At 50.3% G+C, this 68,491-nt stretch overlaps 4 protein-coding genes across 6 annotated transcripts; all 4 read left to right on the top strand.

Moving 5' to 3' along the window:
- The first annotated feature begins 2,582 nt into the window (after nt 1–2,582).
- Nucleotides 2,583–8,295, top strand: KRT3 (keratin 3). Its single transcript, XM_069491133.1, has 9 exons — nt 2,583–3,218; nt 4,288–4,508; nt 5,081–5,141; nt 5,485–5,580; nt 5,884–6,048; nt 6,458–6,583; nt 6,886–7,106; nt 7,469–7,503; nt 7,934–8,295. The coding sequence occupies exons 1-9, from the start codon at nt 2,583–2,585 to the stop codon at nt 8,293–8,295; spliced, it is 1,923 nt and encodes a 640-aa protein (XP_069347234.1).
- Nucleotides 8,296–18,802: 10,507 nt separating this feature from the next.
- On the top strand, nt 18,803–27,872 carry LOC138397225 (keratin, type II cytoskeletal 2 oral). Of its 3 annotated transcripts, none has more exons than XM_069491194.1 (10): nt 18,803–18,831; nt 19,679–20,252; nt 21,285–21,499; nt 22,920–22,980; nt 23,619–23,714; nt 24,205–24,369; nt 24,479–24,604; nt 25,268–25,488; nt 26,946–26,980; nt 27,424–27,872. In XM_069491194.1, exons 1-10 carry the CDS (start codon nt 18,818–18,820, stop codon nt 27,870–27,872), a joined length of 1,956 nt encoding a protein of 651 aa, XP_069347295.1. In that variant the 5' UTR covers nt 18,803–18,817. The 3 variants fall into 3 exon arrangements, with proteins under 3 accessions (XP_069347295.1, XP_069347294.1, XP_069347293.1); XM_069491193.1 differs by lacking the exon at nt 18,803–18,831 and having other exon boundaries at nt 19,644–20,252; nt 27,424–27,563; nt 27,690–27,872; XM_069491192.1 differs by lacking the exon at nt 18,803–18,831 and having other exon boundaries at nt 19,644–20,252.
- A 4,876-nt stretch (nt 27,873–32,748) lies between these two features.
- LOC138397285 (keratin, type II cytoskeletal 2 oral-like) lies at nt 32,749–39,684 on the top strand. Its single transcript, XM_069491230.1, has 10 exons — nt 32,749–32,765; nt 33,628–34,246; nt 34,389–34,609; nt 35,606–35,666; nt 36,162–36,257; nt 36,765–36,929; nt 37,307–37,432; nt 37,972–38,192; nt 39,071–39,105; nt 39,443–39,684. The coding sequence occupies exons 1-10, from the start codon at nt 32,749–32,751 to the stop codon at nt 39,682–39,684; spliced, it is 1,803 nt and encodes a 600-aa protein (XP_069347331.1).
- An 8,879-nt stretch (nt 39,685–48,563) lies between these two features.
- On the top strand, nt 48,564–55,517 carry LOC138397284 (keratin, type II cytoskeletal 2 oral-like). Its single transcript, XM_069491229.1, has 9 exons — nt 48,564–49,124; nt 49,266–49,486; nt 50,552–50,612; nt 51,293–51,388; nt 51,824–51,988; nt 52,797–52,922; nt 53,772–53,992; nt 54,868–54,902; nt 55,288–55,517. Exons 1-9 carry the CDS (start codon nt 48,564–48,566, stop codon nt 55,515–55,517), a joined length of 1,716 nt encoding a protein of 571 aa, XP_069347330.1.
- Nucleotides 55,518–68,491: the final 12,974 nt, after the last annotated feature.

Below are 68,491 nucleotides of genomic sequence, written 5' to 3'. Positions count from 1 at the left end.
CCCCGTCTGCTGGGGACGTCCCAGACATGCGACTAGCTGATGACAATGGCGATTGTGACTTCACTTCTCGAGTTGATTCTCTAAAGGAACAACCAGCACGGTTCAGAATCAGTGGGCTCTGGCAATGGCTGGGATCTCCCCCAGTGGGGGCACTAAGGTGCCCTGGTCCGCCGTGGGTTTGGGAATTCCTAGAGAGCCACTGCCCCGGCCTCGAGGCCCCACATCTGGTTGTGCCGCAGCCTCATTTCTGTCCGGCATGAGGCGGGCCCTCCATCCTGCTTTCTTAAATATTAAAAGAAAAAATATGGCCTAATTTTTGTGGTATGTTTCTTGAAACACTGACAGAGATTTCATTCATCTAGCTATGTTCCTGTGAGATCCAGAGGGCTGAGATCATGGATGATGCTGAAACACAGAATTTCACTACCTTGGTCATGGCTAGTCGTGGGGAGGATCTGGTCCAGCCCCAGGTTTGGTTAATTTCCTCTGAGGGACCAAAGAGGAGAGGGGTCTGTGTGGCCAGCCTCTGGGCCTGGGCTGACTTCACACTCCGTTCAGCCTTGGGCAGCAGCTGTGGAAGACCAGGGGCATGAGGCAGAAACGCTGGAGAGGGGATCCCAGGCACGGAAGGGGCAGACTGTGTGACCTCAAATGTCTATTCAACCTCAACTTGATTCTGTGATTGATTGATTCTTGATGGATTGGCTCTTGATTCTGTGATTCTACATTTTTGCCACTGGTGAGGAGGTGACATTCATTTTGCACGTATGTTTTTCTAAATATGAACACCAAATTTGAGAAGTCTGCGCTCCTCATGTTAAAATGATCTCAATTACCTTGGGCTACCACACATAACAGGAGTTGAACCAGCATTTAGCCAGTTTTAGCTGGTTGGAGTCCAGTATAAGGGCTTAATCAATTCATTAATTCATTAATAATTGATTGACATTCATTTATTCAACGAACCAACCTTTATGAGCATCTATTATCGGGAAAGCACCATGCTTTTGGTCCAAGGGATCCAGTGTACTAATGAGATTGTAAGCATCTGGAAAGTTTATGATTTTATCCTGGGGAAGGGGCTGGGATGTTGCAAAGCCTGGAGTAACATATGGGAGTGAGAAGGACAAAATGGGAGAACGAGGGCATGGAAGAAAATTTCACTTCCTTCCCACTTGGGCCGCCGCCCACCCAGCCCTACCCAATGAGTGTTGAAGTCCCTGTCCTTTCCTTCTTTCTCCCAATTCTGGGGAGCCTCCTGCCAAGGCCACACAGCCCGCACCCTTGGCAGGGTCTAATGTGCAGCAGGCAGAGCAGAAAAAGACCTGTCCTGGAGAGATAAGCGGCTGACTTGGCAGGCACCAGAGCTGCGCAGGATGGTTTCCTCTCGGGCAAACTGAGCCCAGTGCCCAAGCCTTTGGAACACACCAGGCTGACAGGCGGTCAGGCTTTCGGAGTCAGACATGCAGACGTGTTTAGCAGCGCTGCCGGCTCTGCCAGATCTGGCCTCCTGGGGCTGGGGTCTGGCTCTCGGGAGCACGCCCCTCACCAGAGAATGGTCCCACAGGGGCATGACTGGGTCTCCAGGGCTTTGCACAGGGGCTGGCACATTAGGCAATCTGTATTGGTTGAATATGCTGCTGGATTGATGTTTGAGTTTCCTGTTCCCTGGGACTGAGGCTAAAACCAGAGAAATGCCAAAATGTGCAGAGCAAGAAAGGAAACCATAGAGAAGCCAAGATGTGTAATAGTGTACAGTATCTCTGGGAAGCTTTCACAACAAACAAACAAATATTTGGTATGCTGGATTTTGCCGATGTCTGATCAACATGTGTAGGTGTTAACTTCACTTTTTCTCAGAAGATCGTCATAAACAAAAAGCCACTGCCTCCCGAACTAACGCTGGGGAAAGAGGCAGATTTGTGGTAGTTCTAGGCTTTGATTTCAGGAATGGAGAAGGAGAGGTCACCACGTCATCCCCAAGCCCAGCACAGAGCCGAGCACACGGTGGGCACTCGGCAACCATGTGCAGGCTGGGGAGCGAGTCTTATCACTCCTGTTGAGACGCTTGCCCAGAGTCGTGGGTGGGCTTCTCTGTCTCCACCACCCCGAGAACCAGAACCACCGCCACCCCACCTTCCATTGCATCCTTTCCAGAGCCGAGCACAGCTCTGGCAGGGACTGTGGGCAGCTGACAGGCCGAGAGACGGCTGCTGGGCATCTGCTGCAGGTCGGCGAGCCTCCTGGGTCCCACTGACAAAGCTAGGAGGCAGCCATGCCCAACCATGGGGCAACGCCAGGCGCCACCCCTGCCAGGCAAGGCTGCCACCCTAGCACTTTTACCGTTTCAGATTATTTTCAAGGTGTGTTTGGTAGCCTGGAACAAACTTATTGCCTTAGAGGCAAACCCAACCCATGAGTATTTGGGATTAATTATCTCTCCTTCGTTTGAGCCCAACAACCTCTTCAAATGTATATAAAGGGATTTATTTTGCACAGGTCTTCAGTTCCCCTCACTCGTCCTCTGACTCTCAGTGTCCCTGCTTAACTTTCACACGTTTCTCTTCACCGAGCTCCTCACCATGAACAGACAAGTCTGCAGGACGTCTGGTGGCGGGAGCCAGGGCTTCTCTGGCCGCTCCGCTGTGGTCTCCGGCAGCAGCAGGATGAGCTGTGTGGCCCGCTCTGGGGGAGCCAGTGGAGGGGCCTGTGGGTTCCGGAGTGGAGCAGGTGGCTTTGGCAGTCGCAGTCTCTACAACCTGGGAGGGAACAAGAGCATCTCCATCAGCGTGGCAGGTGGTAGCTCCCGGGCTGGTGGCTTTGGTGGAGGGCGAAGCAGCTGTGGCTTTGGGGGCAGCTATGGAAGTGGCTTTGGGGGAGGTTATGGAGGTGGCTTTGGTGGTGGTAGAGGAATGGGAGGTGGCTTTGGGGGAGCTGGTGGCTTTGGAGGGGCTGGTGGCTTTGGAGGAGCTGGTGGCTTTGGAGGAGCTGGTGGTTTTGGTGTTCCTGGTGGCTTTGGTGGTCCTGGTGGCTTTGGTGGTCCTGGTGGCTTTGGTGGGCCTGGTGGTTTCCCTGGAGGAATCCAGGAAGTGACTGTCAACCAGAGCCTCCTGCAGCCCCTCAATGTGGAGATAGACCCCCAGATTGGGCAAGTAAAGGCCCAGGAGCGGGAGCAGATCAAGACCCTCAACAACAAGTTTGCCTCCTTCATTGACAAGGTAACGAAGCTCTGACTTTGCCCTCATTCCTAGGCTGGGGACTTTGCATTTGACCTCTGGACACAGTGTTTAAATATATCCTGGATGGGCCAGGCTGGAGGGGAAGGATTCAGGCAGAACTCTTGGGTGCTGAGGGGTTTGTCCACATAGGTAAGTGAGGGGAGTTGTGAAAAGAAAATGGTCCCCTGTTTGGACCCAAACACCATTGAATCTGGCCTGTCTGAACAAGTGAGTTCCCCACCTGTGGCCTTATTTAGGCCTGGGCTGGCAGAGCTGGCAGCCCAAGGCAAGGGCCACGGCCACTGGTAGGGATGGGTCTACCCAGACCTGGGGACTTTCCAAACATGAGCTATCCTCTGAGGCTCTCCAGGAGGCCTTTTCCCTACATGTTGCTGTGCCATGCAAAGGAAGCTGACGCCCTGGAGCAGGGATTAAGAAGGCATAAGTAGAACCTTAGTCCCACAGGGCTATGGAGAAGTGGGCAACTTACTTTGCACCCCTACTCAAACTAGTCAGGAAGAGAAGGGTGCTTGGGTAGCTTCTCCAGACCAGATAGCTCACACAAGCCTGTCACTCCTCCAGGCTCACGAGAGGTGCTGTCCTGCTGATGACAGCATGTCAGCTAGTGTCATTTCCCAGTGATTCACAGCCTTCAAAGCGCTGGAGTGTCAGTGGAGTTTTAGGTGGAAATGATGCTGTTGAGGTCTATGTACATTTCTGCAGAGTGCACTGTAGTTTTGGAAGTTGGGATAGAGTCATGAAGTCCCCAGGAACAGCAAGGGGTCATCTTTACAATTCTCTTGCTTTCAGGCAAGGGCTGCTTCCAGTTTCCCCTGACCTTCTCTCCTTCCTTGGTAACTTTCCAAACCATGCTGCATCGTTAGTGTCCTGACTGATCAACCATCTGACCATAATCTCCCCAGCTATAGTAGGAGCCTCCCTTTGCCTCCTGCCTAGGCCTTTGTGCTGGGGGACCACAGGATACAGATACCCAGTCCTACCTGAGCTAAAGCCCTCCTCTCTTCTGCTAAAAGTGTTGCCTGATGTTGCTGTCCCCAATGCATTGCAGGTGCGCTTCCTGGAGCAACAGAACAAAGTCCTGGAGACCAAGTGGAACCTGCTCCAGCAGCAGGGCACAAATTCCATCACAGGCACCAACAACCTTGAGCCTCTTTTTGAGAACCGCATTAACTACCTGAGGAGCTACCTGGACAGCATCCTGGGGGAGAGAGGCCGCCTGGACTCGGAGCTGAGGAACATGCAGGACCTGGTGGAGGACTTCAAGCAGAAGTGAGTGATGGGGCAGGAGTGGGATGATGCCATGGGCCATCCTGTCTCAGAGTCCCAGCGCTTTCTACATTCCTCCTGACTGCTGGGCAGTGCGTCACCTGGCCTGTTCCGCTCTCTTTACCTTCATGGAGGACAGGGTGGTTCAGTTAGGTTCCCCTGGCCTTTCTTCTCCAGGCATAGTCCTTTACAAATAAAGTTGTGGAAAAAGAGGGATGAGTTTAGAGTTGGGGAAGCACTTCGTCATGAGCTAGGTTGGGGAAGATCCTTGCTCTAGGATCAGAAAAATTCTGAGCCAACTCATGGTACCATGACCAACCAGTAGGTCTGCCTGGGACTGAGGGGTTTCCCAGGTAGCAGAACTTTTAGTGCTAAAACCAGGACAGTTTTTCTGGGCCAACTGTGATGGTCAGTCCTCTTTACTAATAGGGAGGTATTAAAGAGGATGTGTTCATCTTAGAGCATCAGGATAGGGATGTAGGGGTGGAAGAGATGAACTTCCAGGGCTTCAGGGAACAGTGGTGTCTACAACTACCTCACAATCAAACTCAGCTATTTCTTTTTCATTCTGACAGATATGAGGATGAAATCAATAAACGTACAGCTGCGGAGAATGAATTTGTGACCCTGAAGAAGGTAAAGGTTGTGTGTGAGGTTTCCGGGCAAGGAGCTGCAGGTTTCTGGCTGGGTTGGGGGAATCTCCTTGCTCCACTGCCACAGTGGAGCAAGGAGATTCAGGCCTTTGGAGCAATAGACAGAAGCCAGTTTCATTTTATCCCTAAAATAGTCAGTTTATTGGTCTTCAGCTTTTCAGTGGGATTAAACGTAAACCATCCCAGTGAATCTCCCCTTCACGTGGAGACCAGTCTTGGGCAAGGACCATCACCAGCACTGGTCCTCTCTAGCTCTCTCTCACTGCATTTGCAGTTTGTTGTTTGTTCCTTGGGGGAATAGGGCCTTTATGCACCTGTCTTCTCAGGACGTGGATGCTGCGTATATGAACAAGGTGGAGCTTCAGGCCAAGGTGGATGCCCTGACGGATGAGATCAACTTCTTAAGAACCCTCTATGATGCGGTGAGGATGTTACCTACTAAGAGGCAAGGGAGGATGAGAGGTTTCCAGATTTGAGGCTGGGGAATTTTGGTGTCTAGGCCCCAGAAGGCTATCTAGGATGAGCTTAGAGATGAGGCCCCCTGGCAGGGATCCTGCAGGATTGGATGCAGACCTGGAGTTCTCTGAGTGGCTGGGGCAGGGTGGGCAGATGCACATTTAGAGCTAAGAGTCAGTGAATGAGACCATTGATTGGGTGTCTCTCCAGGCCTCTGTGTGCTCGTTGCAGAGACCCTGAAAGTGAACAGGCTCCCTCTGTGTTGGCAGGAGCTGTCCCAGATGCAGAGCCATGTCAGTGACACATCCGTGGTGCTGTCCATGGACAACAACCGCTGCCTGGACCTAGACAGCATCATAGCTGACGTCCGTGCCCAGTACGAGGAGATTGCCCAGAGGAGCAAGGCTGAGGCCGAGGCCCTGTACCAGACCAAGGTGGGTGCTAGGCACCTCTTGGAGGAGCCATGGGAGGTCTCGGAGGTTATGGCCTGCGGGACAGCTGGGTGGTGAGTTCCCAGCAGTCACTGGGTGAACCCCTCTTGGTTCTACCCTCTGGAGACATCCCTCTAATGGTTGTTCAGCTGCAGAAAGTCTTTCCCTGGGGGCGGGGGTGGTGGGATGGACTCTAGCTTGCTTAGGGACTGCAGGGTAGGAAAATCTTCTACTACAACAACCCAGATGTTCTCTTCCCTGATGCCTTGGAGGTGTCCCTGCAGAAACACAATTCAGTGTCATTTTAGCAAATGCTTACTGAACTTCTCAAGGTTTGGGGGGTGATGTTGAGGTTACAGAAACAAGTCAGGCAAAGCTGCATCAATACCACACCCTTCCTTCTGTTCTCTAGTTGGGAGAGCTGCAGACCACGGCTGGCAGGCATGGGGATGACCTGAGGAGCACCAAGAGTGAGATCGCTGAGCTCAACAGGATGATCCAGAGGCTGCGTGCGGAGATTGAGAATGTCAAGAAGCAGGTGGGATGGCCAGAGATGCTGGTGCCTGGGCTGACTGGTGAGGGCTGGGGGCTAGGATCTCAGGACTCCTAGCATGGAATGGATTTCTGAATGTCATCTCAGGCAGCATCGGCTTCCAGGGAGTTCAAAGACCAAGCCAGTCTAGATGGCTGGCTAATTCACAGGACAATATCTCCATGGGTGGAAACAAGATGGTGGTGCTAGGGGAGGAGGGATGTTCCCTGACTTTAAGATGGAATAATTCATTGTAAGACGCAGAGGGACTCTCTTACTGTGCTCATCCCTTCTACCTCCTGCCCCAGAATGCCAACTTGCAGACAGCCATTGCAGAAGCTGAACAGCGTGGGGAGATGGCCCTCAAGGATGCCAATGCCAAGCTCCAAGAGCTACAGGCTGCCCTACAGCAGGCCAAGGATGACCTGGCCCGGCTGCTGCGTGACTACCAGGAGCTGATGAATGTCAAGCTGGCCCTGGACGTGGAGATCGCCACCTACCGCAAGCTGCTGGAGGGCGAGGAGTACAGGTGAGCCTCCAGTCCCATCTCCCCACATCCCCTGACCCAAGCCACATGTCGAGGGCCAGATAAGTGACTAGGTAAATGGGAATGGAGGCTTTTTGTATAAAGAGAGGCTCCTATCTTCCATGGGCCTTGCAGAGAAGCACTTGTCTCCACCAGCCCACTCCCTCCACAGGTAGCCAAAGCACATATGCACCCAGTGCTTGCTTACAGGGTCTCCTTGTTACGGCCCGTAGAAGGGGGGAGAAAGTTTACTGACCCGCCAGGCTTCTGAGTTCAGTTCTGGTTGTTATTCGTCACCTGGATCCATGGACTTGTTGGAGATGCGCTTTGTGATGGAGCTATATTTCTCTTGCTTTCTCAAACAGAATGTCTGGAGAGTGCCCGAGTGCTGTCAGCATCTGTAAGTAGCCAAAGTAGCTGTGACGATGAGTTAATTCTGAAATATCTACACTAACACAGGGATATAGCTACTAATTTAAAAATATTCCTATGGAAGTTGGAAGGGTGTTCTGAGAATGGAAGGACAGTGGATTGGCCTTTGCAATTGTTCTGGATTCAGGGCACTTTTAATAGGTCTAGGTGGCAGATTGGGAATATCCAATAGGGAGCCCTCAATTGGAAGAGAAATTCCAAGGCTGGATAACCTCCAAGGGGTTCATCAAGAGTTGGGTATGTAGGAGGAACCATTGGATATTTCATAACGACTTAACACTATGGGCGTTAGAATGGCTCATGGTGGTGATCAGGTGCAAAGCAGTCTGATCCCAACCATCCTGGGCCCAGGGGATCATTGGCTAAGTACAACGGGACGCTGTCCTTTCTCCCTGCAGCGGTGGTCAGCAACAGCAGCACGACTTCCGCCTCGGCAGGTGGTTACGGAGGCGGTTACGGAGGAGGTTACAGCGGCGGTGGCTTGGGAGGCGGCGCAGGCAGCGGCTTTGGCCGGGGCGGCGGCAGCGGATTCGGCAGCGGCAGCGGGTTTGGCGGCGGCAGCGGATTCGGCGGTGGCAGCGGGTTCGGCGGCGGCGGGTTCGGCGCTGGGTTCGGTAGCGGCAGCGGATTCAGCGGCGGCAGCGGCTTTGGCTCTGGCTCCGGGGGTCGCTGTGGAGTCAGTGGCGGAGGCTTCAGTTCGGGGAGCAACCGGGGTGGCAGCGTCACGTTCTCCCAGTCCTCCCAGCGCGGCTCCAGATAAAGAAGGCGCGTCAGCACCACAGCCAGCCCAGCGCCTGCCTCCTCATCGCTCCCCGCCATCAGCAACACCCCAGCGCCATCCCCCTGTCCCCAAGGGAGCCGCTCTCTATCGCTGGAAGGCTGGGGGCCTCTTGCTTCTCCATCCAGATCCCGGGACAAGCCCAAACAGAGAATTTCAGGCTCTCTTCCTTGCGGCTCCAGCCTGTGCCTGTGATTGTCCGGGTGTGGCCCCAGCCACCGCCTTCTGCTGTCCTTGGCGTCCCCTGCCTGGGTGGGGTGGTCAGCACGGCTCTGATGTATATAACACGCAGTCCCCTCTGCCCACCAGCCTCCCCAATAAAGTGCACTGTTTCACACCAGGCTCTGAGCATTCTCTCCACACACTTGTCCCCACTGGACCGACTTCTCGGGTCACTGCCTGCTGCCCACTTTGCCTCTGCCACTTGGGCACTGTGGTGTACAGAGCACTTGGACTACTGTTCCTCTGAGACCAAGGCGGTTCGTCCCCACTGTCCATTGTAAGATCTGTCCATTTATTCTTTGAGCACGGTGGGAAAGGTGCGGGCCGCCCCAGGAGTTTGTTAGGGAGGAAGCCTGGGCCATGCAGACATCTATTTCCTCTCTGCCTTCTCTCATTTGGGGGACCTAAGAGGGCCTTGGGGACAGAGGGTTTCTTCCCTTATTCCCATTCCAGCTGCCGTCTTAAAATCTGTCCCACATCAAAGTGCACCTGGGTAAGCGTGAGCTGCTAGAACCCCAGGGCTGGAGGCATTTCCCGAGAGCAGCCCATTTCAAAGTCTGTTCCGTGAGCACCAGTCCATTGAGACACTGCAATAAAGGGTTCACACCCATTATGTCTTCTCTCTTTGGAGCACATATTAGAGTTTCTAAAAAGTTCCGTAGCAAAGAAAACCTGTTAGCTTTCTTTAATCCAGCATTTCCCACAGAGGGTCCCCTTCCTTGGAAACAGCTGTCAACAGTCCTCAGAGAAAAACCTGGCACCTGAGCACAGCCTGAGTGCACTCGGGCCTCCAGATGTGTGCACCAGCCACGAAAGCTCAGTCCTCCTGGCCTCTGCCCTGCACATGAAGCCCTGATAAAGTGTTAGCTGGCCATGTGAGTGCTGTCCAGAGGGTCACTGCTGAAACGATTCAGGAGCAAGGAGTCCAAGCCCTTTATTTGCAAATGAGAAGACTGAGGCTCAGAGAGGTAGAGTGACTCACTTAGGGTCCCGAAGTCACCTGAGCTGCTAGAACCCCAGGGCTGGAGGCATTTCCCGAGAGCAGCCCATTTCAAAGTCTGTTCCGTGAGCACCAGTCCATTGAGACACTGCAATAAAGGGTTCACACCCTTTATTTGCAAATGAGAAGACTGAGGCTCAGAGAGGTAGAGTGACTCACTTAGGGTCCCGAACCACTCCCTGCGCTAGGAGTGGACCCAAGTACGCTGAGTCCAGAAGCTCCGCTTCTCCACACTGTCTGGGACTGCAGGTGCTGCCTTTCAGGCACGCCACACTGCCTGGCCACTCAGAGACAACACCCGGGCTGTGGCATAGAAATGTCTAGGCAGGCCAGGCCAGGGAAACAGTATTTCCATCCTAGGCCAAAGCTGAATTTATTTCCGAGATGGGGAATGGCTGTGAAACAAAGTAAACCTGCACTAGGAGTGGAGGAGAGTCAGTATGGAGATTCAGCTGCTGGTTCCGCTGCTGACCCAGGAAGGCTTGGTGAAGCAGGTTTAGTACCTGTTGCCTCATTTTTGGGCAGGAATGTGCCTTTTCTGGTTTCTAGGAGACACAGGTGGGACCCAGCTGGAGCGTTGGCCCTAGGCAAGCGTGCCAGGCCAGTCATGGGGCAGCTGCTTCACCTTGGACAAAGCCATTCTTGATGAATTCCTTCTTCCACTCATTCAACCGATATTCATTCAGCATTCGTCTTCTGTCTGGCGTGAGGCTAAATTCTGGAGATGAACTGGTGAGCAAAACTCAGACTCTGACCCCATTCTCATTTTAGTGAGGGAGAGTGACAAAAAAAGTAAACAAATAAATGAATAACATAATTTTAAGTTGTGATAAGTATGTGAGGAAACCAGGGGCTGAGTTGGAGAAATGACAGGACTGGTTAATGGACTGGATGGTGGGGGAGGGGGTGCAAGGGGAAGGGAGGAGTCAGCCATGATGCTCAGTTTACCAGTGTGGGCAACTGGGTGGTGGGTGGTACAATTTACCGAGGTGAGAGGAGGGGTGCAAGGGTGGGCTGCTGTGCGAGGAACCCCAGGAGCTCTACTTTGAAAAGGTGGAGCTGCTCCTGAGACAGCCCTGTGAGATGTCTGAACTGCAGCTGGAGACGTGAGTGTGGATTCAGAGGGGAGTCCCACCGGGGCTGGAGACCCACACCCAGACCTCATCAGCACGGGGCGTTTAGGGGACTGATGAGTTCTCCCAGAGACAGGGAAGAGAAGAGGACTCAGGCTGAGCTCCAGGGAAGTCTGGCATGTAGAGTTGGGGAGAGAAGCACAGTCAACTACACAGTAGAGCCTGGTCCAACTTTTCTAGAATGTCTCCACCTGAGAAGTCAAGGGGTTTCTAAAGTGGTTGCAAGGAAAGCGCAGAGCAGGCCTAGCCTTCCTTGGGTCTCAAACCTCACATTCAGACAGTGGGCTCTGTCCTTTGCTGCTCCTCCCTGGACTCTAACCCAGCAGTCCCCAACCTTTTTGGCACCAGGGGCCCGTTTCATGGAAGGCAATTTTTCCCCAGACCGGGGGTGGGGGCTGGTTTTGGGATGATTCAAGCACATTACCTTTAGTGTGCACTTTATTTCTATTGTTATTACATTATAATATATAATGAAATAATTATACAACTCACCATAATGCAGAATCTAATGCCACCACTGATCTGACAGGAGGTGGAGCTCAGGCTGTGATGGGGAGTGGCTGTAACTACACACAAAGCTTTGCTCACTTCCCTCCTACTTGCCTCCTGCTGTGTGGCCCGGTTCCTAACACGCCACTGACCAGTACCAGTCCGCGGCCTAGGGGCTGGGAACCACAGTTCTAACCTATTCCCCCAGGCCCTGTTCATCCTGTGGGGGGTTATAGGAGCCCCCACTACCTAAGCAGCCCTTTAGTGGTGGGGTGGTGGGGTGGGGCTCCATGCACCTTCTTAAAAGGAAAGCCTGGCTCGGGAGGAATGGGGTGGTGGAGAGGGCTATTTCTTGGATGTGTCATTGTTCCAGACGAATGGCCAGGGCAGGTGACCTTGGTGCCAGGACCTGAGACCCAAGCAGTTAACTCCATGCTTGGCTGAATATTCTCAGCCCAGCCCTGAAAACATCTCCCAGTTGCAGGGAACTTGACCTGACTCTGAGTACTGCTTCTCTTCTTTTTGCCTTAGCATTTACGTAATTTCTTTGTGCAATTCTATGTTGATTTTCAAGTGCTCTTAAGTTGCTGGGCCTGGGTTGGTTTCTCATACTTGAATAGACTTCTCATTCTTCAAGGAGGTAGTCAGTGGGTGCTGTGTTGTCCACCCTTTTCCTGTCCTCTAAGGCATGCTTTTTGCCCATAGGGAGAACTCGCAGTGATTGTTGAATGATGCCTGCTTGTATTCCTGGGTCCTAAACTGGGATTTGTGGTCATTAGTTAATGGTCAAGAATTTATTTGCTCTCTCCTCCACATCTCTCTTCCTTAGGTGTGGAGTGGTATATTCACTTGCAATGACACAGAGGAACCAATTTCTACCCCCCACCCCACTCTATCTGCCTACTCCCTCACATATCCTCCCCATCATGGGGAGGAATGCTCAATAGAGCACCTTCCTGTTGTAAGAGCTTGTGGACTCACTGGTTCCTGCTTGATGTTAAGGAGACCAAGGTATGGTTTTAGATTTCAGGTTATTTCCTTCCATCTCCTTCTGGGACACAGTCTATACAGGTCAGAACATGTATCAATGGTGATGGTGACACAAACACCAAAGGCTCAGTTAAGGAATTCAAGGGACTGTTTCCCACAAGAATCTGGAAGTAGTTCAGCACCTGCCTGTGGATAATCCAGACTTAACTGTTGATGAGAAAGTTTTGGGTAATTTGTAGGTAAATCTCTACATGACTCTTCTCTGTTTTGCCTAGAGCTGGGAGGGGCTTTTGTCAGCCAAGCATCAGAGATCTCATCTTCTGGGATCTGGGCTGCCCCGTCTCGCTGCCTTCTCAGCATTTTGGCCCAGGTGCATTCTCCCTCTGTTGACAAGGACCAGAAATGTGGACACCTTGCAATGTGGACACCTTGTGGGATAACTGAGGAAAATTCATGTTCTGAAAACACTTCTTTACATATTTCGTCTGCATCTTACCTATATCCCTCCCCAGCCCTCCTGGCACGCAAACTGCCCAATGCACATCCCTGTTCTGTCTAAGTTCAAGCTAATCATCAACAACCTTTCCAACCCAGGCTGAAGGCTGAAGGCATATTACTTCTCCTAGGGAACCATTGATGGAGGTGTGGCGGGAGCGATTGGATACTGTTGGAATGCATGGTGACATGACTGAATGGTGACAGCTCCATCAACCCCTGGAGTAGACGGGGGTGGGAAAGGATGGTTTTAGATGGCAATAAAGCTGTGGTTCTCAGTGGGGGCAAATTTTGCCCCCAGGGAACATTTGGTGATGTCTTGTGACACTTTTAGTTGTCACGATCAGAGGAGAACTACTGGCATCTAGAAGGTAGAGGTGTGGATGCTACTAAACATCCCACACTGCACAGGCCAGCTCCCTGAATAAGGAAACAGCCAGCTCAGAGTGTCCATGGGGTCGCTGCTGAGAAACCTGCCTCGAAGCAAGAGGCCATCTTATTCCCCCCTCCCTAGGAGAGGGTCTTTAGCTAGAGGGATATTGGTTACAGCTGAGCTGAATAGGGTGGGTGCAGTACACGTTTTCATAAGTTTATTTGTTTTAAAGTGGAAATGCCCTTTTATTCTACAAAAAGACACAGGAAACAAGCCAGGCAAAGCGTGACCTTATGTGGGGACTTTCAAGACCTGTGCAATGACCTATGAGGTACTTGCAGTTCTGGTATAAAGCTGGCTGTTTATGCCTCTGTGCTTTGATGCTCTGTTCCCTTTGCCAAATGCTCGTTCCACCTTCACTCGCTCAGCTCATCTTTGAACATCACTCAGGCACTGCCTCCCGAAAGCTTGCCCAGATGCCTCACATGGCCTTGAATGTCTGTCTGGGCTCCCATGGGACTTTGTTTACTCCTGTCTATCATGTGCCACAGTATATTAAAATACTAGTTTCAGTGTCTGTTCTCCACATCAGAATGGAAGTTACCGGAAGGGACGGGTGGATGCTTGGCACATGGCAGGCACTGTGACCTGCATTGACCTAATGAGATCTTGAAAAGGGTAGACTCTTAAATGCAATTGCCATCCTGACATATTTAACAAAACAACATGATTAAACAACTAACTTTTGTTACTGGTGCAAGTCATACACCGGGCGTTTTGCGTATGTCATCTCATTTAATCCCTAGAACTGCCATAGGAGGCAGGCAGTAATTATCCTCATTTTCTAGATGAGGACACTGGGGCTTAGAGAGGCAGAGTGACATGGCTGATGGGAAGTGGCAGATATGGCGTCAAATCCAAAGCCCACACTTGTAAAACCACTGTGCTATGCTGCCAAACGGGGCTGGCTGATGTCTTCTTGGCTTCTAGGATGTCCTCTCTCATGTGTTCACTAACTGGCCTGTGGTGCTACCAACTCTCTGACGTCCCGAGGACCTAGAAACCAAACCTAAAGTTAATACGGAAGCAGGGGAGGCTTCTGCCACTGAGACCCTGTGAGGGTGGGTGGGCCCACCTTCAACTCTGGAGGGTTCTGATCTCCAGCAAGAGAAGCCAGACAGTTTGATTGGGAAACATACTTTGATAATGACAGGTGTTTCTGTTTGATGCCAAAGGGGAATTCAAAAAGTTTAAAACTACTTTCATTAACACAAGTTGATGCTTCAAGGTGGGTCTGTCCATTACATTCTATAGGTGGGTTCTTTAAATGTCAAAGTGGACTTTTCACTCTGGGGTGGTGTAATTTGACTTGCTTAAGCCCATAGAGAAAAAAGAGAAAGGATTCATAAATTTATAACAGGCTTTGGAGTGGGATAGTCTCATTAAAATCTTGGCTCAGTAAGCTAATTGACGTGGGGCGAGTTAATTAACCTCATATCCTTATCTGTAAAATGTGAATGAAAATTCTAACCTTGCAAAGTTTTTATGACAATTAGATATGATACTTGTAAACAGCCTAAGTCAGTGCTTTGTATATGGTAAACACCCAATGAATGTCAGCTATTTTTATATTCTTTTCACAGATAGGCAATAGCAATAAAGACAGGAAAGTAGAAATTATTTTCACTAAAACATAGTCCCCACACTTCTGGAAAGTGTGCAGTAGCTCCATAAATTTTTGTTGATTGATAGGTTGCATTACTGATGAGCCCCTGTGGTGGGAAACACTTGGCCATGCACGGAAAACCGTGTTTATGTAGCTTCTAATACAGATGCCATGATTCCATGTAACTTGTTGCAAAAACCATCATAGACTTCAATGTTGCATTGACCCTAAACTGGGCTACCTTTTAGGACTCCTCCCTCCTCATCAGCCTCCAAACTGACACCTTCTAGGAGGACTTCACACATGGTCACCATCATCGCAAGTGCTGCTGTGTGCCAAGCACCTGCCCTGTGCGAGGACTTTCTGATACAACCTCCTACAGTCCCCACTGCAACCCTGTGAGGAGGTTGAGCTAACTCCAATATACAGACTGGAACTGAGGCCCAGAGGGTAAAATGACCTGCCTGAGTCATGCAACTAGAAAGGCTGGGATTTGGACACAGGCCTGCCTAACTTCAAGGCCTCCATGGTTTCTAGTCCTTCAAGTTGCAAGGGAAGAGAGGGAGGAGATGCAGTCATTTGAGTTCTGGAAAATCTAGCATGCCAAGGAAAGATTGATGGCTTTCGGAAAGAACCAGCAAGATCCACAACTGGTGAGAAATATATGTTGATAGGAGAGTTGGTCTTTAGAGACCTTTCCAGTTTCCAGTGTCCCAGTGCCCCTGTCCCTGCCTCTTTGAGCCCAGGCCTTGGTCTGCTCTCAGCTTCCTGCCGCCTCACCTGGAGCAAGAGCTTTCTCTCCAGGGACGAGGCAAGTCTCCTTGGCTGTTTGCCCTCACTTCCCTGACTGGGCTAGCTGCGCATTCTCATCCATCCCGGATGGTCAGTGGGACTAGAGTTTCCCCAGGTATATTCAATAGCATGTTAATACGGGTTCAGATAGAAAGATCTTGTTGTTAATTTTGTTTGGGAAGCTCTGATTAAATAAAGGTAAAAAGATTATTTTCTATAGGACCTCTTCGGGCCTTTAAGGTGTTAAAGAGCTTTATTAAAATTCTAAGAAAGAGCTACAGACTTTTCATTTTTCAAATTTAATTCACAGAGCCTTTTAATCAAGGCCACCTTGGGGGGACAGAATTCTGCCCTAGACAAGCATGGGGAGACATTCAAGTACCAGACCAAGATTTAGGGGTGAGTTGAAGTGTATTTTAATCAAGTATAAAGATAAGATCAGAATTAGAATAAATGATAATTGCTCATAGCTAAAACTTAGTAACAAAAAGTTTAGTTGGACTTAGATGTTTACTTCCTTGTCAAGCTTTAGCTATAAAGTGAGCTTGCTCTATGTAGTAATATATTTTTATTGTTCATTGGTTAAAGTTATTTCAGTAGTGATAAGCTTTTGTTTCAACATGGTGAAAAGGAGAAAAGAATGCTAATTCTCAGCCAGGGCAGCATACCCATAGTGACTGTTCATTTTTCTTGTTTTTGTTTGTTTTTGAGAACAAATTAGTGATTATCTTGAAAATGGGACCTGTGAACCTGCACCTATATCACTCCCTCGCTCTCAGCAGACCCTGCGTGGAGAGGGATGTCTGCTCACCTTGACCTAGAGGTAATGGCTACTGTCTCCCGATTCGTTCTTCCACTCACGATTACTGCAGGCAACTCTAAAGCCTTTTCATTGTGGTTGAATAACAGAGCAATTTGGTTAGGGGGAATAACACTATTTGGTGACAATCTCCCTGTTTTGTAGGAAGGGAAATAAGGACCCACAGCGCACAGCCACCTGGCAACCTTTACACAGAAGGTTCTGGCAGGTGGGGGATTAGAGCTCAGACTGCCGGCAGCAGGCAGCCCATTTAGACACTATTCTAAAAGATCCTACAGTGAATAAGAGAAATCTTGCCAAGGATGGCAACTCTGGATATTTCCAGCAGCTCCATTCAAATGCTGAGAAGATGACCCTGCCCTGCTAAATAAGGTGCTGCTTTGGCAGGCTCAGGCGACATGGATTAGGGGAACCCAACCCAGGCCCTCGCTTTTGTGATCTGCGCATAACTCTCTCCCTCATGCTTCTCTAGCCCCTGCCAGGGTGGCAGAGATGAGCCACACTTAGAAGGCTGCCACCCGCTGCCTCAGCACTGGAGCCAAGGGAGGGGAGGCAACCGGAGACACCGAGGTCTGCTCTTGTTTGCTTTGGGCTCTCTCCGGGGCCTTTGGGTGAGCCTAGCTCAGCTTTCTTCCCAAGAAGGGCATTTGATCTTCTGTTTTTAAAGGAATTCCAAAGAATATGAGTAAAGACCTCACCAGGAAGGGCTGGCATCCAATCGACGGGTGGAGTAAATGTCTCAAAGAAGAACCCGACACAGAATCCCCTTCGTGGATTGTCTATGGATGAATAATGTTGATTTAAAAATCTAAACATTTATTGTTGAACACAATGTATTTAAATTTCAAAACGATCCTGCAAGTAGGGTAGGTGCTTCCTCTTACAAATAAGGAAACAGAAGTCAAGTACGCTGTCCAAGGTCAGTACATAGTGAGAGGTGGGCATGGGATTTGAGCTCAGGTCTCTGAACTCCATCTCGAGAGGCTTTTTTATTAGACACAGCTACCTTACTCTTGTGTGTCACTTTGTAATTTTCAAAGGAATTTCACTTACATTCTATCCTGTAAGGCTCACCACAAGCCAGTGAGGTAGGAGAGGGTTAGACAGATTAAGCACAGAATTAATGCGTTAAATGATGGCCCCAGGTCACCCAACCCAACTCCACCTGAGTAGAGGTCTCACTCTTTTCTGTCCCAGGCTGGCTTTCTTACTCTCCGTTCATATTCAACTTTCTTTCCTTACTGTCATTTTAGGTGAGTTTCTCAGGGGTACGGAGTCATCTTGAGCACAGCCGGGGCCGAGCATGTTATTCCCTTCCCCTGTCCCCAAATAGAGTCCTCGAGGTAGCTAAACTCACAGCGCTTACCAGGCCGCAAGCACTGTGCTTAGCATTCTACATTTATCGAGCTTGTTTAATGCTCCAGCAACCCCATGAAGTACCTGTTATTATCAGCCCCATTTTACAGTTGATGAAACCTGACACATAAAGTTAAGTACCTTGTCCAAGGTCAAAGAACTAGTGAGTAGTGGAGCTGGGATCTAACCAGGAGGACGGATGCCAGGCATGCTGCAGGGTGGAGAATCAGGAATGAGCTGCAGAGCAGTTGCAGTCACGCACCTCGACGTCCCTCATGGTCTTTCAGCCCAGTTCCCTGCCCTCCACTGGCTTGTCCAGAAACATCCCGGAGAGACTGAGTGTTCACTGCCAATTTGACTGGAATTCTGGAGATACAACAAGCACCTATTTCTTGGGGAGTTTAGAATCAGTCCCTCCAGCTCCTGTCACACGTGTGAAATCTCCTACATAGACGACAACCTGAGAAGTTGCTCTTGCCATGTGTGGTGTGGTTGGGTGTGGAGGTGGGTTGGCATGGGGATGGGGGATGGTTGAGCTCTTGGAAGTGAGAGCGGTGACTTGTGTGTGTTTCCGTTCTGCCATCACGGGTCCTCCATCCTCCCACTCTGGCCCAGATGGAACACCCCTGGTCTAGACCAGGGCTTCCCAAACTTCCCAGATCATAAGGATTACCGGGAGGGCTTATTAAAAATGCCAACACTCAAGCCCATCCTCTGAAGATTTTCATTCATAGGACGGGGTCTAGGTATTGTACTCTTAGACATCGGCCATCAGTCGGTCAACTAACGTTTGTAACTAATGTTTGTGCTGTCCTTGCCCTGTGCTAGCAGCTGGACACTCAGAATGGGTAGGACTCAAGCCCTTCCCTCGAGGAGCTCAGGGCATAGAGGGGTACTGATCCGTAAACAGGCAAGTGCACCTTACGCCAGGACCGTGACGGGGAAAGTACAGGGTGGGAAAACAGGGAGGCGGTATCTGACCTAGACCAGGTGGTAGAGCAGGGAGGAGATTCTGCCCACCAGATCTGAGTCGGGGCCCAGACATGACGCACTCTCCCATCCTAAGATGAGTGGGACCCTTGAGCTGACTCGACCAGCCAGGTGGAGTGTCCCCCCATTCTGTTCCCTCCAGCTCCTGGATCCAGAAATCACCTGCTGTCGGTCTAGGATGGAGGGCGGGGGGCTTGGACTGAGACCCTGCCCCTGCGCATGTCCTCTCCTCTTCCCAAGCCTCACACTTGTTTGCTCCATATCATGAGCCTCCCTTTTCCCACAGTCCAAACATGTTAGTTCCACTTTAATGTCTTTCCCATAAGCAGCATTTCTCAGCTCAAACTCCAGGCTTGCTTAGACGGATGCCTTTGGCTGGGGTGCTGGCAGAGTGGGCCCTGTGGAGTCAGTGCACCTCTTACCTCTTGCCCTACTCTAGGCCCTTTCTGAGGCATTGGGCACAGCTGAAATGCCATCAGAAAACAGTGCCCAACAATGGGAGAAACAGGCTCAGCCAGTGAGGGAACCCTGGACACTGTGGCACTACAGGGAGGGACCCAGCCCACCTGGGAGAGGTTGTGCAGTCCTCGGGCTCTGTGTCATGTTGCTCAGTGGCTCCTAATCCCCTGGTATCTAAAGCCAATTCATCCTGCTGGAACAGGTGCTGCTTGGGTTCCCTAAGACCCTTGAGGAAATCACACGAGGGGAGGGAGGAGCTCCAGTATTTTGTCAACTGAGGCAAGTTTGGGTGATTAAGCTAAGAAAGCAAAGCCATTTTGGCCCAGAGGATTATCTTTGAGGTGTGCTGGGAACCAAGAAGTAACTTATCGCCTGCAAGGCAAGCCAAACCCAAGATGACTCTCAACTAATTACTCGCCTCTCCTTCTGCCAAGCCAGGCTCCCTGGTATATAAAGGCCAGTCTCCTCTGTCGTCCTCATCCTCTGTCTTCATCCCTCTCTGCTCCTGCTAAGTGATCGCTAGCTCACCTCCAAGCTCTCTCACCATGAACAGACAAGTCTGCAAGAAATCCTTCAGTAGTGGGAGCCAGGGCTTCTCCGGCCGCTCCGCTGTGGTCTCCGGTAGCAGCAGGATGAGCTGTGTGGCCCGCTCTGGGGGAGCCAGCGGAGGGGCCTGTGGGTTCCGGAGTGGAGCAGGTGGCTTTGGCAGTCGCAGTCTCTACAACCTAGGAGGGAACAAGAGCATCTCCATCAGCGTGGCAGGTGGTAGCTCCCGGGCTGGTGGCTTTGGTGGAGGGCGAAGCAGCTGTGGCTTTGGGGGCAGTTATGGAAGTGGCTTTGGGGGAGGTTATGGAGGTGGCTTTGGTAGTGGCTTTGGTGGTGGCTTTGGTGGTGGCAGAGGAGTAGGTGGTGGCTTTGGAGGTGTTGGTGGCTTTGGAGGAGCTGGAGGCTTTGGAGGAGCTGGTGGCTTTGGTGGGCCTGGTGGCTTTGGTGGGCCTGGTGGCTTCCCTGGGGGAATCCAGGAAGTGACTGTCAACCAGAGCCTCCTGCAGCCCCTCAATGTGGAGATCGACCCCCAGATTGGGCAAGTAAAGGCCCAGGAGCGGGAGCAGATCAAGACCCTCAACAACAAGTTTGCCTCCTTCATTGACAAGGTGAGAGCAAAGCCCAGGGGTGTTGTGGAGGGTTCAGGCTGCCCAGGAGGTTGGTATAGGAAGATGCCAGGGGACCTGTGAGACTTGGAGGCAGAAGTGCTCAGCTGTGGTCCTGGCTCTGCCTTAGTCCCTAGAGGACAATGAGCATGTCTCTCTTGCTCTTTGGGCCCTGTTTTCTCATATTTGAAATGAGGGAAGAGTCCCTGGTCCTAACTTCCTTCTAGGAATGAGACAAGGGAAAATGAGGTGAGGGTCCAAACACGCTCTTGGCTCTGAAGAAAGGGGCATTAGTCACGAAATGAGTGCAGATAACTTTCACTTCCTCCTGAAAAGCCATGCTGGATAATCCAAACTAGCTGGTAAGCAAACTTAGAGTAGTACAAATCTTGGAACTGCCTCTAAATGATGAGTATTGGCAGCCGACTTACCTTCCAAATGATGCTGTGCTTCAGCCAAAGTTAACCTGAGCTGCCTGCACTGGGGCAGGGGCCGGCGTGCTGAGTCTGTGGGGAACGAGTCCAGGATGGAAGTGAAACCTAGGTCAGCTGCAAGCCGAGTAACCGAAAGGAGGTCTTCATATGTGAAACTTCTAAGGAAATGTTAGACCCCTTTCATTAAAGACTGTCCTCACTGCCTCTATGGAGCCGAAAAAAGCTGATATCTAAAAACACACCTAGGGCAATCCCAGGTTTAACTGTTAGCTTCATCACTTAGTAGACATGTCACTTCGGGCAACTCAAACTCTTTGAGCCTCAGTTTCCTTATCTACAAAATGGAGATCATGACACCTTCTTTGCAGGTGGTTGTGAGGATTGAGATAGAATATATGAACATACCAAGTATAGCATAAGCACACAACAGATTCTAGCTCTCCCTTGCTAAACCCTCATTCTTCCCAAATTCCAAAAAACAGAGGCAATTGCAGATTGAAGGAAGAACTGGGTTTATTCCCCACATTTCCGTTGTTTGGGATAAGTGGCCCCACATGCCCAACTCAAGAGGCTGACTCCCTTTCTTCCTCCCCTGACGCAGGTGCGGTTCCTGGAACAGCAGAACAAGGTCCTGGAGACCAAGTGGGAACTGCTCCAGCAGCAGACCACAGGCTCGGGCCCCAGCAGCCTGGAGCCTTTCTTTGAATCCTACATCAGCTTCCTGAGCAAGCAGCTGGATTCACTTCTGGGGGAGAGGGGGAACCTGGAGGGAGAGCTGAAGAACATGCAGGACCTGGTGGAAGACTTCAAAAAGAAGTAAGGGCTCCCACTGGGGAGTTTCCCCTTCTGGGGGATTAGCAGGGAGGTGTGGTCCTAATTGGGGATTTCGACTGTTCCTGACTGTACCTTCAGTCAATACTCTGGGCTGGGCTTATTGAGTGAAGCATGACCATACACAAGGGGGTGAGAGGATGGGGATGAGACTCCTATGTGGCTGATTATTACATATTTTCCAGTCTCCAGGCAGGCCCCTCCCATACCAGCCCAGATGGACAAAAGAGTCCTCCCAGAGTTTAGAGCCCTTTCGGATGGGGAGCCCTCCACACTTTACTGTACATAGGAATCCCCTTGGAAGCTTGTCAGTAATGCATCTTCCTCTATTCCAGTTTTACATATTCTGAATCAGTAGGTTTGGGGCAGGTCTCAGGAGCCTGCGTGCTCCCTAGCTCCAGGTGATTCTAGCCAGATGGTCCAGGGCTGCATTTTGTAAAGTGCTCTTTCGATGTGTCCCCTCCAACTTCTTGTTTCTGAAGCTTTGTCAGCCCCCTCCTGCACGTTCCAAATTGTAGTTCACATCCTCTGAGGTCTGTGAGAGGTAAACTGGTCCTCTCAAGGTGGGAGGGAGCTCCAGACATCCCCAGGGGTCAGGACCCGCAGGGTAGGTACACCTGCTCTGGGGAGGCCCCGTTCCCATTCGACTGCACAGACCCGGTGGGCACCCACTCTGTGGCAGGCTCCGTGCTGGGCTCTGGGAATCCAGAGCAACTCAGCTTCACGTTGCCCAGAAACCTCTTTTCTCCCAAAGTCACTCCAATTCTCCAATCTTCATGAAATTCAAACTATTGGTAGGAGATTTTGGTCCTGAACAGGCAGGAATCCCACAGCCTTGATGCATTCAGAAGGCTTGAGTTCATTTTTGTCCCAAATTCCTATAAGAAGCAGCAACTGTAATTAAGGAAAACAGAAACAGAGAAAACAGAGGCAGAAACACTGGGTGAGAGCAAATACCTCTCTGGGCCCCGCAGGCACACATGGTGCTTTGTGAGGTCCATCAAAGAGCCCAGGCCCGTAGTCAGGCTCCTTGAAGTCTTCTCTTGCCCTGACTACCCACACCTCTGGCTGCCAAGGGATTTAGAGGAAGGAGGTCAAGGCAGTGCCCTGACTCTGCAAGCTCTCTGGGCAGGACCAGCTACGTAATCTGCAGTCTCAGTGAAAAATGAGAATACAGGGCCCTCGTTAAAAAACTATAAAGAATTTCAGGATGGTGCCAGCAGAGCATTCAGCCGAGTGTGGGGACCTTCTGAGCCCAGGGTCCTGTGTAACTGCACAGGTCACATGCCCACGAAGTTGGTCCTGCCTCTGGGTGAGGAGATGTTGCACGAGTGCCTGGGATCCTCGTCTCTTTTTCTCACGTCTGAAATATCACTGTCCAAACGTGTGCCTCTTTCTGTTCCAGGTATGAAGATGAGATCAACAAACGCACCGCAGCAGAGAATGAGTTTGTGGGGCTCAAGAAGGTAGGCGAGCTAGGATGAGTGTATCCACACTCCCTTTCTGGGAGCTGCCCCCATGGGGAGAGCAGAGCCAGTGCTCTGAGGCACAGAGACCCTGCGCTGTGTGCAGGATTTACATTTCTCCTTAGGTTTTTGGGAATGAGGTATTTGCGGAAGGAAGCTGCTTTAAGTCCATTGCTGTGGGGAAGGTATCTTAAAATGCCACTGCAACGAATGATCTGATGTGCAGCATTAATCAAGGTTTTCCAGCCTACAAATGTACACTGGATGTTAGCAATCAACAAATACTTAAGCCAATCATCATAAAGACGAAGTAGTGAGAATACCCTCATTGCTATTCAGGAGGTTGGGTCTTTGGTACTATATAACCAAAGTCACACGAATATTAGGTAATGTGATTTTTCTACCCTAAAATTAGATGGCTACTCTGTGCCTGGCTAATATGCTTTGTATTTTGTTAAAGCATTGGGGTTTGATTGGTCAAAGCAATTAAAATGGTTTTCTTCATTTTCAAAGGGAAGGTGAGAAGTCACAATGAGGAGGAGGGCTGGGGAGGGACAAAGAAGAGATGAAGGCTTAGGAAGGAGCGGTGGTGGGGAGGGGAGCCACGGGTCATTCTTTGGGTCTGACCTCCCCTTCAGGATGTGGATGCGGCTTACATGAACAAGGTGGAGCTGCAGGCCAAAGTGGACAGCCTGCTGGATGAAGTCAATTTCCTGAGGACCCTCTATGACATGGTAATTCCTTGGTTTGCCAAGCTCCAGAGCCTTCCTGTCTGCACCTTCCCAAGCATGTGTTCCAAGTGTAACTTTAGGGACAGTCAAGCAGGGGACACTCACAAAACCAGCAATAGGGCTCTGAACTCATCTCTGCCCTGCCCCGCGGAAATGTTAACTTAGTCTGCATAGACCTGGCCCACAGGCCAGGGTCCCTCTCTGTCTTCAGCCCATTTTGCTCTCGGTCTACTAGCTCCTACACCAGTGTCACTGCTAGTTTATTATACTCCTCCCTACTCTGCCACACTAGGGCTCACTGGCTGATACTTTCAGGCTGTTTATATTTGCATATTTCTGGCATCCTTTTAGGCTAGAGCAGAGCCTGAAATGTAAGCTTATTTTTCCAAGTGTCCCATTCCTAGCCCATCCTTGGGGTATCTCTGCAAGTAGTGGATTCCGGCATCTCCTGGGGTCAGGGGATGGTGAAAGTGACAATCCACATTTCTTACAGGAGCTGTCCCAGATGCAGAGCCATGTCAGCGACACGTCTGTCATCCTGTCCATGGACAACAACCGCTGCCTGGACCTGGACAGCATCATTGCCGAGGTCCGTGCCCAGTATGAGGAGATCGCCCAGAGGAGCAAGGCTGAAGCCGAGGCGCTGTACCAGACCAAGGTGGGAGCCCTCGCCTCGTCCCTATACTCTAGTTTTAGGACCTGATGACCTTCATCAAGAATGGGCCTACACTTTGCCAAGCCATGTTGATTGGCGTGTCTGCTTTCAGCTTGGGGAGCTGCAGACCACGGCCGGCAGGCACGGGGACGACCTGAGGAGCACCAAGAGTGAGATCGCCGAGCTCAACAGGGCAATCCAGAGGCTGCGGGCCGAGATCGAGAGTGTCAAGAAGCAGGTGGGGCCGGGTCTAATGGAGAGATCCTGGAGGTCTTCTGGGCCCTGGGAGAAGGAGAAGCACCAGCTGTGCTCCTCTGTCACAGGCTGTCTCCGTCCTTTCCTGGTGTCACACAGTGTCTGGGAATGTCTGTTCTCCCGCATGTTCCTCCTCGAGGCTTGGCTTCTTGGAATGCTCCCTAAGGAGAGGTGTTGGTCCATTCTGGTTTGCCCAGAAAAATCTTACAACTATAGTGTTGGCCTTAAACACTCAGCCTTCAGCAGGATCTGCCCTCAGTGAAGCTATTCATCATGCTCTTCACATAACCTGATGGCTGCTCTGCATTATTAGAATGAAGTGATTTAACTAAAGGATTTTTTAACTGTCTTGCAAAAAGCATCAGAGACTAACCAGACCACTACTACCTTTACCTTTACCAGCCTAGGAAAGCAAATCAGTGTTCCTTTTCCTGATGAGACATGAGTTGATTTCAATGGGCTGAAGATGAATTAATCAATTGCAAAAGTGGCTTCTGTTTTCTGAGCATGCTCCATTGGGATTTCTAAGGAAGGGGAGGAAGGGAAGGAAGGGATGCTGGATGGAGGGAGAAGATCTTCTCTCAGGAAAGATCAAGTGTTTGTTTCCTGGTCATTATGCTAATTGATCTTCTACCTCCTGCCCCAGAGTGCCAACCTGCAGACAGCCATTGCGGAAGCTGAGCAGCGTGGGGAGATGGCCCTAAAGGACGCCAATGCCAAGCTCCAAGAGCTGCAGGCTGCCCTACAAAAGGCCAAGGATGACCTGGCCCGGCTGCTGCGTGACTACCAGGAGCTCATGAACGTCAAGCTGGCCCTGGACGTGGAGATTGCCACCTACCGCAAGCTGCTGGAGGGCGAGGAATGCCGGTGAGAGGCCATGGGGTCACCATTCTACAGATAGGATTTTAGAGGGAACTTTGATAATGACGAAAGGGGGCCAGATGATAAGAAGAGGAACACTCAGACGAAGGCAAGAAGTCTCTTGAATGACAGAGTTAAGGATTTGAGTCCCACTGTTTTATATCAGTCAAGATTATCCAATTCTCTAATTTATGCTGGACATCAGTATTGTATTGCACACCTCTGTCAATCTCCACTATGTACAATGTGTTAGGAAAGTGCTTTGGAGTTGTGACAAAAGTTTTAGATCAGTGCTATCCACGGGAACTTTCTGAGGTGACAAAAATGTTCTATTCTTGTGCTAATACAGTAGCCATTAGCCACTTGAGCACTTGAAATGTGGCTAATGCAACTGAGAAACTGAGTTTTACATGTAATTTAATTTTAATTACCTTAAATAGCTTCATGTGGCTAGTGGCTACGGTATTGGAAAGCTCAGTATAGACGGTCCTCCAACTCCCCACCCCTGAAGCTGAGTCCACCGGGAGAGAGGGCTGATACATACATACTCTTGGAAGATAACACAACATTAAGTGGCAGACAAAGGCTTAATGAGTGGATATCAAATGCTAAAGGAGTGTCAATAATTGAGAGATCTTTCTGCTGACCCACTGCTCCACGCATCCCTTGTTCAGAGCCTCTGTCCTCAGGTGGCTCACAATGTGATGGAGGCAGCAGGACCCAAGTAAGAGAAGAAAAGGATTTGTTATGAGTCTCTGTGGAAAAGAGTGAGAGTGAAGATGGTGTTAAGTGTATTGAGAGTCATGGGGCGAGGAGGGAGCAGTTAACCAGTGGGCCCTCATTGGCAAGGTGGGCAGACACATTCCACGTCTGCTCAGAGAGTAGGGTGTGTCTGCTCCCTGAGTAAGAAGGCGGCACAGGAGGACGGGCAGCGTGGGTGGGGCATTTCAAATCATGTGTGTTGAGTTAGTCCCTCTCATATTTTCTCCACTTTGAATAACCACCATCACCTCCACCCCCCACCGCAGGAGGGCTCCCTGGGGAAGGCTTCCTGGAAAGGGAAAGTTGGAATTGAAGCCAGGGCTGGGTAGACAAGAAGGGGAGGGCATGCCAAGGTGGGAAGATGGTCTCAGCAGGAGATGGGAGGTGAAGACAGGACAAGTTGGGGTTGGGAGCTGAGTAGTTTGCCTGGAGGAATCTTTAGGCTATGGGAAAAAGGATAGGAAGATGGATAAATGTGCTATGGTTGGTGGAGGTCCTGGAAGTCTCAATCCCTGAAGCAGTGCCCCTTTTCTGGGAAGCTACGGTCATGGAAACACACTGGAAATAGCCTTTCTTCTCCCAGGAGCTTAACCCTTAGTAGGGCAAATGAGAGGATATGGCTCCCAAGGATGTGAACCCTCAGCTCTCTGGCTGTTGACTCATTGCAGAAATAATTCACATCTCCTTCTCTTCCTTTTCAGGATGTCTGGAGAGTGTCAGAGTGCTGTGAGCATTTGTAAGTAACCCATTCAAAACCTTTCTCTCTGAGTTGTGAAAAGGGCAACTAGAAACATCCTCACTGACTGACCTTCAGGCAAGAGGGCCTGACCCATTCAAAGAGGCCAGGCTACCTGAAAGCATCTAGGGTCTCAGGCCGTGGCCACACAGTCTGCCTCTAGTGTAATTGCCCCTGGAAATCTCTTCGTCCAAAGCTAAAACCCTGTGGTCTTGGGGAGTGTCCTAGGTTGGAGAACCCGAAATTTCTGTGGATACTTTTGGTTCCTATTCTTGGGAAAGGGCACCAAAGGGCCAGGCTCACTCTGTTTGCTAATGGAGGGATTAGAGGAGTTTAGCATCTTTGTCTAAGTCACACAGCCGAGCAGGGCAGGGCTGTGATATAGACCTGGGCCTCCAGCTTGCCAGGCCTTTCGCCTGAATTGAGTACCTGTTCTTCTGCAGCGGTGGTCAGCAACGTCACCAGCACAAGCAGCAGCGCTGGTGGTAGCCGCGGAGGCTTTGGCGGGATCAGCGGCGGCAGCAGCGGTGGCTACAGAGGTGGTAGCAGCAGCAGCAGAGGCAGCAGCGGTGGCTATGGAGCAGTCAGTGGCGGCAGCAGCAGCTATGGAGGGGTCAGCGGTGGCAGCAGTGGGGGCAGGGGCAGCAGCGGGGGTTACCAGAGCGGCAGCAGCGGGGGTTACCAGAGCGGCAGCAGCGGGGGTTACCAGAGCGGCAGCAGCGGGAGCAGGCTTGGCGGTGCCGGCAGCAGCTCCGTGAGCCAGAGTGGAGTGGGCTCCAGCTCTGGCAGCATCCAGACCTCCGGAGGCAGTAGCTACAAATCTGGCAGTGGGGGCAGCACCAGTGTCCGCTTCTCCCAGACCACCAGCTCCAGCCAGTACAGTTCCAAGTGATCCTCTGGGCCACATTTCCATACCGACCTGCTTCCATCTCAGCCTGCAACAGCACTTCCCCCTCTCTGCCTGGCACCAATAGATACACATGGCGCAACCACACTTTTCCTCAAGTTCCCTGGAGAAAGGGCTGACCTCCTGGCTCCTCCATCCCCAAGACCTCTCCTGGGCCATGGGGGTCCAGCTGCTAGTCTGGGATGATGATGCTCCTGAAAGAGTCCCCGTGATGGCCCCTTGCTTTGGACAGCAACACCTGAGCCTAAGCCAGTCTGGGCCTTCCCAGCCTGGCTTGTTCCCACTCTGGTCTATCTCTTTCTCACTGAGAGTGGATGGTCTGAAGCTGGCACATCTCAGCACCACCTGAGGAGGGAGGTGCCACGGGTGCAGTGCCGGAGGGTGGATGGTTGGTTCCCAGGGAGCCCTCTCCACATCTGGGCATCATATCCCGACTCACTTCTGTCCCCTAATTCCTTGAGCTGTGGACCCTCTGGTGATGAGTATGTCATACTTTCTTTTCCCAATAAATTGCACTGTTATTTCATATTCTGGTATTTGGCTTTCATTACAGGAGTCACAGAATATCAAGGCCCCAAAGTGAAGGGAAATTAGGTGGTGGTGGTGGTGGTGGTGGTGGTCTTCTAGAAGTTCAGTAGTGGCTGTAAAGACCGCTGAATAGTCTCGACTTCTCCTTTATCTATTTGGTTGGGTTCCTGTGATAGGTCTGTCCAAGAGTGTTTATGTTGTTTAAGTGGAGACCTTCCCCACTCCCAACGAGGTCATTCCATCCATCCTCCAACCTCTGAGCAGGCCTCTGTGATCCAGTCTTGGAAGAGGGTTCTGAAGTTAATTAAGGGAACTGGTTCCACTGGGATTTCAGCTCTTTTGCCCCACTCCCACTCATTCAGACACAGAATAAATTCTCTTTCTATAAACATAGCTCCTAGGATCTGAAGGGGCCAATATATGACATCCTCTTTTCCCTGCACAGGGTTTGAGCCAATTAAAAAATAAGACACAAGAATTAGCAGATGGAGAGGCAATATTGCCTTTATTACCAACAAAGCAGATATTGGAAAATATAACTTATGTCTCGAGTGGAAAGGGTTTCCTGTTACAGGACTTTAGGATTAGGCTAGATTTCCCACCTGGGCAGAGACAGCATAGGGCCACTGCAGCCTTCTCTAGGGGTCAGACCCCTCATGGTAGTGGAGAACGTAGGAGAGCAGAACACACGCTTGCTATGGACAGCCAGTGCTGAGAGAGAGAGGGGCGTTGCTCTGCACACCCAGCTCTTCCTTCCAGACCCACCAATCAGGCAAGAGAGTGGGTGGGGGTGTCACACTAGTGAGGCTCACTCTAGGTGGATGTGAAATTAGGAACAGACAATTCAGAACTGCCTGTCCTCGCACCAGCATTGCCTAGCCGTACTCAGAAAGCTGAAACCTAAACTCGTGGAGCACGGGGGTAACGAGATAGTCACTGAGGGAAACTTGGGAAATTGAGAGCTTCAGGGAGATGACATTTAGGGTCTGTGCTCCTTTCGCCACCCCCCAACCGATCCCATCTGCATGCCTTTAAGCACAGTAAAATACTAGTTTGTAAGTCACTATAGGTGAGGGCTAGATGGAAGAGAGGGCCCTGGAGAGCACCAGGGCCTGACTTCCATATTTCTGAGCCTGAGATGGGCCGTAGCTCACCTCATTTGATCTCCAAAGTATAGCAGCCCTGGCCTTAAGACTTGGAGCAGAAGATATTTTAAAGTTCCTGCACTTGAGAGTTCAATAAATCCTTGTCCATCTTTTCAAGGCATACAGGCAGGAGGTAGCTCCTTTTCTCACTTACCCTTGGCCCTCTGGGTATTCAGAGCAGGGGCAGGGAGTTCTGAATTGCTCCTCTTACTGGCCTTTCAGAGGTGTTGCAAGAAATATCACCAACCTCCAGGAAAACACTCTGGGAGCTTGAGGTTGACTGTTCCAGCTCAACCCAACTTCTCATCAGACTGGAGCAGCAGGGTTTGGGGACAGCAGCTTCAGTCCTTTATCCATCTGTTCCATGTGTATTGAGAGCTTGGTCCTTGGTGTTTTCTCAGGGGCCTGCAGAGTGGGTGGGGAACTCAGTGAAAGTTTGGTGGTCAACTGACAGAATGAAGAGATGAGTAAGGAGAGAGGGACCCCCTTCTCCCTATCCTGAATGAAAGATGGGACAGGTCACACTTCAAGGCAGGACAGAGCTGAAAGTTTACAATGAGGGCCTACGACACTCTTTTGAACTCTTATGAGAGGGATGGTGGAGGGGGCTACCAAGGGAGGTAGTGAAAGACTTGGCATACTTAGCATCGGGGGAGGTGGTCCATCAAGAAAGGCATGTTGGAGAGGAAGCCTAGAGCAAGCCTGGGAAGGAAAGAGAGTCTGGGCAACACAGAGGAAGGACAAGGGGACAGGGTTCAGCTATCCAGAGCAAATCCTAACAGAACTGCAGGACTAGCATCATGTTTCATGTTCTTGACACAGGCTGGAACTAACCCATGTACCAGTGGAGCAGGACAGTGGAAGCTTCCAGGGTGAGAGCATTGTGTCTGAGGCCAGGCAAAGGGCTGGGGAAATGGCATATTTCTAAGCCCGTGGGAGACTGGCAATTCTGAGCTAAGCCTTGCTGAATCCCTCAATCCATCTCCCATGTGAAGACAGAACTGGGGCAGCACTTTGCCTCTGAAGGCAGCCAGGGTGGGTAGAGTAGGTATTTATCTGTGTGGAATGGTCAGAGGCATGACAGAAGCCTTCCTGAATTGATACTTGAAATCCTACCGGGTGTCTTCAGGATTAAACAATCAGTCTCCTAGTGGCAACTGCTTCTTCATTTTCCATCCTTTATCTTTTATTCTTTATCCTTCACTCTTCTCCCTCTCCTCCTAGAGATCTTTTCCTAAATTATAAAAGCAACACATACTTACAGCAAAAATGCATAAAATTTAGCAAAATAAAGGAAGAAAATAAAGATCACCTATAATTTTAGTACCCTGTGACATTTTCCTACAATCATACATGTGCATGCAACCTATGTGTTACAGAGTAGTGTCTTAAAATACATATTGCTTTCTAACCTGATTTTTCACTTAATTTATTGTGTAATTTATCCATTTAGTCATCCAACAACTAGACTGAGTGCCTATCATTTTTGAGACATTGTGTCAGGCCCAAAGATAGAGTGGAGAACACATATAGTTTCTGTCTCATAGAGTGTACATTCCAGCTGGGAAGACATTTACCAAATAACATCTTTCTATAACAACAAATGTAGATGGAGACCATCATTTTCTTTTTCAGTGGAGATTCTCATTTTTACTTAAAAAACAAAATCAAAGGTACATATTCGAAATTAAATTATTATTTTTTTTCTTCTTTCTAGAGGTATGACATACATGTTTTCTAGTGGGCAATGTTCTACCAAACATTTTACTAAGCTGAAGCCAGACAGATGACTTTTGCTATCTCTGAAGCTCTTTGCTGTCTCCTCTCACTCAGGCTGAGATAGACCAGTTGAACACCACTTTTTGGCAGGAAAGATTTTGACAGGAAGGATAGAGTTAGAATTGCAAAACTTGAAGAATCACATTTTTAGCAAACTCATCCCCATCCCAACCAAAAACCTAACAAACTGATTTATACAGAAAGGATTTTAAGCAAACCTGGACAAACATACTTAACATGTTGTAAGAACAAGGTATCTTTCAGTTGACTTCCAGCACATAGCATAGCATACATCCATTGGTGTCCAGTAAAAGAGAAATTTCAATAAGGAAAGCATTTTTGCCTTCATAGCACTAACAACTAAAAAGTACACACAATACTTGGATCTTTAAGTGGGTAATCATAGAAATTCTAAGATTAGATCTACTGTATTAGCCTGAGTATTCATCTATAAAAACAATTTTTCAAAAATGATGATTAAAACAAGGGCATGTGTCTGTACTAAGCCCAGTATAAGCGCCTCCCGGAGGCAAGAAGAACTCTGGAAACTGCAGCACCTCCTGAGCCTACTCTTTATTTATTTTAATTACCTATAACTAGAAGATTCTCAAGTCATCAAGTTGTTTATCCCCCTGCACAGGGTCAGATGGCAGTGAACCCACCCTTCCTTCCAGAGGGGATGTAGCCCCAGCCTGGAGTGCCAGCCCTCCTGTCTCTGCAGGGAAGGCCTCCCACCACCCCCCTACCTCAGTCTGTCCTTTCCCTTGGCCCGTGCTCACCAGAAACCTCTAGATTCTGATCCTCCCTCCTTATAGCCAGGATGACTATAGCTATTACCTCCAGGGTGGAATTCTTAATGAAATCACCTCTCTTTTGTATATTTTGGGGATAATCTGTAGCTTCTCCCCCAGGCCCCAAGTGCATCAGGCTGCCAAGATGAGCATCTAAGCTGTGATGTTAGGGGGCTTATAGGGACTAAGAAAGTCTGAGGGTGTGAGGTGAGGTTCAAGTCCTTCTAATCAGGTAGGTCTCCTCTCCCACCAATTGGATGTTCTGGCTGCATTTCCCGTACACCTAAGATGGGTTTGTTGCAGAGAGGGAAGCCGTCCCTACTAGTGGCAGCTGATTTAATTAGTCTCTCTCTCAAAACCCCATCCTGAGCTCATGTGTGCAGGGCTCTGTCCTGGTTTTGGGGTAGGGGATGATTGGGGTAGGAGGGGCATCTGGAGGGATGAGACTTTTCTCCAGTGTGACAATGGAGGTGGCACATGCAGCCACCCACACAGAGGGACAATGCCAGGAGCAGGAGAAGCTGTGCAGTCATTGATCCTACAAAACCTGGGAGCCCACCAGGTACTGTGCCAGGCAATAGAGAAGCCCGGTGAACCAGACAGATGTGGCCTTGTCTCATGGCCCCTGTTGTCAGGTGGGCAGGGCTGCAGCCCTCACTGCAGGGGAGAGGCAGGAAGGGAATACAGGCAGCAGAATCCACAGGGGCCAGAAAAGGAGACTGAAGGGACATGTTTGAAAGGGGAAGAGACTGGATGTGGGGTGTGAGGGGAGAGACGTTAGGCTCCCTGGGCAGCTGTTGGAATAACAGGAACAACAAGACCACCCAAGGAGACAGAGAGGATGTTAGGGGCTTTCTTGGTCACCCAATCTCAGATGAATGTCCTCAAGTATCTAGCCCACTCATTCCCACCTAGGACTGTCTGGGACATTCTGGGCTAATCCCCCATCCCTGGCTAGAATAGGAGCAGAAGTGCTGGTTTCGTTGCAGACTCAAGATGGACCATGTAAGGCTCCTGTGGAGTTCCATGGACACACTCTGTATGTGACTTGGAGGTGCGACAATTAGGAGGAACCTGATTTCCCACTGGATCCTCCCAAACTCCTCCCTGATTCCAGGATAAGTACCACTGGTTCTGGGAGGTGGACAGCAGAATGACAGGAGTGGATGCCCAGGGTTTTGGGGGATTGAAAAAGCCACATAGTCACCTAATTGAACCTGCTGCCTCTTGAGAAGCCAGTGTCCAGGACGCTGGAGCCAGGCTATGCCTGGCTGGAACCAAGCTCATTTGGCAGGGGAGGGCCTGAATTTGCTCCTGCACACAGTGTGTACAGACTAATTACAGGAAAGACCTGAAACGGAGACTCCAGGATTACAGTGAAGGAAATTGGTGTGGGGATTAATTTCAGCCAGAGGATGAAACCCAGGAGATCATCAAACTAATGGACCAATGCTCTGGGGCCTATAAAAGGGGCCACCTCTCTCCCTGTGCCAGAAGGTGCTCTTTCCTCCGAGGCTTTCTGAACCAGGACATCTTCCTGCATCCACAGAAAATGATGAGCCAGAAGTCCAGCAGGGCCTCCCAGGCCACCCAGGGATCCAGTGGCCGCTCTGCCATGGTGGTGTCTGGCCAGAGCCGCAGCGGCTCCACCAACTCGCAGCCTGCCCCTCGCTCTGGGGGAGGCAGTGCCTCCTTGGCCTGTGCTGTGATGGGGGGCACCTTTGGCAGCAGGAGCCTGTACAGCCTTGGAGGCAGCAAGAAGATCTCGCTGAGTGTGGCTGGAGGTGCCACCCAGGCTGGGGGTGCGACACGGGGCTGTTCGGGTGCCTTTGGGGGCAGCCTGTGTGGGGCTGGAGGAAGAGGCACGAGAAGTGGCTTTGGAAGAGGCTCCTTCAGTGTTGGGGGGAGACCGGGCAGCTTTGGAGGAGCACCTGGTGGAGCTAGGGGCCTTGGGGCTTCGGGGAGCTTTCCCCTTGGCATCCAGGAGGTGACCATCAACCAGAGCCTCCTTCAGCCCCTGAACGTGGGGATCGACCCCCAGATCGGGGAAGTGAAGACCCAGGAGAAGGAGCAGATCAAGACCCTCAACAACAAGTTTGCCTCCTTCATCGACAAGGTGAGTGCCCGTGGTGGGGGAGGGGCCATGGCCCCGAGAACCCCTGGGGCCCCCCAGGTGAAGAGGCCTGGGTTTAGGGGGCAGGCCTTCTCCTGGGCTGGAGCTGGGCAGGCCACAACCTCTCCTCCATGGTTGATCACAGGTGCGGTTCCTGGAGCAGCAGAACAAGGTGCTGGAGACCAAGTGGTGCCTCCTGCAGCAGCAGACGGCCACCTCCAACGCCAGCGCCGATGACCTGCAGCCCTTGTTTGAGTCCTACATCGGCTGCCTGCAGGCCCACCTGGACAGGCTGCTGACGGAGCGGGGCTGGCTGGACGGGGAGCTGGGCACCATGCAGGCGCTCATGGAGGAGTACAGGAGGAGGTGAGTGATGGGTGGGGCACAGGGATCCCAGCGATCATGCTGCAGGTCGGGGATGTGGGTTTTCCAATTGGAGAGTCAACACATGTTCTCAAGGCCTCTGTCCTTTGGCCACAGGGAGGGTTATCAGGAGGGCTTCTGATGAAAGGAGGATCTTCTCTGTTGATATTTTGTGTCGGTGCCAAGGAGAATGAGGCATATCTCTCGGAGTGGGCATCTAAAGTGCTCCCCAGCAGACAGATGTAGATGTTCAGGCACTCCACCATTTGACAGCGATGGATCTCATACTTTGCTGTTTACTAGAATCACTTTGGGAGCTTTAAAAATTCTAAATGTCCAAGCTGTACTCATGATCCATTAAATCAGCATTTCCAGGCATAGGAGCTAGGCATTGGCAGCTGCTATAGAATCCCGGGTGATTCCAATGTGTAGCCAAGGGTGAGGAGCAGTTAGAAAATGTGTTTGTCCTCAGTGGTGAGAGAGCTTCAAGGGGAGGCCAAGGTAGGAAAGAGCCCCGCTCCTGGTCTGATGTGGGGAGCAGGATACAGACCCCGGACACAGATGGAAGTGGGAGTATTGGGGGGCAGATTGAAGGGGGAGATGACTTTGGGAGTGAGCACAGGCCTTGGCTCACAGGGACTTGGGTGATACCCTGGCAGTGGAGAATCCAGGCAGCCCTGTATGAATGTGCTGCGCAGGGACTACGTGCCAATTCCATTATGTGTTTTTTTCTCTTCCTATTTCCAATATCCTGGAGTGTTGGAAATGGGAGTACCATTGTGCTCTTAAAGGCCCTACCATTCTAAGAATGCCTGCCACCCTCTGACGTTAGCCCATGCCACCCTCTGACCTTAGCCTGGTCTTATGCAGGGAACATTCACCAGCAGCCCTGCTCCAGGTTAGCTACCACCTCCCAGGGTAAACACCTTTCTCTGTGCACCTGTGCACATACCCTTGGCTCAGCTGCTCTCTGAGCATGACCTCTCTCCTTCCTTGCAGGTATGAGGATGAAATTAACAAGCACTCAGAGGCTGAGAATGACTTCATGGTTCTGAAGAAGGTGGGCAGGGCAGTGGAGCTATGCAGGGAGGAGACAGAGCCAGGAAGTGAGGAATGGTGGTACCCTCTCAGGGGTGTGAGGCTGGACAGAACTTTCTCCAGAACTGGATTTCTAAGTGTTCTATTGCTGATGGCCAGAACCCAGAATAGTGTCTGCCTCAATGTGGAACCTCTACTCTGAGGGTTTTCTTCCTGGAGCTGAAATGCCTCCCAAGTGTGTCTGGCTTACCAGTTGCAAACTGCTCTGAGCCTTCATTACACCAGTTCACTATCAAGCTTTTGATAACTACCATTATAATCACCCACGTTGTGGAAATTGACAGTAACACATCTTCTCTAATACTAAGCTCAGTTGTCAAATCTCTCTCTCTACTGCGAGTGCAACGTCTGCTTTAAGTGATTTTCGCTCCTGTCATCATGTAAACATGCTGTCAATATTATTAAATGTGAGTAACATTGAAGCGAGTAAGGCTGATCCCCTGCTTGTTATTTTCAGAATGTGGATACGTGCTACATGACCAAAATGGACCTGGAAGTCAAAATGGAGAGTCTGACCAGTGAGATCAACTTCCTGAGAGCTATCTACGAAGCTGTGAGGACCTTTATCCTTTGCTCCAGGGTGGAAGCCACATTCGGGGTGTCAAATCGTGCTTGGTTCTTGGATTCTGTTTTCTTTGTGAAATCTGTTTGTAGGCAAACGCTTGCAAGGTCTTTCCCATCTTTATCCATATTCTTTCCTCATTTCTCCTATTTTCCCCTCCTCCCCCATTGTGGCTCATTTTCTTCCTCTGTTCTCCTTCCCAAGGCTCAGGGCACTTAGCACCTGCAGTTCACACCTTTAGCATCCCCATGCCTACAGAATCCCGGGGGGGATCTATGAAGAGAGGCCAAGAGGCGAGTTATGGATAACCCCCTATTACCTGCTTGACAGCTTCCTCCTACCTGCTTTCTCTGGGTCACTGTCTTGTTACCTTCCTTTCTCTTCACTGAGATTTAGTTTTCTCAATCTCATAACATTCCTGAACCAATGGATGATAGGATCAGGGCATCCTAGGGAGATGTGACGACTGCCCAGTGATGTGTCCCTGTGTGCTTGTAGGAGTATAACCAGGTTCTGTCGGAATCCAGCGATATGTCTGTGGTTCTGTCCATGGACAATAACCGGCACTTGGACCTGGATGGCATCATTGCTGAGGTCAAGGCCCAGTATGAGGAGATCGCCCAGAAGAGCAAGGCTGAGGCTCAGGCTCTGTACCAGACCAAGGTAAATAAGGATCACTGCATCAGCCCAGGCCCCACGAGCCTTTCCCGGGGCTTCTGCCCCTTTATCTCCGGTCTTCCTGGCACCCTCCTAGAGAATAGATATTTTATTCGTTAGGAAACTCACTGAAGTTTCCTTCACAAATTCTCATAACTTGCAGAGTCCTTGTAGTTCTTTTCGTTCTACTCCCTGATGTCTTTAAGGGCAGCCATGGGTTTCAGTTACGTGATTCTTTCCACTGTAAATGCCTGGTGGACGTCACGTGACACTAGCATTTTTTGGATTGATTGTAATTCTATCCCCCTTTTATACATGTTGTTTGAGGGTCCGGGGTAATCTCTCCCTACCTGCTCTCTCTGTCGACCTCCACCCGACTCCAGCTCGGGGAGCTGCAGACCACGGCCGGCAGGCACGGGGATGACCTGAGGAGCACCAAGAGTGAGATTGCAGAGCTCAACAGGGTGATCCAGAGGCTGCAGGCCGAGATCAAGAGCATCAACAAGCAGGTGAGGGCCGCTCTCCAAAGCCTGGGATTATGACTCTGATGACAGTGGTGTCCTGGGATGCTGATGAGGCACCTGGACCTAGCAGGTGGGGCAGCCTCTCAGGTTCCTGACCGAGACCTTCAGCAACAGAGCTTCCTGAGTGATACCACACAGAGCGAGGGCTTCGTGTTACCTTTACACCATCCATCATCTTAAAGGGGAAATGATCTTCTCTCAGTGAAGTGGGCATGACCCTCAGGAGTTTATGAACTATGTGTGGCTGGGTTTCTGGGATTTCAGACCCTAGATTATCCCTCCCTAAGAGGTTGGGAAGCAGATGACCACTATCTCTGGGTAAGGGCTCAAAAAACCATTGTAATGTCCCAGGATGATTTAGTTACATGGATATGAATGCTATGGGCAGAAGAAATTAGCATGGCCAGCCACACAGTACATAGGTTAGAGATTTTCATTAAGGAGACCAATGGAGACCTGTGCTCACCTGCTATGTGCTCAGGTGGGTCCGGAGGCTCAGAGCACATCTTTTCCTTCTTCTTCAGAATGCCAACCTGCAGGTGGCAATTTCTGATGCTGAGAAGCGGGGGGAGCTGACCCTCAAGGATGCCCAGGCCAAGTTGGCAGAGCTCAGAGAGGCCCTGCAGCATGCCAACGAGGCCCTGGCCCAACTCCTGCGTGACTACCAGGAGCTGATGAGCACCAAACTGACACTGGATGTGGAGATTGCCACCTATCAGAAGATGCTGGAGGGCGAGGAGTGCAGGTGGGTGGGAGCTCTGGTCAAGGCAAGGAACCCAACTTGAGAATGAAGTTTCACAGGATTGTATGGTCCTTGGTTATCTCTACCATGTTACAGTGATTTTTGCCCCTGCATTTGCTTCCCCTTAGTATACCCAGGCTCTAACACAATGGCAGAAGACAAAGGAGGGTCTCAACAAAATGCTTGGTGAACTGACCTGGATTGCCCAGGACTCCCCCCTTAGGCTCATGGGTAGCAATGTTATACATGCTAGAGCAGAATGCTGAGAGCCTCCTAACAGGCATACAGGGCAAAGGCAAATGTTGGCTAGTCTTATGTGGTGGAGAATGCAAAGAGGGCACTAGGTGGTCCTAGTGGCCTGCTGCCTCTACGCTCCAAACTGGAGTTTCCACTTTCCTATGAAATGGTCACATTTCTTCGCCTTCCCTTCCTTGTTGATGTTATCATTGTTAATGTCGGAGTCTGTGCAGTGGTCTAGAAAAAGCACCTAGATGTGGATGGTGTCCATAGGCCCAGAAAGGATGATGCAGATAAGAGCCATGTCACTTATGGCATGGACACTGTGCTAGGCACTTCATATGGCTTGATTGACTCACCACACAAACTAAGGAAGACACGTTATCCCAGCTTTGCTGATGACGTAACCAAGGCCTAGGTGATGGCAGAGCCAAGTGTCCAGAGACACATTATATTTCTGTTCTCTGCATCCCCATCATGGAATCTCCAGGAATCCCCCTTCTCGTGTCTACCCTCAATCCCTGATGCTGGAGCTCATATCATTGTACTCTGGCATCCCAGGGGCTAGTTCTGAAAAGAGATTTTCCCACCTGGATAGTTTCAGTATGGGATTTTCATGATGTTTGTTTCATCTTCCTGAACAGGATGTCAGGGGAGTGCCAGAGCCCAGTGTGCATGTGTGAGTATCTGGTGTACCCCTTTTCTGTGACTGTAGATGATTCCTTGTGGCTTTGTATCAGCTTGCTTACCCACGAGTTGCCTTTTCTACAGCCTTGTTCCCAGAGTAACAAAAATGCAGGGGCATGAGGGAGAGACACATAAGACATATTTGGGCAGAATTTATCTGGTGTCCTGTCTAGTGTATGTCCTTGGCCTACCCCCAACAGGGAACTCCCAGGGGAGGGTCATCTGTCCCCTTTTTGGCTTTCCTCTACCACCCATTCTTCAGACAGGGGTTGCAGGCACTGGCCCTTCATACTGGCAGGGTGTGACTCAGCATCCCATTCTCTTTGCAGCTGTGATCAACCACATTTCTAGCAGCAAGAACATTGGCACTGTGGGCAGCAGGAGCAGCAGTGGCGGCCAGGGGATCCAAGGGGGCAGCAAGTCCAAGACTGTTGGGAAAGGCATCCAGTCCAGAAGCACAAGCATCTCCATGGATTGGAGTCCTGGACTCAGCAGTTCATCCTTGTCCTCCTCAGCCAGGATCATGCAGACAAACACCAGCAGTGGTCAGCACTCTGGCATCAAATACTGAGCTTGAGACCTGAGAGATGGCTGCAGAAACTTCCCCTACCCCTAGCCACACCTCTGTAATAGTTCCCCTCTCACCAGGGTTGGTGACACCATAATCTCACCCCTTGGAGGTTCAAAGCCAAGCCAAGAAGGGACTCAGAAAGACATTGTCAAGTTAAGGATTTGGCCCAGAGCCCACTACCCATGCCACTACTGCCTTTTGTTTCCTTGTAGAGGAACCCTGCCTTGCCTCCTCTCGGCTCTGTTTTCTTTTCTCCATTAAATTGCAATATGTTATGCTGTATTTTGGTTCTAAGTTTTGTAGAACAATAGAGACTTTCTGAAATGGTGCTTTATGAATCAGAGTGTGACAGACAGTTTGCAGAAAGTTCTGTTAGCAGCTGTGTGTGGAGTGAGTGAGAGATGAGCAGAGAATGGGGCCCTGAGGGAGCCTTTGTGGTAAAGAGATGTGGGTCAGACTCAGCATTCTGCCTGGCTGCCCCATGTGCTTTACTCTTTCTCAATGCACCCCAGGGCAGACCATGTCTTGAGGTAGGCACATTTCTCTTATAGGCCTCAGTGGTTCTTGCCAAGAGCTCCAGATGGCTCAGTGACAGCTATCTGTAGCTGCAGTGCCCTGCTGGGTCACTTCAGGGCTTTCCTCACCCCTCCCCTTGGGGTCTTTGGGCCAGGGTGGGCCAAAGCTGCCCCTGTACCTTCCTTCCTTATGATTCAAGGGCAGCCACCCCTCTCCCCAGAAAGATTTTGCCTACAATACTCCATATCCCTGTCCCTGCCCTCATATCCTGAGATTGCAAGGTTATGGAAAACCAATAAATAAAGCAAAGATTTATTTAGTAATCACTACCTGCCCAGAAATTGTTCCGAGAACTTCACATATAGCTCATCCAATGTTCACAACTATCCTGTGAGGTAGGTATGATTATCCTCATTTTATGGATGTGGAAAAGGAGCAATAGAGAGGTAAAGGTCACCTCATCCACAGGTCGGTTAGCAAGTGGTAGAGCCAGGGTTTGAACATGGGTAGTTGGGCTCCAGAATTCATGCTTGAAATTTCCATGCTATATTAAAAACACCTGTGTAGTTTTGTTTCTCCATTATAGAATATGTGTGTGTGTGTGTGTGTGTGTGTGTGTGTGTAGTGTGTTTCTGGTCTTTGATGGTGGGGGTTACTTTATTCAGAGGGCTTTGAGTCTATACCCCACCCATGGAGCAGTGCCCTGTCCATGGTGCTGAAGCCCAGTCCAGGTGCCTGGGGTCGACTCTATTTCAGGAGGCTGACATTACCATCACTCCCTTCAAACTCAACTTTCCCTCAACCCCGATTCAGTTCTAATTATTTGCATTTGGGCTCAACAGACTTCCTGTCTAAGATCAAGTAAACATTTTGTCCAAAGCCCAACTATGAAATAGTCCCAGACTGTTCATTTGTCATGTTCCCCACAAAACCAAGACCAAAGAAATTTGCATCTCTCTCAAAGTCTTTATGGATAATAAAACTTATGCATATTGGCGTGTTTTTCTTTCTGCCTCTGCTGCTGGAGTGTATTTGCCATTGGTGATCGGAATTTTACTTCCTATTCTAATGTGGATTATTATTTTTAAGTTAACTCCCTTATTGGGATGAAAGAGATATAAAAATAAAGAAAATTAAAAATCTAGTCTTCTGTTGATTGAGGCTAGGTCCATATTGAGCAACATTAGAAACTGGGCACTCCAAAAGAAAGAGAGTGATTTAAAATATTATCTATTGTTACTCATTAATGTGATAATAAAAATATCTTCCTCTCAGGGATGTGCTAAAGAATACACAAAGTAATATATATAAAAAGCTCTTTATAAAACAAAAGATGTTCATACTGATATTGTACTACATATATGCAAATTTTGATTAGCAAATTACAAATTCTTTATAATTATAAATTCTTTAAGGAAAGTGTAATATAGTGTTTTTGTGTCACACAATACTGGACAGAAAATGTGTACTCAGTAAGCACTTCTTGACTGATGGGCTGATTAAATAACACGATGCATGCTAGAGCTTGGCACAGCTCTTAGAACAAGATGGGAGATATCACCATCATTACTAAGGTTATCACTGCTAATTGATTTCTGAGGAATAAAACTCTCAGGGCTGGAAATGACTTCAGAAGCCAAAGAGAGGAGCCCCCATTTATATATCTGTGTCCTCTCTAAAACACAGTCCACAATGGCAGCCCACTTGCTGCAGTGCGTAACCCTTCTCCCTCTCATAGAGGATGGTAACCTGAGTCTTCCCTTGTAAACTCTGCTCATTGGTCCGAGGTTTTTCCTCTGGGGCCATAGGGAGCAACATCCCCTTGTTGCAGGACAGTCTACAAAAGTTTAGGGACAGTTTCCCCCTTTATCAGATTCCTCCTTCAGGTGGAACACATCCATTCCTCTCAGCTTTGGGGTGCCTCGAGCCCTCGTGAGCGCTCTCCTGTAGGCATCCTCTCAGTGCCCAGAACCCACCCATCCAGGTGGAACCCGACTGGTTCAGGAGAGGGGTGGGCACAGGGCTTCTCTTTGCACATCCTCCAACTTTGCAGGTGATCTTGGCAGCCGCTTTCCACTGCTGACTCACCCCAAGCTGGCACCATTTTATACAAGCTGTTGTGAAACTGTGTCTCCCCATGGTGAACTATACAGGTATTTTGTTTGAATACACGTGTAGGGTTTTACATTAATCTCTGTTACATCTTTCTTATAATTTTAGGCTCAAGCTCTAAATATCAAATTATTTTTAGATTCTGATCCTGCCATCAAGCTTACTTGTTACTCTTACAAGGTTCAAGCCACTTATACATTTGACCTACAGGCAAAGATGTACTCACTTGGGTGTACTGGAAAGAAAAATTGCTATATAAAGCAAAAACTGCTTATTTATCATAGGGAAGAAAAGTGTCATAATTAATCTCAGGGGAGGTGGCTTGTTAAAAACTTTCTTATTCTAGAAAATGTACAATAAACATAAAAGTAGAGAGAAGAGTGTAATGAACACTTCTGTACCCATCACCCAGCTCAACAAGCAACTTGTTATCTTGTTTCATCTCTACTCCTCCAACCTTCTTTCCAGATTATATTGAAAGAAATCCCCGGATCATGTCATTTCATTCATAAATATTTTTCTAAGTTTCTGTAAAAGATAAAGACTCCTTAAATAATATAACTATAATAACATTATCACCCTTAACAGGCAAACATTAATTCTTTAATATGATCAAATATCTTGTCAAATATTTTGCAATTTCCCTAATATCTCAAGAATGTTTTCACTAAAATCGCTTGTTTGCATCATGGTCTAGATAATATTCATTCACTGCAATTGGTTGCAATGTGTGGATTCCCATCACTCTTTTTCATTCCTTATAATTTGTTTGTTGAAGAAACCTGGTCTTGTGGAGTTAGTATCCTTCTAAGTTAGTGTTCCCTCCTCCCCACCCTGTGATATTGTTTAACACTTCCCTCTGTCCCTTGTCTATATTTTTAAAATTATCATCATAAATTAAAATGGGCTCTTTGGACACACAGTTCTATAAATTTTAATAGTTATGCATGTGTAATTCATGTAACCACTACCACATCAGTTTACAGTTTCATCACTCCCCCAAACTCCCTCGGGCTATTCTTTTATAGTCATATACTCCTTCCACACCTAACCCATGGTGACCATGGATCTGTTTTCTGTCACTATAGTTTTGTCTTTTTGAGAATTTCTTATAAATAAGTCACACAGTAGGTAACTTTTCGAGATTGACCTCTTTTACTCAGCATAATGCCTTTGAGATATATCCCAGTTGTGTGTACCAATAGTTTGCTCATTTTATTGTTAGGAGTGTTCCGTTGTATCTATGTACTGTACTATGGCTTGTTTATCTCTTCACCTCTTGAAGGACACTTGGGATGCTACCAGTTTTTGGTGATTACGAATGGAGCTGCTATAAGCATTCAAGGACAGGTTGTCATATGAACATAAGTCTTCACTTCTCTAGCGTAAATACCCAGGGTGGGATTTCTGGTTATACGGTATAAGTGTGTTTAACTTTATAAAAAATTACCAAACTGTTTTTAGGAGTTGTTGTGCCATTTTGCATTCTTATCAGCAGTGTGTAGGGTTCTAGTCATACTGCACCCTCAAGAGTGCCTGGTATTGTCAGTCTTTCTATTCTAGCTGTTCTAATAGGTGTGTGGTGGTATGGCTCTTTGTTCTGAAAAATACACTGATGGGCTTCTTAGCTTTTGAAAGGTGAGACCCTCTCCTCGCCTCTCCCCCCATGGTAGTCTGGAGAGGGTAAAGCAAACTGGGGGCATTCATTACCTGCCTATGTTAGAGGGATTTTGAATTTTCAAAGGGGATCCAGGAGAGAGGGGCCAGAGCTGCACCAAGAAGAGAAGAGGAAGGGCGAGGAGGAAGGGGGTGGGGCCCACTCTGGGCCAGACTGGGCTGGGGTGGGATGGTGGTCCTGGGGTCTGGAAGCCACAGGCAGAAAGCAGCTGTGAGACAGGCTGACAGGGGAGTTAGTGTCTGGCTCAGGGATCCATGGGCACGGGGAGTGGAGGAGGGCACCGAACTCCCTGCAAGACTAGGATAGGGCCTGAGCGTTTGGCTGAGCATTAAAGGAACGGAGACCCTGGAGGGTTGGAGGACTTTGAGGACACTAGATTACATTTCAAACACAAGCCTTACTATGCTATAGCCCCATCAAGCTCTTCAATGCTTCCTACCTCCTGAGATCACAACCTGACACCTTCATGTGACCATAAGGCCTTCCAGATAGGGCCCTGCCTAACTCTCCAACTTTATCTCCAAACACCATACCTCCTTCTGCACTGCCTGTTCCAGCTAGAGGAAACCGCTTACATTTTCTTAAACGCTTTGAGCTCTTCCAAGCCTTGCGTCCTTTGCACATGCTTCCCTTTGGCGGGAATACTTTTCCCCACCTTCATTTGGCTTTGACATGTCCTGCTCTGTGAAGCCCGCGCTGATCAGTTTCCCTGTCTGCACTCCCCCTGCCCCACCAGCAGAGCTGCATACCCCTGTCCGTGTCACCACCAGGCCTTGCACAAACCTCCATGTTCGCACTCAGCAGTGTGCCTTGCACTTTTGTGTTGACACGTCTCTCACCCTCATTACTGTGACCTCTGTGGGAGCAGGACCAGCTCTTCTTTGTCTTTGTGACCCCAGAACCTGGCAGTTCTGGGCTCAGAGTAGATACTAAATAATGTGAACGAGTGAGGGCTGAGGATGGACATCCCTTCAGGGGCCCTGACACTCTAAATAATCATCTGTCCCTGTCCTGCCTGAAATACCATACTTGTTTATGAAAAGTATCTTTAATAAAGCTGGATACATTTTGGCTTGGGAAAAAAACTATCCAGCTCAGAGTATGGGGCTCAGCTGGACACGGATGTGTCTGATTTGCTGTGTCCCTTCCGGGTGCTGCTCCGTCTTCTCATGAGCAGCCCTGCCGGCATCTTGCTGGGACCCTGTCCCCTACATCTACAGCATCCTCTGGTCTACCACGTGAGCTGCCCCTTCTGAAAACGAGATAGTTAGTCTGTCATAATGTGTCCCTAGTAAGGCCTTGCTGGTCCCTGAGGTCTCATGGTGGGAGGGGGTGCCTATCTCCACAAATTTATATTCAGTACGTGCTCTGACGCTCCTGAAGCAAACCCAGGGTCTCTGTGGCTGTCTCTCAGTGGCGTGCCTTCTGGCCGTGCCTCCTGCTGCTCTCATCAGATAGGGAGTTCTCTATGAAGTGGCTGCACCTCACCTTTCTGCACCTTCTTCCCCACCTTCCTCCCGCATCCAATACTCAACAGGTATTGGGTGTGAAAGGATATGGGCTGGAATCTTTATACAATGCACAACCCCTTGTCCTTGGGAAATACCACAGCATGACTGTGTAGCAGTCTGCATTGCAAAGTCAGTGCCAAGTCCCTGTGGCTAGTACATAGTTAGAAGGCACAGTCTACCTGGTTATGACAAACTCTCTGCAACAAGTAAGTGATGCCACTTCTCAAGTGTTCTGACTAATTCCCACCAGGCCATGGCACATATTTGTGTAGTTTTACTACAGAGAGATTCCACCTGAGGGGTGAGTGGAAACAGATCTGCCCCACCCTCTGCTAGCCAAGTTCTCCACTTTTGGGGCGGCTTCTTCCTGGGGGGAGGTGGCACCTTTATCTAACGTGCAGAAAGGCACATAGAAATTAGGTGTGGCCCTCATCAGCCTCATCTGAAGTCATCTTTTCCAAGCTAATTGCTTGTCCGGGTGCTGTTTGCCTTGTAGAAAGAGGAAGAACACAATCTTCTCCCTCCTACACCACTGCCCCACATCCATCCAGTAAGGGCAAGTGTTTGGGTCTCTCCTGCCCTGTGGGGGCTTTCCTAACCCCTGTGGCCCTCACTGAGCCTGGTCCTCTTCTCTTGCTGTCTGACCACAGTTTGTCACATGGGACCCTGTGCTGCCCTGGTGTGTACGTCTTGTTTCACCTGTTGGATTAAAAGCCTTTAAGCACAAGGGCTGGGTCTCCTGACTTTCCCCCACGCCCAAGCTGCATCTGGGCATTGGAAGGCATTCACCTTGGGTTTGGAAATGAGTGGATGAGCCATAGCTGTGTCCATTTCCTTTCCGTAGTCCCTCCCTACCACCCCCACTGCCCACCAAAAGCAATTTCACTTCTTTGAATCCTGAACATTCTGGCTTCCAACTTTGACACACAGAAGAATCATCTGTGGAGCTTTCAGAGTTTCTGATGCCCAGGCTGAACCCTAGACCAATGAAATCAGAATCTCTAAACATAAGATCAGGCACCAATATCTTTCCAACATGTTGCCAAGTTTGAGAAGGTGCTAAGACTAGCTGGTAGCTTGGGGAATAGATAACATCCCCTTTTCTAAGTTCTCCTGGATTTAAATAACTCTTTTCCAACAAAGTTCAAAGAGCCTCTCTCTAAGCCGTTTTACAGCCTGAATCCAAGTGTTCTTCCTAAAACGCAGATCAGATGGTGTCATTCCTCTCTCAAAATTCTTTCAGTGGCTTCCCAGTGCCTGCTGGTAAAGTCCAAACTCCTGGCATGCAGACCAGGTCCCTCCTGGCCCCAACCTTACTGACCTCTCCAGCCTCATTGCCCACATCCCCTTCCTCAAATCCTGTACTATGGGCACACTAAAGTTTTTGCGATTTCATGAACATGTTATGGTTCCATGTGTCCTCAGGACTCCTTGTATCTGCAGCTATGTGCAGACAGCCATGCTTTCTGATGGCATCTGATTCTGAACTGCTTCTCACATCTGCAAGCTAAAACAGCCCCCTGCCAGAGGGTCTGGTTGCTGTCACCCATATGGTTTGATTTTTCATTAAGTCTGTAAAGAGTGAGATTGCAAAGCCCTCCTTAGCATGCCCTCTCAGAGTCTGCTTCCTCTGTAGAAAGTTCTCCCAAACATCTAGCCTAAGACATGGTCAGCGAGATGCAACACTCTGTCCTCACTGTGGTCCCAGGAGATGGGAGCACAGAGGGCTCCCCATGGCTTCATTATCTGTGTGGTTTTCCTGCTCTTACCTGCACCATGGTATGGGGGTTGAGCAGGTCCTCCACTTGCTCTTTGTTCTCTGCCTCTTCCCCCTCCAGTGGGTGCCAGATTGCCAATGGAAGAAGGGTCCAGGCTGGCAGCAGGGCTTGGGTGTTGGGGACCTGGCACCCAGAGGCTGAGGACTAGTGAGCGTGTGTGGGGGTGGCCCCAAGCCTGGCTGAGTGTCTGTTCCATGCCTCTGAAGCCTCTTGTCCCACCAATTATTGAATAACCAGGAGTCAGCTGCTTTTCTAATGCACTCAAGTTGGGCATGACAAATGACCCTGGCAGGACAGAGAAACAGGTCCTAAAAGAATGTTCCTGGAAATTGTAATTAATATGTTTATCTTTCCATTCCTTGTCCAGAGTGCCCATGCTTGGGGCCCTGTGCTGAGCTTGGAACAGGAGGCAGATGAAGAGGTGGAAACGCAAGAGTTAGTGGGACATCCTAGCTTCCCCTTCTCCTTTTGTTTTCCTCTGCAAAAGTCCATGTGCCCAGTCAGTCCAGCATGAGGGCTTTAAGTTTTTGGCGAGAGCCCTAGAACGTGCAGGGCATTCATTTGATGGTCTGGGTGGGGGTTAGGCATCACTCTGTACCACCCAGGCATGAGGCGGTTGGGTTAAAGCCCCTTATACAGGGTGGAGAGTCCTGTCCTAGCCGGCTGGGCATTGTCCAGAGGTCAGGAGGGTTATTTGCTCTGGAGAAGGAGCAAAAGATTTACCTTATACACTGGGTGACCCCAGCATCCTGAGGTCCCACCACAGTGGGTGTGGTTCCCAGGAGAGTTGATGGTGCTTTTTCTCAGGAGGACCACACTCTGCATAATTACCCAAGACAGAGTCTCCTGTGAGCTTCTTATTTCTTAAGAGCTGGGATCTGACTGACAGAAGCCAATGACCCAGGTGACTGGAGATGGGAAGAGCGTGGAAAATCACCTAATTATAGCAGATGCCATGAAGTTTGGGGTTGGGTCCCAGTAGGAAGCAGCCCATCCCTCAAAGGGGAGCCTAAGTATTTTTCTGCCTTGGATCTGGTGAGGGAAAAACAAGACTAATGTCGGAGAAATCAAAGCAACTGGTGACTCTAGGATTAGGGCCAAGGTGTTTTTGGGATTTCAGGGATTGACCTATTTTGGCTAGGAAATCAAGCTCAGGAGATCATCAAATTAATGGACCAATGCTCTGGGGCCTATAAAAGGGGCCACCTCTCTCCCTGTGCCAGAAGGTGCTCTTTCCTCCGAGGCTTTCTGAACCAGGACATCTTCCTGCATCCACAGAAAATGATGAGCCAGAAGTCCAGCAGGGCCTCCCAGGCCACCCAGGGATCCAGTGGCCGCTCTGCCATGGTGGTGTCTGGCCAGAGCCGCAGCGGCTCCACCAACTCGCAGCCTGCCCCTCGCTCTGGGGGAGGCAGTGCCTCCTTGGCCTGTGCTATGATGGGGGGCACCTTTGGCAGCAGGAGCCTGTACAGCCTTGGGGGCAGCAAGAAGATCTCGCTGAGTGTGGCTGGAGGTGCCACCCAGGCTGGGGGTGCGACATGGGGCTGTTCGGGTGCCTTTGGGGGCAGCCTGTGTGGGGCTGGAGGAAGAGGCACGAGAAGTGGCTTTGGAGGAGGCTCCTTCAGTGTTGGGGGGAGACCGGGCAGCTTTGGAGGAGCACCTGGTGGAGCTAGGGGCCTTGGGGCTTCGGGGAGCTTTCCCCTTGGCATCCAGGAGGTGACCATCAACCAGAGCCTCCTTCAGCCCCTGAACGTGGGGATCGACCCCCAGATCGGGGAAGTGAAGACCCAGGAGAAGGAGCAGATCAAGACCCTCAACAACAAGTTTGCCTCCTTCATCGACAAGGTGAGTGCCCATGGTGGGGGAGGGGCCGCGGTCCTGAGAACCCCTGGGCCCCCCAGGTGAGGAGGCCTGGGTTTGGGGGGCAGGCCTGCTCCTGGGCTGGGGCTGGGCAGGCCACAACCTCTCCTCCATGGTTGATCACAGGTGCGGTTCCTGGAGCAGCAGAACAAGGTGCTGGAGACCAAGTGGTGCCTCCTGCAGCAGCAGACAGCCACCTCCAACGCCAGAGCCGATGACCTGCAGCCCTTGTTTGAGTCCTACATTGGCTGCCTGCAGGCCCACCTGGACAGGCTGCTGACGGAGCGGGGCCGGCTGGACGGGGAGCTGGGCACCATGCAAGCGCTCATGGAGGAGTACAGGAGGAGGTGAGAAGCGCTGTGAGCGAGCCGAGGCTTAGGTGCCAAGGGTGTGAGGCCGATTGGCCTCCGTGGGCCTTGGGCAGGGAGCCGGGGCAGTGAGTGAGGGAGGAGCACAAGGGGCTCGCTGGAGCACCTGCCGCGCACCGCGGCGTACGAGTGCCAGCTCCGGAGCCAGGCTGCCGGGTGCAGGCTTGACTATGTCACTCTCCAGCTGCACAACCATAGGCGATTTATCTAACCATTCTGTGCCTCAGTTTCCTTATTTGTAAAATGGGGATGATGAGAATTGTACCTACCTCGGAGGTTTGTCGTGAGTGTTAAATAATTTAATATACGCTGAGCATTTCAAACGGTGCCTGGCAAGTCGTGATATGTTATTATTAATTAATTAATATTAATGAAAGCTTCAGCAACCAAATAGATTGCTACTAATAATCATTTCATCATTATTAAATTACATTAACTACAGTGGCCATAACAAGAAAGTGTATTGAGTGCCTGCTCTGTGCCCGGCCCTGTGCTAGGTGCTGGGGTGGCCGCTGGGCACACGTGGCCGGCTGTCTAGGGTAGCAGACTGCCTCAGCCGGGGGCAGCAGCAGCAGAGATGGGCCCCGTCAGGGCCTGGACCGCGGGAGGGGCCGGAGAGAGAAGCCCAGGGTTCTCTCCAGGAGTTGCGGGCCCTGTGGGGCTGCAGTGCTGACTGAGGAACACAGAGGCAGCCTGGAGCTGGGGGTGGGGAAGCCTCATTGTGGGGACGGCAGGGGTGTGGGGGCAAATCAGAGGACTGGGCATGATGAAGCTGCCTTCCATTCGGTCCCTCTGGCCTGGAGGAGGGCAGGCTCTTGCCCGTTGTGGGACCATCAGCCATGTCCTGAACTTCTGTGCTAGTGCTGGGCAGGGCTGGGAGGACTCGGGGCTCTGTGGGTCTCTCTTCCTGAGAGAGAGATTTCTGCTCGGTTCAACCCTGGGATCCTCAGCCTAGAGCAGAGGGCAGCGTTGGGGCCGGCCAGGGCCCTCGCCCAGCACAGCCCTGTCGCACGGCTGCGGCTGAGCAGGTTGCTCCTCCCGCAGGTATGAGGAAGAGGTGAACAAGCGCACAGCGGCTGAGAATGACTTTGTGCTTCTCAAGAAGGTGGGCAAGGACTGGGGCTGGGTGGGGTCTGGGGCTGGGGCTGGGTGTGGCCAAGGCCGGGTTGGACGGTGCTCAGCAGGGGGAAGGCCAACTTCCCATTGTGCTTGGGGGTCTTCCCAGAACTTTCTTAGCGCCGCCAGCCTGATCTCTTCTCAAATGTCACACTCTGCTTCCCTTATCATTAGACTAGTGCCAGAGGGGCCTGGGTGATGGGAGTGAGAAGTGATGGGGAGAGGGTGAGACATGGACAGTCTCCTGAGCCTGAGACGGCTCTTGGCAGAACCTGCCCCAGGCTGTGGACGGGGGCACACATGAGCCCTTGCAGGTCCCTGTCACTGGGTGCCTTATCTCTTTCCAGGCAAAAATCTTGCTATCTTTTTTTTTTTTCCCTGTGACCAAGCTGCTTCCTGAGACTACAAGGGCTGAACAGTGGCCAATTCGCTTTGAGCTCTTTGGGATACAATTGCCACTTTTCTTGCTGCAGGGAGGCATTGGCATCATACACGAGAACTCTCTGTAATCCCTGAGTCCCATTTTCAAGTCACTCTTACCCCAAGTAGTCTAATGACCAGGGTAACAATGTTTTCCATTTCCCTTCATAGCAATTGTAATTGTTGACAAGTACGTATTTTAAACAGATGAGGATGTGCTAATTGCTGGTCTGGGTTTTCCCTTCCTAGGAAGTGGACACTTCCTACATGGCCAAAGTGGACCTGGAGGTCAAAGTGCAGAGTCTGACGGACGAGATCAACTTCCTGAGGCCCCTCTTTGAGGCAGTAAGGCCCTGCTCCATCCCGTCATGTGCTTAAGATGTGACTGATCTCAAGCCTCCTTTCACTCTGCTTTGTTCCTCACGCTGATTACCACGCCATCCACTCAGATTCTGAGATCTCTGAAACCATCCATCTGTCAAATATCCTAACTCCCCTCTCTTTTTCTTTCCCGCTTTTCTGTGTCCCCCACATCTGTGTCCCCCATCTGTGCCAGCACCTATGGGTAACATTCTCCAAGTCTCCTCACCCATCCAAGGTGCCTGGACGCCCCTGCGATAGGATTGGGACAGATGCCTCTTCCTTCGTTAGCCTGCTGGCTGGGGTTTCTGCCTGCACCTTGTCACCACAGTTTTAGTGGCATTACTGAAAAGCCCACTTTGGGGGTTCGTGGTGGGGCCTGCCCATTAGATGTGAGCAGGACTGGCTTTGTGTCTGCAGGAATACAACCAGCTGCTGTCGGCATCCAATGACACGTCTGTCATCCTGTCCATGGACAACAATCGGCACCTGGACCTGGATAGCATCATCGCCGAAGTCAAGGCCCAGTACGAGGAGATCGCCCAGAGGAGCAAGGCGGAGGCCGAGGCGCTGTACCAGACCAAGGTGGGTCAATCAGGCTCCCTGGAGGAACCAGCTTTCTCTTGGTCCTTCATTTCTGCCCAATTTAGCCACCCAGGTCCCAAACCCCTACGCTGTCCTCAAGGACAGCCAGGGACCCTCTGAAAACTGGCTCACAGAAACACAGACTCCCCAGGACCTCCAGGCTAGACAAATGTGGCCAAGCGTCCAGGTGATCAGTGAGAGCTTGGCATGGAGGTGACGGGAAAGCTAATGACCCTGATTGGATCACTACACAATCTGTACATCTATTGAAACGTCATGCTGCACCCTGTGAATATGTACAATTATTATGTGTCAATTAAAAATAAAATAAAACTAAAGAAAAGAGCTTGACAGATCACTACTGTCACCACCAGGGCCAGAGCTGCCCACAGAGTGCCTTTGTGCTGGTTAGAAAAAGTGGCCTTCGCACAGCTGCGGCAATGTGGGCCAGGGCTTGGCTAGGAGAGTGTAGGCTGGGCTTTGGCCCCCACTTGCGTCCTTGGCCCAAAGTGGAGGCCTGCTCACCACCACCACCACCCTCCTCCTCCTCATCTTCCTCATCATCAGCCAAGCAGGTTGATAAGCAAAGCAAACCAGGTAGGACAAGCAGCAGCCTTTCCTGTTTTTTGGATTGGAAAAAGCTCCCCAACTGATCTCCAGTGCTTTCCTTCCATGGCAAGTTCTTGAGCAGCACCCGGACTTTGAACATATACCAAAGATCGTCCTGAAGGGCCAGAACCCATATATTCTTTTTTGAGCCCCCTCTGGCGTTCCTGGTTGACAGTTTCCTCTTCCTCCCGCCTGTCAGCTCGGGGAGCTGCAGACCACGGCCGGCAAGCACAGCGACGACCTGAGGAGCACCAAGAGTGAGATCGCGGAGCTCAGCAGGACGATCCAGAGGCTGCGGGCCGAGATCGAGAGCGTCGGGAAGCAGGTACCCTTGGCAGAGGAGCAGGGCAGGCTCAGCGTCCCTGGGGTGGGCCACACTCTGCGGAATGCTCCCCCCAGCTCTTAGGCTTGCTGCCTGGTATTTTGAGGGAAAAGTTGGAGGGGCTGTGAAGGGAGGTCAGGCCCTACCCCTGTCATGTCCTAGCCCTTCACCCACGCAAACGTACGAGGGTCTTAGTGCACACCCGTCCTCCACTGGGGACGGCCCCCCTGGTCTCTGGGTGACAATCTGGAAGGCCTAGGTGGTCCTGTCATTCCCCCTGTGCTCATTGCACCGAGCTGCCTACTGGTTCTCAAACCTTTCAACACTCCCACTGTGGCAGCCAGAACGTCCTTTCCCGTCTCCGCAGCAGTCTCTCACCCTCCCGCGTTTCCTCCTGCCAAGCCCCGCCCTCCCTGCCCCAGCGTCCCTTCTGGGTTCCGTGGAGCCCTGTGCTTTCCATGCCACGTCATGGCCTTACGCTTTTCACATGCCTGCTCTCCTGTTCTCCCTGTCACCTGGGAGGGCGCCGGGCTCCGGGGCTGTGTCTCGTTCATTGCTGTTTCCTGGCCCCCAGCGTGAAGGACAGAGGGCAGGTGTTAGGGGAGAAGTTGAGGGTGGCTCCTCTGACCTCATCACTCACTGCCACTTGCCTCAGTCCTGAGTTCTTCTCCCCCAAACCGAGGCCACTTGAAACCTCTCTCAAAGTCGCTTCCCAGATGGGATGCTCTTCTCCAGCGTCATGGGGTTGGGGAGTGCTGGGGAGGGACACACAGATGCGGACCTGTGCTCACCTCCGTACGCCCAGGTGGGTCCAGAGATCCAGCACGCTTCCCTTCCCTCTTCTTCCTCCAGAACAGTAACCTGCAGACGGCCATCACTGACGCCGAGAAAAGGGGTGAAACGGCGCTAAAGGATGCCCGGGCCAAGCTGGCGGGGCTCAGGGAGGCCCTGCAGCAGGCCAAGGATGACCTGGCCCGGCTGCTGCGTGACTACCAGGAGCTGATGAGCGTGAAGCTGGCCCTGGACGTGGAGATCGCCACCTACCGCAAGCTGCTGGAGGGCGAGGAGTGCAGGTGGGCGGGAGACCTTGGCTGTGGTGGGGAAGCCACTCTGAGAAGCAGGTTCCTCAGGGTCTTGTGTGCCTGGTCACATCCACAGTGATCTTCCACCTAGCTGCACTGGCCCCTGCCTTCCCTGTCGTATCCCTGGGGTCCCCACAGCATAGCAGGGGACAAAGGAGGGCCTCAACAAATGTTTGTTAAACTTCACTTTCTCCTTCCCCAGCTCCTTTAAGGCTCAGGGATGCAAACCTGTTTTAAATTTCCACAATTCGGGCAGGTAAATGCTTCACTCGAAACAGGCATGCAGTGGACCCCAGGGGCAAACACCAGTCAATTTTGCATGTTTCTGGTTTTGATCAGCCCTGCTCTTCCCGGTCTCTTCCTGTGGCACGCTGAGAGCACACTCTGCCATTGGCGTCACATGTTTCAGAGCAGCTGAGGTCATGGGTTCAAACGGGGCATCTCATTAATTCCCAGTCTCCTCCCACTGAGGCATCATGAAATCCACCTCACCCTCAGGCTTACCTCTTCTCCCCTGGTTCCCTATCCTAGCTTTCCACCATTGCTTAGGAAGTTCCTTCTGAGGTCTAACTTTAGCCCAGGCTGCTGCAGTTCACATTTGTACTGTCTGGACAGTCAGTGGAAAGCGCCATGGAAAGAGCACTGGATTGGGAGTCCTACTTCTTGTCGGGCGACCACTGGGGTTTACCTGCATTCACTGTGTGACCTTGGATAGGTTCCATCCCTATTTGAGCCTCATGTTCCTCATTTTTAAAAAGAGAGGATTGGATTAGATAATTTTTGAGGTGTTTCTTAACAGTACATTCGAGTGGTAAGGGGCTCTGTGTTTCCATAACTTGTGTTTTTTCTTTCTCTTTCTGCAACAGGATGTCTGGGGAGTGTCAAAGTTCTGTGTGCATCTGTAAGTAACTTGCATACTTTTTTCCTTTGAGGTTGGTTAGTATCATTGCTAGTGGGGTCACGTAGCTACTGACCTTGGAATGGAGTGGCAGGGCCCAAGCTTTCTCTTAGACAAGGAATAGGTCTCTATAAATGAAGGCGGTGCTGATCCCCACATTCCCACCTCTGGAGCTGGGGGAAGAGAAAATGCATGCACTGCCGTTCATTATGTCTCTGCTGTAGCTGAGCTCGCTCGCCACCACCTCCTGCGGCCACCTCACCTTCCAACACCCCTGCACCTGCCTGTCACTGCCCATCCCTCAGCCCTGAGTCCCTCCACCTTCTCTGCACCCCTGTCTCTTTCCAACACCCCATGGGCAGAGAGCTGACAGGTCGTCTCCTTGCAGCTGTGGTTCACAACACCAGCACCATTGGCTCCGGAGCTGCCAGCCGCAACGGCAGAGGCAGCGGCTCCAGCATCTCCAGCCGTGGGGGTCAGAGCACGGGTCAGAGCGTCCAGACCACCAGCAAAGTCCCTGTGGGCCAGAGCTTGGGAGCCAGCAGTGCCTCCTCTTCCTCAGCCAGAATCATCCAGACCAGCAGCACCAGCAGCCAGCGCACCTACGCCAAATTCTGAGCCGACGCCTCGCCCCTCCCTCACAGATGTCCCCGTCTAGCCCAGCCCTCCTGCTTAGTTCTCCGCATCGCCAGGTCCTCATGCCCCAGCCCCAGACACCCCAGGTCCAGGGCAGAGTTCCTTCCCCTCCTGTGGGTGCCGAGCCTCTGTGGGAAGGTACATTGTCGGATAACAGCCTCTCTGCTCCCAGCCCTGGCCTCGGCTTGATTTGAGATATACCCCCACTCTCTCCCTCTGCAGGGTCTCCACTTACTCCTCTCTAATAAACTGCTGCATGTTTCACTGCATTTTCATTGACGAGTTTTATTGAATGTCACCCTGCACGGTTGGTGGGGTAAGTGGCAGGGGGAGAGAAAGAAGACATGTCCTCAGAGAGCAACCTGTTGGGGACAGAGGGCAACATAAGGCATAGATAAGCAGGCAGTGAGGTAGGATGGGGACTGTGGAGCCTGGCAGGGTGGAGACGGGACCAGCCGAGTCCCCACTCCTGGAGCCTGGCTCTCTGGCCTGGTTTCTGACCTCTCATTTGCCTCTCACTTTGCTGTCTTGCTCCAACACTCCTGCCCCAGCTAACCGGTTAAGCGCTCCCAGGCCCCCTTGGCTCCTAGGTCTGCAGCCTGTTTGCTTCCCACACACCCCGCAGCTCCAGCCCTGCACTGGGGCCACAAAGCTGTACTGGCCCCGCTGGGTCCTGGCCTCCAGCCCCTTGCACCTCACTGCTGGACCCGCAGACCCCCCACCCCAAGCTGAGCCAATCTTTGCCACCCCCGCAGAAGAGGGGGTTCAGGGCCTCTCAGTCTCCGTACCCTTTTGGCCCACGGAATGCTCCCACCTTTCTCCACCTGCCAGTCATCTTCCCTCTCAAGCCTGGCTCAGATGTGCAGCAGCGATGAGACTTGGGGATCCAAGGGCTGTGGCCTGCCCACCCCCTTCCGCATGCCGCGCAGCTCCCAGGGGCCATGTTTGCCGGCCCTCAAGGTTAGATCCTCTGGGGGCTGTTGACCTGTTTTATTTGGGGCAGATGACGCTAGGGTCCCCTCTACTGTGATTCTTTTCACTTCTCTTGGGGAGGAGCGAGAAGACAAGTTTGATGCCCATGTTCCATTCACCTGGCCCTCTGCCACTGGGTCCTACTCTGCCCACCCACTAAAGTCTTCCTCAACTAATGGTGGCTTAGTTTGGTCATGTTCCTAATCCTTTGAAGCCTCTGACACTGTTGTCTACCCCTTTTCTCCTTGTTTTCCCTCTGCCTCTCTTGCCCTGTCTTCTCGATTTCTTCGGCTGTCTTCTCTTCCTCTGCCCACACATTGGATGCTGGAGTTCTGCGACACTTTAAAAACCTTTTATGAAGCTACAATAAACATACAGAAAAGAGCACAGACCTCAAGTGTCCAGCTTGGTGAATTTTCTCAAGCTGAGCCCACCCAAGTAATGAACTCCCAGAGCAAGGAACAGATATTCCCATCACCCCAGAAGTTCTGCCCTGGGCTCCTCTCTAACCACCACCCCCCACCCCCCAATCCCAGGAAATCATTATTCTAACCTCTAACAGCATAGGTTAGTTTCACATGTTTTTGTACTTTCTATAGATGGAATCATACAGTTTGCGTCTGGCCTCTTTGTTCAACATAGAGTTAGTGAGCTGTACCTGTATTGTTGCAAGCAGCTGTAGCTCGTTCATTCTTAGCAGTATTTCAATGTGTGGCTAAACACCAATTTATTTCCCTGTTCTACTACTGAGGGGCATTGGCGTATATTCCAGCTCTGGCCGTTAGGAACACAGCTGCTATCGACATCCTGCACGTGTCCTTTGGGGAGTCATGTATGCACTTCATGTTTTTGTGTGTACCCAGAGGTGGCTTTCCTGCTGCACGGGGTACGCAGATGTCCAGCTTTAGCAGGCACTCCAGACAGCTCCCAAAGTAGCTCCAGGAGTGCAGGACGGGTCTGGTTGCTACAAATTCTTGCCAACACTGGTATTTTCTTTCTTCTGTATTTCAGTTTTTCTGGAGTGGGTGCTGTTACATGTCTTTGTGGCTTAATTTGCATGTGCCTTAGTGATCAATGATGTCGAGCTCCTTTTCATGTTTATTGACATTGGGACCTCCTCTTTCATGCCTGTCTTTTGCCCATGTTTCTGTTGTGGAGTTGTCTGTATTTTGTTGGATATATGAATTATGAATATCTTCTCCCACCCTGTGGGTTGTCTTTTCACTCTCTTAATGAAACTGTTTGATCAACAGAATTATTTATTTTTACTTCTATAAATTAATTCGTCGTTTTGTGCGTGTGTGTGTGTGTGTGTGTGCGTGTGTGTGGTATTTTTGTGTCCTGTTTAAGAATTCTGCTCTACACTCTAAGGCCACGGAGACATTCTCTGGCTCCTTTAGAAGCTTTATGTTCTACATTTCACATTCAGATCTACAGTCAAATTTTGTGGCTGATACATTTTTTCATATGGATATCAAATTGGGGGTTTTATAACGTTTAAAAATTCAAAGAGAGGTAAATCTGGTTACTCTTGGTGGTGAACACACAGGTGTCTGCTATATTATTTTTAGAATGACTATAATGTTCTACAGTTAAAAATAAAATAAAAAGTATTTAAAAATTGATGTTCCCCTGGATTCCTTCTTTGATTCCCTGTTCTGCTCATGCTGCATACTATTCCTGGGGGTTTGCCTACTCCCATTTCGTTCATACATTTATTCAAATTTCATCAAGCACCCATTTGTACCATGGGGGTGGTGGCCACAGAGATGAATATAACTTGCGGTCTGGTATATATAGGGACACACAAATGTAGCAAAGCTCATTGGAATGGCTATTCTAAAGAATAGCTCAGAGCTCACACTGTCTTAATCATGAACATCCCCTTCCTCCTGTCCTCTTTTAAAACCAACTTTACTGAGGTATGATTTGCACACAATAACAATGCACCCTTTTCAGAGTACAGTTCCATGAGTTTTGACAAAGGTATATCCCTGTGTGACCACAACCATGATAACACTATAGAGCATCTTCCAAAATGCTCTCCATGCCCCTGTGCAGTCAATCACGGCCAACTTCCAGCCCCAGGCTGAGGCTTGCTTCTTGTCACTACTGGTTAGTTTCGCCTCTTTCAGAGTTTTATATAAATGGAATCATGCAGGGTGTATTCTTTTCTGTTTGGCATCGTAATCTTTCTGAGATCCATCAGACATTTGTACTGTGAATATATTGCCCCAGTCCGTGGTTTGCCTTTTCATTTTCTTAGTGATGTGTTTCGAGGCTGCTCACCCCCTTTCCATCCCTCTGGTGGAGCTTTCCAATCACCACCACCTGCTCCTGCATCTGAGGGCTGACTGCGGGCCTGGCCCCTGGGACTAGACAAAACTCTATGTCTGGTGTGGAGACAGGGGACCCTCTCTTGTTGTCTCCCCAGCCTTTCACGAAAACGTGGAATTCTCCTCCTATAATAAAGTTGCTTACACTATAGGAATTAATCCATCAGAATTAAAGCAAATCGGAGTTAAAAAAAAAAAAATACAGGTGCCTGGGCCTCACTCCCTGAGATTCTGACTTAGGAGGCCAGAAGTGGGGGTTGAGGATCTGAATTATTTAAAGCTGCCTGGTGGTCCCAATGTGCAGTAAGCACTGCCCACAGAGCAAAGTCCAAACTCCACAGCACAGCACAGAGAGATCATCCCAACCAGTTTCAGCCTACACCTTCAGCTCCTCCCCATCATATCTCTTCTTCCTCCTTCAGGTGCCCTAATTTGAAAATATGTTGGATCTCTTACCAACATTCCCCCAGCGCATCCGAAAGTTCCCCTCTACCAGCGGTGCCTTTCTCCTATTATCCACACCCTGGGTCTACTCCTATTCATCCCTCAATACCCCACTCAAAACTACCTCCTCCATGATGCCTTCCATAGACTTTCTTCCCCTCATGCCCATGGTACTTTGTTTGATCTGCTTTCAATAACACTGATTTCAATGTGCTCTAAGGAGTCGTTTACATGCTTAGCACCTCCTTCAACGGAACTGTGGGCTCCTCCAGGCCACAGACTGGGTTTAGTCCATCACTGTGTGCTATCAGGAAGCCTGGTGCCTAATACAACCAAAGCTTGACACATCATTGCTGAGTGACTGAATGACTGGAGAGATGACTGAATGGACATCAGCCAATGTTGTATCTCTTGGAGGGGAGGGAGTCCTAGGGGGCAGGAGGGCTGGAAACCCCTGCCTGAATTCTCTGAACAGTGTGCAGGAGCACCCCTTATGCCTGACCTTTCATCCCTGCTCTAATGCCTCTTGGCAGAAAGTAGGTTAGGGTGGCATCTACCTTCTGACTGCATCAATCTTCAAACCTAGTTCACGCTTAATGCTTTTGTCATCTTCATTTGGGGTCACAGGTTGTATGAAAGTATTTTGTCTGTGAGTCACGAGAGGGTGTGTGTCTGTGTGCCATGTGCTTGCCCATTTTTATGTCGGATCAGATAAGTGGAAGGGCTTTAAAAAGTTGGAGACACTCCACAAATGTCACATACTATTAAGTATTGGCACGTACCCTCGTGAGGCTGTGGCATGGCTTTCTTCAGGGAACCAAGAACTTCCCGAGTTGTATAAGGCCACTGCTAATGAAGGGACTTGGGGTGGGCCCTCATTAGAGTCCCAAACTTCTGCCCCAATCTCTTTGGGATTTATTTTTTAAAATGCAGACTGACCTCTCAGCGTCTTCAAGTTGGACCAGGTCATTGGTAGCTGTCAGGGGTGGAAACCAGCCAATTGTTCTGTAGTGCTCCCCTTTGATAGCAAGGACATGAGAAATGACAAGAGGGGACAGGAGGACTGTGAGGGATATTTCCTCACTTGCTCCCAGGGTCTCTTTTGACAAAGGCATAGGCCACACTTGGAGCCCAAAGCAGCATTTGGATTTTGGAGTCAGGATCAGCCCTGCGTGCCAGCAGGGAGAACAGTTTTACGTGTTAACCCTCCTCCCCGTTCCCCAGGCCTGGCTCTGTCCTCCACGTCAGGGAAGTCAGCATGGGAAGGGGCCTGGGATGGTGTTGGGCCCGGGAGTTTCAAGGTTGTTTTTAAACAGCAGAGCCTTCTCTTTAAGAGATCCGCACCGAGAGCGGTGGCAATGAGACGGGGACACAGCCCACTGGCACCCCTTTCTCCCACCTGGACCGCCTGGGAACCCCGGGGCTTCAGAAGGCCCAGTGTGGACCCCTGCTCAAGTTTGAAACCCTCGGTGCACAGAGGAGGAAGCTGAGGCCGGGCAGGGGGACGGCAGGGTTTGGAGTGGGGTTGGGGGAGGGGCCATCACCTTCTTCAGAACCACAAAGTCTTTCTCTGCAGCTGTGTTGATCTCTTCTTCATACCTAGAGAAAGGATCCCTTTCTGGTCTGCCCTCTCTGAGTCGTCCCCATGGTCCCAGAGCACATCCCTTAAGTAACACAGACTTGGGACTTCTTGCTCTGCCAGTTTAGCTCGAGGCCTGTGTCTCTCCTGACTGTGGTTTCTGTGTGTGGGTGAGACCCAGAACATTCCACAGACACTTACTAAACCTTTAGGCTGTGCCAGGCACCACTTAACAATGGTGATGGTTATTATTGGACACTGGAGTAGAAGCCCCTTTCTGTGGGGTTCTATTCTGATTGATCCTACAGGGCTTCCTGGGGAAATTTGTTTTTTTTTTTTTTTTAGCTATTTATGTGATGAGAGGGAGGTGGCCGAGCTGCCAGGAGCTTTCAGGGAATTTCCGGTGCCAGCCCTGTGTGCCGGAAGGACAGTAGCACCATGGGGTCTCCATAGATAATTATTAAATGAATGAAAACGAAGATTGTGACTAAGAATGTGCCAGGTCCTGCTGCATGAATCATACTTATAGTAACTCATTCAATCCTCATTATAACATGTAAATACTATCACTGTTTCCATTCTATAGATGAGGAGACTGAGGCACAGAAAAACAAAGGAATTTGCCCAGAATCACAGAGCTGATGAATGGCAGAATGGGACTTGACCCAGGCCCCCAAACTCCAGAGCCTGTGCTCTCCACCCTACAGCGAGCTGCTGATCGTTGAGAAGTCTGCGGCAGGGCACGGAGGCTGCACATATGCTTTCAGCATTCGTTTGCCCACTGGGTTTCTGCTATTGTCTCACAAAGAACATGTCCTGGATGGCCCACCAGTCACAGAGGAAGGAGAAACATGTAAAGCCAACTTGAACTCAGTTCATGGCCTGGAACCAGGTTCAATCAATCCCAACTAGATTGGCCAAAATCCTGTTGGCCTGAAAATGTATGAATGAGAAATAAATGCTAATTATTTAAAAAGGAAGAAGAAGAAGAAGTCTGTGATAGGGAAATGACATTTCATAGACCGGCAGAGTTGGAGGGGCACGTGGAAATGACCCAGTCTAAGGAGAGTAGAGGGCGTTATCCGGTTCTGTAAGGTTCATGGATGAGTTTCAGTGTGTCTTAGAACCCCCAAATTTTATAGATAGAGATATATAGATATATGTTTGTGCGTATGCCATTTTATTAAATTCCCCAAACGGTTTCTGCCCCAAACAAGGCATGAGCCACCATTTTAAAGACTGGGTTATTGAAAATCAGTGAATGTAGGTTAAATTCCTATGAGCCTGAAACCAGCCAGAACAGAGCCAGACTGCAGCCAGGTGTCCTGGAGCTAAGCCCAGGCCTCCTGCACTCCACCCGCCCACCCCAAACAGGCACTGGCAGCTCTCCTGAAGTCCCCCACCACCTCCTGCATGCTCCTCAGCTCCCCTCCTGCTTCCTCTTCTCGCCGAGCAGCCCATCCGGCAGCCCATCCAGGAGGCTGCTGATGTAGTTCTCAAAAAAGGTTCAAGGTTGTGGTTGTGGGTGTTGGAACTGGAGCTCAGTGCTTATTAGAAGGGAAATCACGCCCCAAACTCATGCACACGAAGATTACCAGTGCGGTGCTGGGCTAGGTGCTAACAAATGCTGTTAGGTAGATCCAGGTCCTGCCTCCCTGGAGCTTGAAGGCTGACGTAGGGTAGAAATACTGAGTCTGACGGACATGATTAGAGAGAGAAAGGAGTCGATTGTGTGAAGACTGAATTGGGAGAGTAGTCAAGGAAGCCCACATCTAGATGGGCTGGGAGAGAGAAGTTTTCTCTGATAATTCAGGAAGACTTCCTGGAGGAGGAAAGTTTTCAGAAGATGCTAAGTCATTTACCATAAAAAAGGAGAGACGTATAGGAAGGGTCTGACTCCTCCTGAGCTGGGCTAGGCCCTTGAGGCCAGGTGTTGCTAATCCCACTCCTTGGCCTGCTAGGGACTAGATCCAAGCCCAGGCTTCTCTAGTGACCAACTGTGTAGCCTTTAACCTCTGAGGGTTGTAGCTTCCTCAGTTGCCCAACGTCAGGGGAGGCAGGTGCAAGCACTAAGCACACAGGGCAGGTCCTCAGCGAATGGCAGTCTCCTGGCTCCCCTGCACCCAGAATGCCAACCTGCAGGCGGCCATTGCTGACGCAGAGTGGCACAGGGTGGTCGCCCTCAAGGATGCCAATGTCAAGCTTCAGGACCTCAAGGCTGTACTGCAGCAGGCCAAGGGGAACCTGGCCCGGCTGGCGCACAAGTACCAAGAGCTGATGAACGTCAAGCTGGCCCTGGACATTGACGTCACCACCTGCAGGACCCTCCTGGAGGGTGAGGAGTATAGGGGAAAGTCCACCTCGCCCCCAGGAGGCCCAGAAGCCTGGGGGCTTTTCCGCCTGAGCCTGCTGCCAGGTGTGGGTGTGTGTGCTGTTGGAGGTGATAGTGGCCCTTGGCAGGCACAGCCGCCTCCTATTAAGGGCAGGGAGATGCTGTCACACCAAGAGAGCTGTGTTTCCTGTGCATTATTAACATTATCAGATCCTTGCCTGGGTTAGATTTCCCCACCTTCATGCCCCGTGTTTTAGCTGTAAAATATATGTATGCAAAGAGGAGGAGTCATAGACATAAATGTTATTTCTAGCCCATTTCTTTATTACTGCCGTGACTGCAGGCTTTTGAAGAGCGGGTTCCTGTATGCTGGCACATGGGGACAGGGCGCTGGCCCATGCGGGTTCAGATAATATTTACTCAATAAAGATATTCTGAGGAGGCGGGGAGAGGTGGGCAGGCCCAGGCATGATCCTGGTCTGTCATTTGGGAGAATGTTCGCGGAAAGGTAGCACTTCAGCTCCAACCTTACCCAATAGAAAGACGGATGTATTTCGTGATGTTTTGAGCACCTGTCTGGCCTGTTTCTTTCTCTCAACATCAATCACGAAAGAGTCAAGGGAGCAGGCGGTGGGGGGACCAGGGCTTTCACCACTGTTGACCTAAAGACAGTGCTTAGGGAAAGAGGGGATCTGAGCCCACTGTCTGGTCGTCCCCAGCAGGATGTCCGGGGAGAGCCAGAGTTCCGTGAGCATCGGTGAGGGTCCAGTTCTTTCCCTGGGAAGGGGCTGGACGCCTGGGAATAAGGTATCTCGAACCACGGGCAAGCGCTGGGGCGAGATCAGCCCATCTGCAGGCTGGGAAGGGCTGCTGGGTGGTGGTCTCAGAGAAGCCACCTCCCCCCCTTGAAGCCTGTGCTCCCACCCTTTGCAGAGTCTCAGCACTGCGTTACCGCGTTACTGGGGAAGACCAGTGGGCACACTGGGGGTCACTCTGGGACTGGGGGAGGGGCTGGTGTGCCGGGCAGATGCCCCAGAGGCTCCCTGACCCCAAATTCTCTCTGCAGAGATGGTCCACACCACCACCAGTGGTGGCAGCCGCTGTGCCCTGGGAGGAGGAGGAGCCGGGCCGGCAGCGGTGGGGCCAGCCCCTGGGGCTCCTGGTGGGTTCTCTAGTTGGGGCGGGGTCTTCATGCGCCTTCACGGGGGTTGGCTGCGGCGGCAGCTCTGTCCACATCTCACAAAGCTCCTCCCAGAGCCCACGGTCCCACCACAAATTCTGAGTCGCGTGCCTGAGGTGTCCCTGGACCCTAAAACCTCTCTGCCCGCCTGCACACCCAGCTCTAACTCGCTCTCCCACACCTCTGCTTCCTTTCCCTCCACTGCTTCTGACCTGCAACCCGGAGCAACCCCTTCCCGGATGGCTGGTGGCTGGCATCGCAGCCCAAAAGGTGCTTAGAAGGGGGATCTGGCTGAAAAACTACCTATCCCTACAAGGCCAGGTCACGAGGCTGTGCCCAGGAGCTGGGCCATGCCACCGCCTCTGCCCCGCAGGAGGCCCCAGCCCAGTCGATGTCCCATTTCCTTATGGAGAGCCCCAGCCAGCCCTTTCCCCACTCTTGCAGACAAGGACTTCCCTGGTCCCCACTTCCTGCTGGTGCTTCCGTTTCCCATGACTGGTATGTCTCTTTTTGGCTCCAAGAAAGAAATTCTCTGTTCTGTATCTTAAATTAAATGCACTGTGTTTCAGACATCATTGTAGCATTTTCATCCTGGATTCCATACCATTGTGTCTGTCTTTGTAGCCAGCGGGTCACTCACAGTCCCTTTCACATTACAGAGCTCTGCCTGAGCTGGGAAGGAGAGCTGCGGAGGAAGTGTGAGGGCTCCGGGCTGGGTGGGGGGCAAGGCCTTTTCATCCAAGGGACACCATGGATGACATACATCAACTTGCCTAACTGATAAGATTTTGAATTCATAAAAATTTTATTATATTTGAAAAAAGTTGTAGGTTAGATTTCCTTGCTTTTCTAGTATTTTCAAATATGTCTGAAATTTCCCAGGGAGCACAGCTAATTATAATCAAATGAGCTGCTGGTAGTTAAATATTTCCAAAAGCAATTATAAAAATTCAAATGTTTTATAGCAAAAAAATTATATATATTGAGGGTGCTTGTTAACATGTTTGGTATGATATGGGGCAGAGCCTTCAAATATTAAGAGTTATGAAAGCCTACAAAGAATTTCAAATGGGGACCCCTAATCCTACCCCGGACATGAGCACGGAATCCAGGCAGATCCAGAAGTACTTGGACAGAATTCCGGTTCAGTGCAGGGCTGGGGAGCCCCAGCTAACTGCGGGCATGCAAGTGGGAGCAGCAAAATAAAAGGTGGACAAACATGCAAGAGAGGACGTGCATGAGAACCCTGCTTAGGAAGCGTTGTCCTCACTAGCGTAAAGGACGGACAAAAGATGTCAGATAAAGAGAGAGAGAGAACACACCTTATGGTAATCACAGAAACTTTCAGCTAAGTAGACGTGCAGCTTCGAGATCCCCAAATGCTCCATGCTATATAAAAAAACACAACATACAACTGCAGCTTCAACAGAGAATGTTCTAGCTCTAGAGTGAAAAGCTTGCCTGGAATAGTCTAATTCAGAGGGAGGGAAGCCCAGGGACTGTCCACTGCAGCCTGCACTCAGAGGGGCTGTGGCCTCACCTCGAAAAAACAAATCCACTCTACCAGGGTTCCCTTTTCTCCACACCCTCGCCAACACTTTTTATCTTTCAACGTTTTGATAATAGCCATCCTACAGGTGTGAGGTGGTATCTCATTGCGGTTTTCATTGCATTTCTCTGATGACTAGTGATGTTGAGCACCTTGTACACTGTTGGTGGAAATGTAAACTGGTATAATACAGCCATTATGCCAAACAGTGTGGAGGTTTCTCAGAAAATTAAAAATAGAACTATCCTAGGATCCAGCAATTCCACTTCTGAGTATATATCCAAAGGAAATTAAATTAGTATCTTGAAGAGATATCTGCATCCCCCTGTTCATTGCAGCAAGGAGTACTTGGATAGAACCCAGAACTTTATCCACAGCAGCCAAGATATGGAATTGACCTAATTGATCAATGGATGAATGGAAAATGTGGTATATATTCATATATATATTTACACACATACACACACAATGTAGTATTACTCAGCCATACAATGAAGGAAATCCTGTCATTTGCAACATCATGGATGAACCTAGAAGACATTATGCCAGGTGAAATAAGCCAGACACAGAAAAAGAAATACTATAGGATCTCACTTACATGTGGAATCTGGAACAGTCAGAGTCAGAGAGAAGGGTGTTTGCCAGGGGCTGGGGAGTAGGAGAAATGGGGAGATGTTGGCCAAAGGGTACAAAATTTCAGTTATAAGATGCACAAATTCTCTAAATAAAGAAGAAGAAAAAAGTAAGCCTACATATTCCTCCTAAGTGGTGGATGCAGCTCGGAGTGATTTGCTTTTAGCCTAATGACAGAAGAGATACTTTCGACCTGTTTCAAACCTGTCAAGAAATTGCCATGTTCCTTTAAACAGATGATTAAAGAAAAGCTTTTCTGCATCTTTCATGTGATTTACAGTGTATCACAAGGCCATGTGTTCCTGCTCACAGTGACTTTCTAATTTGTTAAGGGAAGCTGGACGGGAAATACAGTCTAGTTAATAGAAATTTGCTTTGTGTAGTAATATAATAATCACCAAAATTGATGATCCCTTGTTAGTTGCCTGGCACTATGCTAACAACTTTTTATGAACTAACTTCTCTAATCTTCACAGCCCTACAAGGCAGGCAGTGTTATTACCTCCACTTTACAAATGAGGAAACTGAGGCATAGAGAAATTAATGAATTTATCCAGGGTCATATAACTAGTAAGGGGTGGAGCTAAGTCCAAAGCCTCCTTGAACTGCCCCATAAAACATAAAGTGATATAGTACAATGGGAAAGTTTCAGGCTTTGGAACCAGGCTGCCCAGGTCTGCTGTGTGACTGTGTGCAGGGGTGTGACCACCCTCCCCATACCCACCCAAATGGCATCAGTAACATGCAGATGGCATCATGCCATCTGTTTAACTCCTGGCACACTGTAGGAGCTCAATAAAGGGTCTTTACTATTTATGGCCAAGGATTCAGGACTCTGCCTATTCTTTAAATGGAGGGAATAATAAAAAGTTGCTCATTCCTTATGTTTGTATAGCATTCTAATCTTTCTCACCATGGCTAAGGTGAGACATCAATGGGGAATTGACTGTAGGGCTCATATTCTCCTTGTAGACTTGGAATTCTGGTCCCCACCCCACTACTAACCAGCCCCAGAACCTTCTGTCTGTCCCATCCTTTTTTTTTTTTTTTTTTTTTTGTTGAGACAGAGTCTCACTTTGTTGCCCAGGCTAGAGTGAGTGCCGTGGCGTCAGCTTAGCTCACAGCAACCTCAAACTCCTGGGCTTAAGCGATCCTACTGCCTCAGCCTCCCGAGTAGCTGGGACTACAGGCATGCGCCACTATGCCCGGCTAATTTTTTCTTTATAGATTTTTAGGTGTCCATATAATGTCTTTCTATTTTTAGTAGAGACGGGGTCTCGCTCAGGCTGGTCTCGAACTCCTGACCTTGAGCAATCCACCCGCCTCGGCCTCCCAGAGTGCTAGGATTACAGGCGTGAGCCACCGCGCCCGGCCTGTCCCATCCTTTTTGATGCAACATGAGGAAGCATCCTCTGCTCAGACAACCCCATTCCTCTGTGGGGACCACACTGTTTCCTTTGGAATTCCATCCAGTCTAACCTGCAGCCTTGTTTTCCTGTGGGCCATACCTGCCCAGCTGCTCCCTTTGCCGCAGAGATGAGAGAGAGTTGCCAGATTTATAAATAAATGGTTGTATAAATAGCTGTGACTTCCAGCTTGTTTGATGGAAGAGTCTTAACACGCCTGGAACAATATTATCTGTGGACCTTTGCCATGGGAATTTGCAAGCTGCCCTTGTGAGGGCTTCCAGATAATATCCAGGCCGGACAGCACTTGCTAGGTTTGCAGAGAGGGAAAGAGATGGCCCGATCCTTAGTTTCCAAGCAGGCCCTGAGATTCTAGTCAAAGGGATATCAAAGGTGGGGTCTGAGGAAGAGAATAAGGCCTTAGTTGTTGCCCCAAACACTCGCCCTACCCTAGAGTCAGGAGAAGGACCCCCAGGGTAGTTCCTGCGTGCCCGGCACACCTTCCCACCCTGTGTGCAGGGATGC

Source organism: Eulemur rufifrons, chromosome 16 (assembly GCF_041146395.1).
Source record: "Eulemur rufifrons isolate Redbay chromosome 16, OSU_ERuf_1, whole genome shotgun sequence".
Classification (NCBI taxonomy): Eukaryota; Metazoa; Chordata; class Mammalia; order Primates; family Lemuridae; genus Eulemur; species Eulemur rufifrons.
This window is presented reverse-complemented; position numbering and strand designations above follow the sequence as displayed.

What these genes read in the sequence shown, in the direction of transcription:
- KRT3 (XM_069491133.1), top strand. Translation starts at nt 2,583, where the DNA reads ATGAACAGACAAGTCTGCAGGACGTCTGGTGGCGGGAGCCAGGGCTTC. An exon ending in TTGCCTCCTTCATTGACAAG is followed by an intron (nt 3,219 to 4,287) that starts GTAACGAAGCTC and finishes AATGCATTGCAG; the next exon opens with GTGCGCTTCCTGGAGCAACA. An exon ending in CTGGAGGGCGAGGAGTACAG is followed by an intron (nt 7,107 to 7,468) that starts GTGAGCCTCCAG and finishes TTTCTCAAACAG; the next exon opens with AATGTCTGGAGAGTGCCCGA.
- LOC138397225 (XM_069491192.1), top strand. Translation starts at nt 19,644, where the DNA reads ATGAACAGACAAGTCTGCAAGAAATCCTTCAGTAGTGGGAGCCAGGGC. An exon ending in TGAGGACCCTCTATGACATG is followed by an intron (nt 23,715 to 24,204) that starts GTAATTCCTTGG and finishes CATTTCTTACAG; the next exon opens with GAGCTGTCCCAGATGCAGAG. An exon ending in CTGGAGGGCGAGGAATGCCG is followed by an intron (nt 25,489 to 26,945) that starts GTGAGAGGCCAT and finishes CTTCCTTTTCAG; the next exon opens with GATGTCTGGAGAGTGTCAGA.
- LOC138397285 (XM_069491230.1), top strand. An exon ending in TGAGAGCTATCTACGAAGCT is followed by an intron (nt 36,258 to 36,764) that starts GTGAGGACCTTT and finishes GTGTGCTTGTAG; the next exon opens with GAGTATAACCAGGTTCTGTC. An exon ending in TCAAGAGCATCAACAAGCAG is followed by an intron (nt 37,433 to 37,971) that starts GTGAGGGCCGCT and finishes CTTCTTCTTCAG; the next exon opens with AATGCCAACCTGCAGGTGGC.
- LOC138397284 (XM_069491229.1), top strand. Translation starts at nt 48,564, where the DNA reads ATGAGCCAGAAGTCCAGCAGGGCCTCCCAGGCCACCCAGGGATCCAGT. An exon ending in ACTTTGTGCTTCTCAAGAAG is followed by an intron (nt 50,613 to 51,292) that starts GTGGGCAAGGAC and finishes TTCCCTTCCTAG; the next exon opens with GAAGTGGACACTTCCTACAT. An exon ending in TGAGGCCCCTCTTTGAGGCA is followed by an intron (nt 51,389 to 51,823) that starts GTAAGGCCCTGC and finishes TTGTGTCTGCAG; the next exon opens with GAATACAACCAGCTGCTGTC.